The sequence below is a fragment of the Quercus lobata genome, chromosome 10 (assembly GCF_001633185.2).
Source record: "Quercus lobata isolate SW786 chromosome 10, ValleyOak3.0 Primary Assembly, whole genome shotgun sequence".
Lineage (NCBI taxonomy): Eukaryota > Viridiplantae > Streptophyta > Magnoliopsida > Fagales > Fagaceae > Quercus > Quercus lobata.
In genome coordinates, this window is record NC_044913.1 from 59,263,691 (window position 1) to 59,335,779 (window position 72,089).

At 33.3% G+C, this 72,089-nt stretch overlaps 5 protein-coding genes and 1 pseudogene across 8 annotated transcripts in view; 3 read left to right on the forward strand and 3 right to left on the reverse strand.

Annotated features, from left to right (window-relative positions):
- Positions 1 to 1,055: 1,055 nt before the first annotated feature.
- Positions 1,056 to 7,210, reverse strand: LOC115963640 (annotated as a pseudogene). The gene is made up of 5 exons (XR_004085861.1): positions 6,232 to 7,210; positions 4,888 to 5,065; positions 3,299 to 3,768; positions 1,941 to 2,069; positions 1,056 to 1,532 (listed from the first exon to the last, which is right to left on the reverse strand). The product of XR_004085861.1 is annotated as an acyl-coenzyme A thioesterase 9, mitochondrial-like (transcript).
- Positions 7,211 to 11,265: 4,055 nt separating this feature from the next.
- LOC115963641 (probable protein phosphatase 2C 11) lies at positions 11,266 to 20,758 on the forward strand. The gene is made up of 9 exons (XM_031082732.1): positions 11,266 to 11,563; positions 14,531 to 14,673; positions 14,902 to 15,000; positions 15,115 to 15,273; positions 15,555 to 15,641; positions 17,149 to 17,240; positions 18,547 to 18,618; positions 20,294 to 20,442; positions 20,525 to 20,758. Exons 1-8 carry the CDS (start codon positions 11,334 to 11,336, stop codon positions 20,420 to 20,422), a joined length of 1,011 nt encoding a protein of 336 aa, XP_030938592.1. The 5' UTR covers positions 11,266 to 11,333; the 3' UTR covers positions 20,423 to 20,442; positions 20,525 to 20,758.
- Positions 20,759 to 23,918: 3,160 nt separating this feature from the next.
- Positions 23,919 to 29,200, forward strand: LOC115965580 (chaperone protein dnaJ 10-like). Its single transcript, XM_031084839.1, has 10 exons — positions 23,919 to 24,104; positions 24,704 to 24,763; positions 24,958 to 25,040; positions 25,534 to 25,687; positions 26,221 to 26,350; positions 27,603 to 27,761; positions 27,901 to 28,079; positions 28,198 to 28,278; positions 28,529 to 28,672; positions 28,802 to 29,200. Exons 1-10 carry the CDS (start codon positions 24,018 to 24,020, stop codon positions 28,880 to 28,882), a joined length of 1,158 nt encoding a protein of 385 aa, XP_030940699.1. The 5' UTR covers positions 23,919 to 24,017; the 3' UTR covers positions 28,883 to 29,200.
- A 663-nt stretch (positions 29,201 to 29,863) lies between these two features.
- LOC115963076 (formin-like protein 1) lies at positions 29,864 to 36,874 on the reverse strand. The gene is made up of 4 exons (XM_031081965.1): positions 34,602 to 36,874; positions 34,195 to 34,400; positions 32,597 to 32,841; positions 29,864 to 31,002 (listed from the first exon to the last, which is right to left on the reverse strand). Exons 1-4 carry the CDS (start codon positions 36,197 to 36,199, stop codon positions 30,178 to 30,180), a joined length of 2,874 nt encoding a protein of 957 aa, XP_030937825.1. The 5' UTR covers positions 36,200 to 36,874; the 3' UTR covers positions 29,864 to 30,177.
- Positions 36,875 to 59,853: 22,979 nt separating this feature from the next.
- LOC115963731 (protein FAM133-like) lies at positions 59,854 to 67,827 on the forward strand. 3 transcript variants are annotated; one of them, XM_031082865.1, is made up of 5 exons: positions 59,854 to 60,191; positions 61,279 to 61,386; positions 65,791 to 65,932; positions 66,031 to 66,080; positions 67,300 to 67,827. In XM_031082865.1, the coding sequence occupies exons 1-5, from the start codon at positions 60,105 to 60,107 to the stop codon at positions 67,519 to 67,521; spliced, it is 609 nt and encodes a 202-aa protein (XP_030938725.1). In that variant the 5' UTR covers positions 59,854 to 60,104; the 3' UTR covers positions 67,522 to 67,827. The 3 variants fall into 3 exon arrangements, with proteins under 3 accessions (XP_030938725.1, XP_030938726.1, XP_030938727.1); XM_031082866.1 differs by having other exon boundaries at positions 61,285 to 61,386; XM_031082867.1 differs by lacking the exon at positions 61,279 to 61,386.
- An 835-nt stretch (positions 67,828 to 68,662) lies between these two features.
- Positions 68,663 to 72,089, reverse strand: part of LOC115963727 (mitogen-activated protein kinase homolog D5) — a 10,479-nt gene continuing 7,052 nt past the window's right edge. The window contains exons 5-6 of the mRNA XM_031082861.1: positions 70,721 to 70,901; positions 68,663 to 69,197 (exon numbers count right to left, since the gene is read on the reverse strand). Coding sequence (XP_030938721.1) covers positions 69,025 to 69,197; positions 70,721 to 70,901 — 354 coding nt within the window. The 3' untranslated portion in view covers positions 68,663 to 69,024. The remainder of the gene's footprint in view (positions 69,198 to 70,720; positions 70,902 to 72,089) is intronic.

Sequence of the window (72,089 nt, forward strand, 5' to 3'; positions counted from 1 at the left end):
TAACTTTTAGGACAAATAGTAATTTATTATGGTAACAAACTAAGTAATATTGAGTTCAAATCCTATCTACACTACCTCTCATTTTAAAAAGTTAAAAAATCTCATGCATTATGTCTCCTCTATTAAAAGGGAATTTAGGTTCACGCGTGATCTAAAAAGTTGTGAAACTAAACAACAAACTTGCATTGGACACTGGCCAAAACTTTTCAGTCATTGTGTGCAGATGCTCTTTTGGGTAGAGCTTGCCAAATATCAAGTTTATTATTTCTTTTGTTTGGCACCTTTTCTTGTAGTAATCCAGCTATTTTGTGCTATTTGTATTTGTTTCTGGAAAAATGAGGACATTGAAACCTGGTTGATTTCTCTCTATTTCTCTGTAATTATATTACTCTATGTTGGAAAAATGAGGACAAGGGCATTGGGTTAATCACCAATAAGAAAAGTCCTAAGCAATTATATACAAAAATGCTAGGGAAGATAGAGAAATTATGAACAAGACAGTAATGAGTACATGTGCTCGTGCACATGAGTAAACATTTACATCAATAATTTGGATACTCTTTAGGTCCGTTTGGATACAACTTATTTTTACTGAAACTGAAAACTGAAAACCGAAAACACTGTAGCAAAATAAATTTTAAATGGGTGAATAGTGCCGTGGGATCCGTGAACAGTGCGTAAATAGTACGTGAACCGTGTATAAACAGTGCGTGAACAGTGTTTTTTCCCTGCACAGTGCTCACATGTGATGTTATTGTTCACGCGCTAAAAAAAAAAAAAAACGGATGGCAGAAAACGCAAATGTGGGTTTGGAAACGCGGATCCAAACCCACACTTTAAGCCACCTGATCAAATCAAATCTTACCCCTACAACTCGACCAAGGTGGCAAAGGGCTTTGAGGGCTACTGGTCCAAATGTCAACTTGGTCTTATTTATGAAAGATACTAAAAGATTTTTTTATGGACAAAACTTAAGCACAATTCTTTAGCCGATGTATCTTAGGTTTCCTGATTAAATTCAAATGTGTGATTGCAATAGTCAAAGAGCCAAATAGTTTAATTAATTATCCTTGGGAGAGGATAACATTATTTTTGCTATATTGATCAATGCAATCAAATTGTTAGATTTAATTGAAGAACCTATGATACAACACCTAAGAAATTGTATCTAAATTTTTCCCAATTTCTATTGTTCTCACTTGAGCTAAGAAGGGACCGACTGTTCTTGTAAACCACATATCACAAATGGTTTACTTTCCAATCCCAAAATGTTACTGATTTTCTGTGGTCCAAGCTAAGATAATCTTTTCAAAATCAAGAAAAGTCTGTAACACTTTCTTCACTTGTGCTTCATTCTTTCATGAAGAAGAAAGATGTATTCATGATTTACAAAACTAAGATCCCTCAGCATCCTTGCGTTCAAGCACCCGCCGTGCTTCCTCTTCTGTAGCAGGAACAACATTCCGAATCTTCAGTCCACTTCTCATAGCCTCAGGATGGACCGAGAATGTAAAATAGAATTTGTTGGACACCTGTTCAATTGCAAAACATGAAACAAAACAAAGACATTTGCATTCTAAGCTTTGCAGCTTATAAATACAAACCAGGATGGTAGGTGAAATCATTCCATTTCATTTCACAGTGCATTTAATATATGTTTGTTATGTCTTTCATAGCATTTGATATGAGTGCATTTGCTTGAATATATTCAATATTTTAAGTGAATAGATTTTCATGAAAACTATCCTTTTGTAAGGTTGAAATCATTTTTGGTCACTTTTAACCTTAATTCATTTGCTTCTCATTATTTGGGTGGATAAATAATGCCTACTCCAAAGGTTAAATTTGTGGTTCAGATGCAATTGGAACACCAGAAATGGAAAAAGTTTTATTTTCATGTCCATGCAGAAGCCCCCCGCTGGGGAAAAAAAAAAGCTCACCTCACTGCTCCGGAACTCAGGCCTTGTAACATGTGCAACAACTTCCACATTTATCAGAGGTTCAGCTGGGTTCTCAAGTTCAGTGTAGAGCACACAAGACTTGAACCGGAGGAAATTTCCAACATCCACCTGCACCAGCACAATAAATGTTTAAATCCCATTGACATACACTGATATTTGCTGAAAATTGAATAATACTAACTGCTCAATGCAAGTCCCAAAACTAATTAATTCAAAAAATTTCAGCTTTTACAAAGTGATTATCACTGCAGAAATTTTACTTAAAACAGTTTTGTTTCCAACTACATTAGAATTTCACAATCAATGTGACTTTCACATGAGAAGTTGACAGTTCATGTTTTTCCCCAAGAGATCTAATCTGGCCCATAACAGATATATTACATAATTAGGCACGAACATTTGAACAGAAAGAATCTAGGTGGTTGGGAAGTATGATACATGGGCATATCTACACCTAAAGGACCCATGTCAAACACAGCAGTATATCAGTATATGTATGAGATGTGTCCAACAGACTATGCTTGCCTAACATGAACCATTCAGGTGTATTTGATTGTGAGAAATGATTTCCAGGATATTTGAAAATAGAAGTATGGCTGACAGTTCACTGTGTGATAAAAATACTTTCAGATGGTCCTTGGATGCATACTGAAAAAAAAAAATTTTACTTCAACAATTCAGTGCCTCCCAGAGTCCCAATATATATAGGGATAAGATGATTCAATACCCATACAACACAACTGCAGCCAAAATCTTCATCTAGGTCCTTGTAACATTATTTTGGGGATTTGAGAATGACTAGGGTGTAGAAGTGACTATACATTTGATAAATGATACTAGGAAAAAACAAGTCATAAGCAGAAATAAACATGCACACAAGACAGAAAATCACCGAGTCACCAATGAAGCCAATAAAAAATGCATAGGCCAGCTCCTAAGCCATCAAAAAGTCATCATGCAAAGACAATTTTATTACAAATCTAGAGCCTCTCATAGGTATTCCTATACAACCTTGAAGATGAAGGTAATACATAAGCGAATCATTCAGACTATCAGTTGTGAAACCCATTAGGCAAAAACATTGTTGACAATTGACACTTCTAAAAGGGTAATGTATCAATGTCAAACTCAGTCCAATAGACTTGCCTAAATGACATTTTCTTCACTCCTCACACCATTTAACCAATTCTAATTTTTTATGGGTATTACATTCACACCTACATAATAACTAAGCTCTCAAATCCTTTGTTCTTACATATATGGAACGATGAAATGCTAGATTATATATAGTAAATTTAATAAAGATTGTATCAATAAAGAGTGTGGTCAATACTTACAGGTTTAAAGAAATCAACATGATCAACTTCTAGAAAGTGTGGTTGCACACCAGCAAAGGCATAAGTTGTTGAGAAGGCCAGTTCAAATGCTCTTCGCATCAAAAATCCTCCAAAAATACGACCATGGATGTTCCTTTGTTGTGGCTGGCAAATAAAAGAGTTATCAAGGCAAGTATCCCTAATCAGGATGCTATCTCTGTCTGCCAATGCTGGCATATCACAGAAGATTCGCCCTTCGGCCAACAATGCATTGAGTCTATCTGAATCTTCATTCTCAAAATCTTTTTTACGTTCTGCTCTCCTCTTTTTCCTAAGCTTGTTCCTTTCTTCTGCTTCCTCCCAAAGTATCTTCTCTTGTTCACTTTTAGGTGAGACCTGATTAACTAGAGCTGATTTTCCGGTGTTGGAATCCCGAGCCACAAATGTGAAGTTAGCTATAAGAGATAGTGAATCTAACCCATTTCTGGCCTCTACAAAACAAATTACCAGGATAAAATATAGTAAGCAGTGAGAGATACCACCGGGGAGATTGTAATAAAAATTATCAAGGGAACATATAAAGATGAAGTATTCAGAAGGTTTTACAATTTTTTTTTTTTTTTTTTTTTTTTGTTATTATCAGTTCCATGACACAAGAACCTAAGTCAAAATCCCAGACTATGCAAAGCATTAATAAAATCAAAGGGAGACTTCAGCAAGAGCATCAAACCAAGCATTGGAACTCGTTATAAAAGCTCTCACAAGACAGAAATTGTACTCTATATCTTATAAACCAACTACTGATGACAATACACTAAGGTAGCCAGTGTGGGTGTTTGGAAAAATCTCCTTCCAACATCATATAGATAATATTGAGTTACAAAGTAATAAAGAAAAGTTATATAGAAATGGCGAGAGGGAGAAAGATAATTCAAGTGGAGGTGAGGGATTCCCACCTTTTCAATCTAATGTTTTGCTCTCAAATGTTTGATAGAGAGTGGCCCTAGCTAGACTCTAGAGTGACACAAAAAATTAAAAAGAAAAATCTAATGAAATATTGCAAAGCCAATTTGCAACCTAGATGGCTGTTCTCTTGGAATGATGCAATGAAAAATCTGTATATAGAACAACTTTTATAGAGACAAGGGGTATTGAACTGCCAATCATAGAACACAAGACCAGATGTTCCCTCAAACATAAATTAGACAGCCATTAATCAGGATAACGAATAGATAAAATTATATAGTCTGCATTCAGATTTGTAATCTATGCATATATAGAACTACCTCTATATGGAAGAATACATATATATCTAACTTAAATTCAAATTTTGTTTGCATACACTGACCATTAAAACTCTACAACATAAGGGTAGATGATTAAATACCACACAAAAACAAGAAATAAAATATGGAAATACTATAACATGGAGTTACTTGCCAAACTAAGGTATCCAGTTTCCAAAAATTCTAAATCAAGAAGCAGGATCTACAGATCAGATTTGGAAAAATCGAACATGTATGCAAGAAATTGTAAACTTATCCTGCAGCTCAGGTCATAAAAGAAAACAAAACTATTACTATATTACACTGTTATTTGTTCTGCAATACCTTTCTTGGACTGAGTCACTTCTAGTTGAATCTCCATGGAAGACCGCCCAACCCATGTAACAGCACCAACTATTTTCAAATCAGCGTCAACTTGGATGGGTTTCTTCAGAACCATCTTGTCAACAGAAGCTGTAACTAATAGCAAAGGTCTTGTTGTGCCATCATCATTGCAGCAGTGCTGGTCAAAGAAGTTATAAGTGAATCAAAGGAGCTAGGATAATGTTTAATTTACATCAGCAACAGTGGAACTGTTAAAAGCATAGACATTTCAGAGCAGTAATATCAAAGTAAATACACTAACTTATGAAATAGAGAGATGTAAATTTTTTTTTTTTTGGGGGGGGGGGGAGAGGAATTACGTATAAGGAAAAATACTCCATATCTCTAATTTCTCCTTATAATCAGTCAATGGAAAACAATATTCTTTTCTTTTCTCTGGTTTGCTTTACTTTAATTTACTATCATAGTGTGCGAACCAAGTCTAAGTGTTCAAGTTGAACCAGAATTCTGTCAAATGCAACCCAACCATTGACCTACAGCAGCTAATACTACACACAGCTTAAAGAGCATCCCTTACACTAATGAACACCAGTGGAACAGATTTAGGCACTACAATGACATCAAACCCCAGCAACACCAGCATGATAAAGCAAATCAGAAAGAATGCATCTTCCAGTTCAAAAAATACAAACACAAACTTGTAGGCCAAAAATAAAAGACCTCTACAGCATTTTGGGAATTACAGCTAGATATATTTGGCTTCAGGAGAAGTGGCTACTAATTCAAGCATAATACCTAAGAACCACACACACTTCAAAATCCACTGGTGTGTTTGTGTCAGACACACTGGGGACAATTTGCATGCATGTTCTCAGTATTTTGGGAGTAAAAAAGGATTCATTTTTTTATTTTATAAAACTTCATTTGATTTAAGATAGGTTATTAAAGATTTTGATACAACAACAAAGCCTTAGACCCAAACATTTTGTGGTCGGCTATGAAATCTCAACAAAATTAGTCAAGGTCCGCCACATGTATTATTTTCCTCCGTTCTATTCTATTTGAAATCATAACCTATGTTACTTCCTTAATTAACATATCCTTTGTAAATACCTTTACTAATGTTATTTTTAGTCTTGCTCCAACTCCCTCAACTTAAAATAAACATACATACATATATAAATTTCTGTATCCACACTATATGGTGTCCTAATTTTTCAAAATTTGTTTTCGGACCCCATTTCACAAACCTCCAAGCTCAGACCCCACAAACTTCAAACGACCATACTGCAAATTACATCAAAATACCCCATTTTACTTTTTTCACAAGAGTTTTAAAAGTACCTTGAATGCAATGGTTCCAGCAAGAGCATCAAGATCCTCCACCAACTTCCCCATCCTAATCTCATTCCACGGATTCCTGTACTGCTCTCTGAGTATATAATCTGACGAGAACTTATAAACAATACTAGTACGGCTTTGCCCCGGAGTTTTCTTCACAAGTTCTTCTTGTGAAGCCCCATCAGTTGATGTATCCACAACATTTCAAATATGCTCGACCTTGCTTCCCACAGAGCATTTGTCACAGGCGAATGGTACATTCCAGGCCACAGACTAATCGGTTTTCGAATCGAAGAGCCTGCATCAATAGGCTGTGAAGCATCAAATGGTGAACTAATAGTGGAAACAACAGGGATTGCAGAATCAGCAGGATTCGAATTGTTTCCACTAGAGAATGGCCTGGTTTGAATGAACTTGTATGAATTTGGATGATAAATCTTGGTCTTAATAATGGGTTTTGATTGTTTGGAAGAATTAAACAAGTTTTGATAACTGGGTTCATTGTTAAAGACGTAATTTTGATCAAGAAATGTGGTTTTGGAAGTGGGGTTTGATTTTTTTGCTGAATTTGTTATGTGGGCATTGATGGCTTTTGATTGTTTTGAAGAATTGGACAAGTTTGGATTACTGGGTTCATTGTTAAAGATTTGATTTTGATCATGAAGTGTGGCTTTTTTGAAAGTGGGGTTTGATTGTTTTGGTGAATTGGGTATGTGGGTATTGGTGGGAACAATGTTTTGTTTTGGAGATGGATTGGTGAGAGCTGTGAAGTATGAAAGGGGCGGTGAAGATTTGGATGTACAGAAAGGAATGGAGATTGGTTTGAAGAGGTGGTGGGAAAGTGACTTTCTGAGTAGCCTCATGGTTGTAGAATGAATGAAAAGGAATGGTTTCAGGTTACATGGGCTGTTTGTGTTTGGTTTAGTTGAACTTGAATAGTTCCATGAATCTAGGACACATGAATGTTGACTGCTGAGCAAAATCTTGAGAAGGTGTTTACATATTATGATTTTTAATTTTTAGCCTAAGGTAACTTGATCAATAAAATAAATTATTAAATATTTTGAAAATCTAACTATTGTATTATATATCCTTTACACTCTTAATACACATGTCAAAATTTTGAGTCAATTTGATATAATTTATTACGTGATCTATAAACTCATATTTTATAAATAATTTTAAATTACAAAAACTTGTAATTTAAATAATTTATTAATGATATAACTATTGATTTTTAATTTTTTAGAAATTTTGTAAGTATGAAAAATATAAAAAATAAGATATAATCTAATGGTGGATTTGTCAAAATTCACTTTCTATAAAAAGATAATGAATAAAGTTGTACCTTTAGGCTATGACTAATTTAATTGTAAACAAATCCAAAATACGAAATTGAAAATTTTTAATTGCATTTTTGGTGTCTAGCACTTTTGTTATTTTATATTATTATATATGTAATTCAAGACTCATTTATGTGTATAACTAACTTTAGTTGTTGCAGACTTATTTGTAGTAGGTACCAAATCTATACAATAGATAATATAATAATGAAGGCTTTGCATTTAATTTTGTTAATTGTTCTCTCAAAAAAAAAAAAATTTGTTAATTGTTAAGCCTATGTTGCGCCATTATTTGTAGTAGGTTACAAATCTATGCAATAAGATAATATAATAACGAAGGCTTTGCATTTAATTTTGTTGAGCATATGTTGTGTCATTAACAACCTATTATGCCATGTCACTAGCAAAATCAATTTACGTCTTTTTGAATTTTTAGATATTTCATTCCCCATCTTACTGTTGCACGATGTTATACTTTTTTTTCTTCATTTTTTGGACTGTTTTTCTCCCCCATAATTTCTCATTCCACCGTTACTCTTCATCAAACCCTCCTTCCATCTTCTTTTTCTTATAAATTTTTAAGGATAAAGTTTGGGTACAAATTTGGTTGTAGCTTAAAATTACAACTTTACTAAATATTTTTTTATTAAATATGAATTTTGACAGATGCACCATTGAATTACATTATCTTTTCATATCCTTCATACTTGAAAAATTTTCAAGAAATCAAAGATAAATAACTATGTTATCAATCAATTGTTTAAATTGAAAATTTTTGTAGTATAAAATTATACATAAAAAATAAATTTATCGATAATATAGTAAATAACATCTGATTAATACAAAATTTGATATGTGTGTAAGAGTATAAAAAAACATGTAATTCAATAGTTATATTTTCAAAATATGTAACAATATTAATTTTTTTAAGAGAAATATTAACAAGTACGGTGTGGTGTTTGTTAAGGTTTCCCTAATGTGAGTCCTACATAATAAAAAAATATGATAAATGAAAGAAAAAGACATAAAAATATTTATAAAGCTGAAAAATGACATAAAGCTGCAAAAAAAGACAAAAATTTATCAAAACAAAGTCAAAAAAATTGTTGTTAACCCTTTTTATAAAAAAGAAGTTATAGCTTAAGAGTACAACTAAGTTTATAGTTAAATTCTATCTAATTTTCAATTACTCCTTTTGCATCTCTCTCTCATTCATTTCAAGTTTTATTTTACCAACAACAAAAAGAGGTTATTTCTGTCCACTTTCTTTTCCTTTTGGTGGATTTTTATGATTTATGTCATCAATGTAGTGGATTTCTAATTATTTCTCACAAATCTATTTTGGGCTGAGACATTTTACTATTTTTGACTTGTTTAAGAGTTTATTATCTATTTCTTTGCTTTTCTTTTTCTTTTGGTGGATTTTAATGGTCTTGCACATCTATTTTGTGCTGATATATTTTACTGTTTTTGGCAGATATGTCTTGGATTATTCATTTTTTGCTATTTTGGTGTTTTACGTTCCATTCACAAGTCCTTCCTTTCTTCTCACTTTGGTTTGGTTTTAGTTTCGATTAATATTTAATTGTTTTAAAAGTGAAAATTTGAGTTTTACACGATACTTTGTCTATATATTTATAATTGAGTACCAATTGTTTAAGTGATTGTTTATTATATACTTTATCTCATATGTATGATAATAATATAATATTTCTTTTGAGATAGAGTTTAAATTTATAATACATGTTTTATGATAATTACTCTTTATTATAGGCTAAAACACCATTTAATTTTTGATATTGACAAGATTCAAACTTAATTATTTTATTTGATGATAAAAAAATTTATTTGTTGAGCTAACTAGATTCACGAACAATGTTCAATTGATAATTTGAAAATTTCTTCTCAATTTTTTTTTTCTTTGGATGATTGGAATTTGTAGTTTATTATACCACCATTGTTTGGGTTTATTTATTTATTTTTTTTATGACTTATGAAGTTGGGAAAATCTTAAGTTCATACTTCATACAACTTGACCTATGATATTCAACTACACAAAATAGAATATCATAAAATGTACACAGTTATTTCTGTGTACAACCAATAAGTAAACAAATCTATTTGTTCTTCAAAAAAAAAAAAAAAAAAAACTTCTTCGTTTTATTTATTTATTAAATGCACATTTCTGTTCAAAAAAAAATATTAAATGTACATTCCAATTTATTTTAAATATATGATTTTTTTAAAGTGCATCCTTAAATATACTTTTCTTTTAATAATCCGATGCCTACAACAAGAAAGATTGAGAATTTAAATCCTAATTTCTTAATAAATAAAACAGCTTAAAGACAGCCTTTTAACATTTATGTATTTTACCAAAAACATTTATGTAGAACCATTTTTAAAATTTTCATGTAAAAAAAAATTTTAATAAATAAAATTAAAGAAATGAAATAAATATGTTAATATTTCTTCCAAACATTTCCATCCACCCCATGGGTTAGCACCGTGTGCCAATAATAAATGACCAATATTTAAAAAAACCATCTTTTCAAAAATAAAAAATAAAAACCATCATGGAATCAATAAATTAAATTTTTTTTTTTTTTAAAGCTTAGCTTCAAACCAATTTTCCTTAAACTCACTATTTGATTATTGAAGAGACCATTTATATATAGTTTTAACCACATTATTTTTTTAGTAAACCATATTACTTGATTAAATAATACACATAAATAGTTTTATAAAAATGGCCACTTTGTGAGTTGGAGAAAATAACTCCAAAGTCATTCGAGACAAAATTTTGTCCATTTCAAATCTATACAAGGTTTTAGTTTTACTTCAAACCAGTTTAGGACATCTCTTCTAACTCAGTTAAATGCTTGTTTTCTCGACGGATAATTTTGTGTAAAAATAATTTTCCACGTTTTCTGGTATTTATTAGCATTAGAAAAAATGAATTAAAGGAAAATTAATTTTGATCAACATAAAAAGTATGACTTATTTATTAGAGATTCTTTTCCACTAATTCTTTTGGAAAATAACTCTATCTCATGCTAGGCTATATAAGAAAAGTTAGAAGATTATTTTCTAATACATTTAAGGTTGCTACCAAAAATTAGAAATGAAATAGTTTTATAGAAAATCTTTGTTTTTAAATAACTTATTTTTTAGAAAACTTTAAAATAAAAACAAACAAAATGTTATAGGAACATAAAGATATATATCACATGACATATTAAAAAAATGTCCTATGATATCATAATTGCTTTATTTAACTGCCACATACTCGAAAATAAATTACACACTGTCAGTTTTTACTATGTTTTTTTACCGCAACCTAGTTGGAGACAATTTTTTTTCTCATTTATGGGAAAATATTTTTAAATCAGTTTGAAGGAAAATGTTTTCTTCATAATCCTATTATATATCTGTTTTTTTAGAAATAATTACCCCATGCTGTAATTTGGACACTTTTTTCTTTTGACTTTCAAGTATTTTAAGTATTTTATGTATGAGAGTTGTCAATTCAGATATAACACTTTTAGATATATATTTGTTATAAATATTTATATATATATATATATATGTATATTTATTAAAAAGTACCAATAAAGTAACTAGTGTGATAGATAACGAAGACTTGAAAATTATTTAATTTTGTTTTTTAAAAACAAGCAAAACCCAAAAAAACAAAAAGGAAAAAAAAAAGAAAGAAAGAAAAAGAATGCCCAGAAGCAGAGACAGAGACAAAGACAGAGCATGAGCAACAGGAACACGGACACGAACACGAACACGAACACAGTAGAAGTAGAAGAAGAAGAAGAAGAATCTGTCATTGATCTCATCAATCACACCGGCGGCGACTCATCCACATCCTCCTCCTCCGCCCATGCCGATCCGATGGCCCCGCCATCACCACCACCACCTACGCCGGCCATCGTAATGTCCTCCAGAGATCCCGACGCTATCTTCAGCGGTGGCGGCATCAGGTTCCCTTCTCTCTCTCTGTTGATTTTTGTTTTTTTTACTTTCGTTTCAATTGTTATTAGAAAACAACAAAAACTTTGATCCTGAAAAAGCAAGTTTTTTTTTTTTTTTTTTTTTGTGAATTAAATTCCAAGAGAAATGAAATTTAGGTTGATTGTATATGATTTGAGAATTTGAACTTATTAGGTTTCAAAATCTAGTGTGATATATTTTTTCATTTCAATTGAAAGTAACCTAGTTACTTTCAATTTAATTCTCATGAGAAACAACAAACATTGATTATGGAAAGCGAATTATTTGTTTGTGAACTCAATTCCAAGAAACGAAATTGAATTTTTATTTTTTTTTTTTTTTTTTCTGTTATTTGTTTGAAAATGTTATTAGGTTATAAAATCTATTGTAATTTTTTTAATTAAAAAAAAAATTGGGTAAGTGCAATTCACAGAACTATACACGAATCAAACTCAAAGTTTGGGTTTTTTTCAGGGAAAAGTGATTTTTTTTTTTTTTTTTACCGAAATGATGGATTTTGTTCGATTTTAATGGGTACCAGTGAGGTGGGTTTGTGAGAGACTCTGAATTTTAATGCAAAATGTTGTGTATGTAGTAGAACTCTTTTTTTTTTTTTTTTTTTTTTTAAATCTAGGAAAGTAGTAGAACTCTTTTATGAGTATATATTTTGTGAAGGAAAATGCTAAAGGTGACACAAGTTTTACTACATACAGCTTACAAACTGATGAGTCAATGAATGTGATTAGTGGGTTTCAACAACCTCGTAACTGAATATTTGAATTGTCTCTTTATGATTGGTGACATATCAGTTTGTAAGGTTAATATAGTAAAACTTGTAGTATCTGTAGCAATACTCATTTCAGTGCTCGTTTGTGAATAATTATAGAGAAAAACCTAATTTCACAACTTCCTGACTTGTGCAAATGTGAGTGGCGGGCTGGGAAGCACGGATGCAGCACCAGAGGAGCCGCACCCGCGTTCAACGCAGCAACGCGCGAGGGACGCCACTGCCTGTGCTTCAGTGCCGCATCCAGCTTTTCTTTTTTCTTTTTCTTTTTTTTTTTCTTTTTTACAACTCGCGCCGGCGTGGCACAGACTCCGGCCGATTCGCGCTGACTCGGGCCATATTGGTCCATATCAGGAGAAACCGCCGAAACATCCAAAACGGCCGATTCAGGCCAAAATTCAATAACAAACCCTAATGGCCTAATCTCTCTCATGCATTCTTCAGTCTTCACTTCAAACTTCAGCTCTCTCTCTCACTCGTCTCTCTGTGCTTTCTACCTCTCTGTCTCTGCTCTCCGTCTCCCCTGTGTTGAGAGAGTACTATATACATGGGCTTTGGCTTTGTTGATTGTTCATGGGCTTTGGCTATACATTTTGCTTTTAACGTGCCATACTAAAAACATTTTAATAGTAAAAATACTACTAACAGGCCATAGTAATTTTTAAGAATATTTTAATAGTAAAAATATATAAAAAATATAAATAAAATATTTTTAATAATTTTTTAATCGTCGCACCCCGCCACACCTGCACTCTACTTTTTCAAAAATTGTTGACTCCCACACCTGCACTCGAATCCGGAAACACACCTGTGCTTCATGGGTGGCGGGACACTTTTTGCCCATGTAGACGCACCACTTGCTATTGCATAAGGCAACAAGTTGTGAAATTGGGTGTGAGGATGGGTGTGTCCATAGGAGAACTGATATTTTGAATTCAGTTCACGCAAAAGCTATGGCTACATGTGTATTCATTCTTGATTTGGTTGATTAGCATGTGTATGATGATGAACGTTTTGGGAGTAAGTAAGCCTTCTTAAATAAACATGGAGAGTAGGGGGCATTAATGACTTATTTGTGAGTTAATTCAAAGAAAGAAAAAAAAAAAAAAAGGTTTGAATTGGGTGGTTTGATGTAGGCTTTACTAGTGCTATAAATATTTAATCATAGGTGAGTGATGTCAAAAGACAAGGTTGTTGAATTGAGGTTGACTATGATTGTGGAATTTGAAGTATATTTTGTGGTTCAAGAATATTTTTAGGTTTAAACTCTAGTGCTTTTTCTTTTTCTAAATGTAAACCTATTTTGTAAAGGTAAGTACATTGCATACAACCATATGGGATTCAAACTTTGAGTTTAAAAGTTAAGGTCTTTTCCCTTATGTTAAAGCTATAGCTACATATGTACTCACTCTTGAGTTAGTTGGGACTCAAAAAAAAAAAAAGGGGGAGAAGGGGGGGGGGGTGTAAGTATGAGCTAAACTTTCATTGCATTGCCTACCAATTACCTTTCCTTGACTCTGTACAAGTGTACAACCTATTTTACAACCTTTTTATATGTTTATAAAGCACATGGGTTTGGGTTGTATGATTATAATCTAGCTCTGATAAAGTCCTAAGTAAAACATTCATTGCAGTGGACTTTATTGGTAGTTTAGTCCTGGTGTTGATCTGCGGGAATTCAACCTGAATTTTAAGTATCTCTATCTTGTTCATATATGATAGTTTAAAAGCATAATTTCTATAGTAAGTTTCCCCTCCAAATTTCATGGTGATCAGTTCTAATGGAAAGTTTAAACTTTTTGAAATTCTATTCTGCCAGATTTGAACCTCATGCACGTTCAATTTTAACAGTGTGAGCATGGATTGCTTGGATTGTACTTAATCTCAGTTAGATGTCAGAGATCAATTACAGTATTCAGCAATGACAAGAATTTCATAATGATTTATGTCATGGGAATTATATGATTTTTTAATTTTAAAGGACTTATGAACCCTTGATACATGTTTATAGAGAATACCATGAGTTTGGTAAAATACCTTTGTTTGGAATCTTGTCTTGGTTTTTTTTTTTTTGGCAAAAGGAAGACTGCTTTATAGTGTAATTTCGACTGACAGTTCTTGAGACTGGTTGCAGTTGTAAGTCTGACCAAATCTTCTATTTATTGTTTAGCTTTCTCACTGGAAATCAAAATGGAAGTTTCAACTATGGATATTCCACTTTCAAGGGTAAAAGAGCTTCCATGGAGGATTTCTACGAGACAAGGATTTCAGAAGTTGATGGTCAGATGGTTGCTTTTTTTGGTGTTTTCGATGGTACGGCCTAGGTTTTTATTACCTATCCATGGTACGATTTTGTTTTTTTGAGTGTCTTATATCAGGAGAAAATTCATGGCTGGCGGTGCCTTGTTCTTTCTGCTAGACTTGTTACCTTTCTGGGTTGAATATTTTTCTAGTGTTCAGGTCCTTGTGGACAGTCTAGATGCTTGTTTATCAACTTCTCTCATTGTTATGTGTTTACATGGATGTTGTGGTCCAATTCAGGCCATGGAGGGTCGAGAACTGCTGAATACCTTAAAAATAACCTTTTCAAGAATTTAAGTGGCCACCCAGATTTTATCAATGACCCAAAGACAGCCATTGGTATGAAGTTGGTGAATTTCTGGTGTTATTATGTACGAAATGCCGATTCAAGTTTTTTTTTATTCACATGGGTAATGAACTAGAAGCAATTTACATTTCTGTTTTCTGTTATAGTTGAAGTATTTAAACAGACAGATGCTGATTACCTCAATGAAGAGAAAGGTCAGCAAAAAGATGCTGGTTCAACTGCAACAACTGCTCTGCTCTTAGGGGACCGTCTGCTTGTTGCAAATGTTGGTGATTCTAGAGTTGTTGCCTGTAGAGCTGGTTCAGGTTGATGCCTTCTCTGTCAAGATTGTGATTTATTGGACTAATGCCTGTAAATTAAGGATGAACTTAGAGAAATAAAGAATCTCTCACTGATTATAGTTCTTATTTTGTTTTGATAATGATTTTCTTACAAAAATTGCTTTTGCAATGACATCTCTATGCTGGACTGATGGATTGACTTCCATAGGTATTATGTTGATATGTATAAGAATACAAATATTTAATCAACAATTCAATATCTTGTATCTCTTTAATTGTGTGATCATTATTGCCTTCTTATGCAGCTATCCCATTGTCTATTGATCACAAACCTGAAAGATCTGATGAGCGCCAACGGATTGAACAGGCTGGAGGTTTCATCATTTGGGCGGGTAAGTTGCATCTTCGTGGTCTTGTATGTTTGCATTTGTTGTTTCTGGGACCCTGGGTTTGCGTGTGATGTGAACTTCTGCTGTGGGAAGTTTTTATCTACTTTGTAGTTTTTGCCTAAAGAATATAGTGCCACTGGAGAACAACTTGGACTGTGTTTAGCTAACTACACCTAACACTTAAAAGTTGAAAAGTTGTGTCAAAAAATTTTATAGTTTATTGGTTTAGATCTCTTTTGACTTTTGTGAATTACTTCACTCTTAACATTCAGAATAAGAACAGCATGTGAAAAACTTGACTTGTATTGCACATGGATTTTGGAAATCAATCGTGGTGATGTTGTAGTAAGCACGTTGCACCAGCCCCTCAATTTGCAACATAAACAAACTTTTGTTTACATCTTATGCAGCCAATTTTAATACTGATTATATACAAACATATCATTTAATTATCTGCATATTGATCTACCTTAGGAAGAAAAGGAAAATAATACTAATAATAATTTGCCCATTAATCAATCATCTCCCCCAGGGGTGGGGGGGTGGGGGGGATACCTTACTAATAATTTAAAAAATACATAATAATCTACAATTTGAGAGGCTGAACAGTTAAGTTGGTTTTTTCACAATTCATTTTTGATACAAATATAATTGCATTTGAAACTGAATTCTTGTACAAAGAATGCCAATGAGCTATAGCTCAACTTGCGCTTCCTTTCCTCGTAAGTGCTAGGTTGAGGGTGAAGTCATGAGTTCAAGACCTATTGGGAGTGTGCATAACTTACCAATCAAACAATCTTGAGTAAAGAATAATTCAAAAAGTATAAGTAAACATAATGATAACTTACCAATCAAACAACCTTCCTGTACATAGTTGTTTTCCTTTCTTTTGTTTGTACATATTTTTTTTCTGGCTGCTTTATTCTTCTAATGAAGTAGTCTTCTCTTAATACAAGTTTTCTTACCTAAAAAGCCCTCTGATATGTGTGTTGTGCATCTTGGAAGGCCAGTAACAATGAAAGGTGTTAATTTCAATGAAATTGTTCCTGACAATTAATAGCATTTTATTTTAATTTTAGGTCATATCATTGATCCAAGGTATGATTTGGTTTCATTTCAAAGTGTGGTTCATTTTAAACTTAATCTGATTGGTGTTTATAGATTCTGAAAGTAAACTGTAACTGAGAAATGTTGATGATATCTAAGGTTTCTACTTCTAGTCTTTTTCAGTACTGTTTTTTTAGATTCTTGCAATCATGGTTTCTTGTGTATTCCCCTTTTATTTTTTTCACAATAAAGTTGGTGTTTTTTTTTTTACATTATTTGGGATATCCACTGCTGTTGTCTCTGGTATCTATTATCAATTTTTTTTTTTTTGCCTTGTATAATAAATTAGGTGCTGACAGATCAGTTGTGGGCTAGCTTTGTTACTGTATTGTCTCAAGTGATAGAAATTAGTGTTTAAGCAACAATTCTTGTAAACTTCTAATCTGTTGCCATGCTTTCACAGGAACATGGAGGGTTGGTGGTGTTCTTGCTGTTTCTCGTGCATTTGGAGATAAACTACTCAAGCCATATGTTGTTGCTGAGCCAGAAATACAGGTGAACTTTTTCCTTTCTATTCTTTTGCAGTTGAATGCTGAGGTTATCATCTGACCACTTTTTTGCATTTAAAAGAGGCATTTAACTATGGTCAGTTTTTCAATTATAAAGTAAGACATTACACATATGCTCAGTCAGTTTCTCTTGTAATTGTATGCGATAAAATTAAATAAAAATAAAATAAACAAACAAATTTTTTCAAACAGGTGGAACATAAGATGGCTTTCACTCAAGTTGTAAGGAGGATGGGTTTGGTTTGTGATAGGTCTTAGGTTCAACACTTACCTTGCGCAGGAAAAAGGGTAAAACACACGACATTAATTGAACTATAGCCAATGAGCTCTTGCACAAATGACACGATTGAATTGTAAAGTATAGAAGTTTAGGGTTTGGTGAGAAGAAAGAGAGAGAAGAATGAACTGAGAAAGAGATTAGAAAATAGGTTTACGGTTCAATAGTTTAGTCCCTTCCTTAGCGTATATTTATATTAGAGTGATGTGACATGATTACAAGAATACCCCTAAGCTAATACAAGTATAGTAAGTTAATTGTAAAATAACTACATAACAGGAGGTGCACACTTCCCTTGGAAAAGAATCTAGAAACCTCAAGTTGCTATACAGGTTGCTTTCTTCCTTTGGACAGCTTCATTAGGGAAAAATTTATTAGCGGAAAATCTTATAAGAAAACACATCATTTTGGTGAGTTGGTTTTGTATGTGAAAAGGTGATGGGGAGACTATTGATCATCTGCTTCTTCATTGCCCTATGGCCAAAGAGATGTGGGATATGGTTCCATTGATAACCTAATGCACAATAACCTGAAATAACACATTATGATCAGATCACCACTATGAAGAGGTGTACACCTCCCCTAACATCTTTTAAAAAATTTCATTCTCTAATTGCTTTGTGCTAAGAGTTTTGTAGCTTAGTGGCATTGCTTGGTCTCCTTTATGAGGAGAATTAGGGTTCAAATTTCCCTCCTTTATTGGTTATAACAATTGAATTATTAAAAAAAAACCTCTAATTGATTTATGTACCTGTCTGTAAGTTCTTATAATTTTCTCTTAAAAAGGATTCATACATGAATAATGGCTAAATTTTATACCAGTCATCAACCTACTGAAAGCCTCCTTTATTTGGTTTTGGGATTAGCTCTGTGCATAATATAGGGTAGAAAGCACTGACAAGGCATAATTTTAATTTTCTTTTTATAATAGCCATTTTACTTTGCTGAGCATATTGCTTTACTATCTCAACTTGCCTTGTTAACCATTTATTTAATTTTATTGTCTACTGCCTAGGAAGAAGAAATTGATGGTGTAGACTTTATAATTATTGCAAGTGATGGACTTTGGAATGTCATATCAAACAAGGTGAGTGTTTGTTAAGCCTTTAAGTTATCTGCCATCAAATATAATGAAATTAATTTTGAGTTGCCTTTTGAGTTTTGTTCCAAAAATGTTTTGGCTTTTAATTTATGCACATAAAAATTAATTTAGATTCTTTGAAATGGATTTTCCTTCTCCCCCCCCCCCCCCCTCCTCCCCAAGGAAATTAGAAAGTGGTGGCAGTACTTCTTTGATATCGTGAATCGTGATTTAGAATAGTTTAGGGGAGCTACCAAATATTGTGGTTTTTCTTCTTTCATATAGTGATTATATTTTTTAAAAGAGCTTTTGTAGGGCTTATGTGTTTGGTACCTAATTTTTTGTTGTTCAATTCCTTTTAGTGGTCATATTCTCTATTTAGATTCCTAGTTTAATCTACGTTATTAGGCTATTTGAATTGTTAATGAGAAAAATTTTAGATATTAGATTGTTGCGTCCTCCTCTGTAGATGTCTTGTTTTTCATTAGGTTGATTATGAGCATGTGTATTTAAGGGTGACAATATATTTGTCTTTGGTGGTTGCAAGAGCAGCCTCAAAAGGAATTGGCTGCAAACAAGAAAATAAGTGATTATTAGCATTGTTAAATTCAAAAATGCCGGGCATAAGTTATTTTTTGTTGGAGTTTGAAAGAAGCTCTTATATTAGTCTGGATTAATTTGAACCTCCTACAGTGGAGACTTCAGGCAGCTTGGCAATATGATCAGGATGGCTTCCAGGATCATGCATTTTAGCTTCTGAGCTACTGAGATACATTAGGTTCTTCTAGGTAGGTAGAACCTTTACAGTTTACAATATGTTGGAGGGAGAGGAGTGATAGAATCCCTGTTTTTGGTAGGAGGGAGAATGGAAGGTGGCGAAACCCTCTGGCCCACCAAAATTAAGGGATTGTTTGGTAAAGTGCTTTGAGCAACAGTTTTCAGTGTTTAAATAACATTACATGCATTTCCACACACTTTTTCATCCACACATATTTCCAAAAAATACAAACAACATTACTAGAACAACATTACCCCTAAACCCCCAAAAGTATAGGGATTGGTGGAGGGAGAGAGGATGGTGTGAGGGGTTATTAACATTGGGATTTCATCGGAAGGTACAATTTGTTTTATGTAAGAGTTTAATGTACATGGACACATGTGCATGAGAGAGAGAGAGAGAGAGAGAATGGAGAGGGGGGGAGGGGAGCAAAATGCTGTGTGCATAGCGTGTGGATGTAGATTGGATCTGAAATCTCCTTTTACTTGCTTTTCAAAGTTGAGTCCCCCTCCCCCACGCCTCAGTGAGAGAAGGGTGAAAATTTCTAGCTTCACTGTTAATCTTCAGCCAGAATTGTTGTATCTTTACTGCTGGAAAACTGTTTCCCCATCTTTACTGTTTACCCAGAATTGTTGTATTGTTAAGTTTGGACCTTGAACCTCCTACTTAACCACAGAGTTCTGAAAGTCAAAGAATTGGCTATGAAGCACTCCTTTACTTGTGCACACGTTATTTTTGTGTAGTGGGTATGAGAATGATAAACGTAGTAGATTACATGTTTTCTGTTTTGCTGTAGCAGTAGTTTTATCGTCTCTTTTTTCTCCTATAATTTCATGTCATTTACTGCATAAATTGTTTTACAAGAAACTGCAATGTCTCAGAGTGCTGTATCTTCTCTTTCAGGATGCTGTGGCTTTAGTGCAGGATATACCAAATGCAGAAGAGGCATCAAGAAGACTTATAACAGAAGCTTTTGCACGGGGAAGTTCAGATAACATTACTTCTATTGTAGTTCGGTTTGATAAATCATGAGCACGTATTAAGAGTATCAGGTATTAGTCAGTGGTCTTGCCTATCATTTTTTAATTTGATGGAATACTTTTTGTAATTATCCTTCTTTTTTAAATCTTGCAGGTTTTAGGACCATTAAAGTATCTGCGCCAGTTATGAAAAAGCAGTTTCTTTCAATTTAATTTTTTTTTTAATGTTGTTGTTAGTTTATTATTGTGATAGGCTTGACAGCCGAGCTTTCATGCTGTTGATCCTGAATGACACTTTATTTTGTGTTTGATTGATGGTTTATGACATTGATATAAATTTAAATCTTAGTTAATCTCACATTTGAAAATCCTAGCCTGTATTTTTTTATTGACTTTACTGTTTGCTGGAGCTTATTTTCAGTTTAGTTGGCCTATGCAATCTTGGATACAGGTTCGGTCACATTATACAGGGTATTAGAATGATTAGTTCTCATTTAATGGGATTGATTTTTAACTTTAAGCACATCAGCAAGATCGCAAATTATGCAACCCATAGTTTGGCGAAGCATGCGCAGTTTGGACAAGAAAAACAAATTTAGTTAGAAGACACTCCCCAATGGGCTTTTTTTGTGTTCCAAATATTCATATGTTACAAAAAAATTATCACTAACAAACATTTGCATGAAGTTATTTAGTTATGTTACTCCTTTTGGAACTTGAGCTTACTAAACTTGAGTTCCAAGCAGATGTGGATTGTCTGACATGGTATTTTCAATCTAACAATCTATGTGAGAGGTTATTTGCTTAGAATTTGAGTTTGTAAACTCGATTTTCACTTGGAACTCGAGTTTCAAAAGAGACTATATAACTAAATAACTTTGGACGGAAGCTTTTTAGTTATTTTTTTTTTTTTGCTAGAAGAGAATATTTGGAAAAAAAAAAATGCCCCTCCCCAGTGTATTGTAGACTTTGTCAGTTATGATAGTTCCTCTATGAGCCCCTAGCCTATCCTCTTTCTATTATTGAAATTTTCTCTGGTTTAATACATCATTGAGTTTTCCATTCCAAAACAAAAAGACCCCAGTACCCTCTCTTTTTCAATGGACTTCCAAATCCACACATCATGTCTCTTCTATTCTTTCCTCTCTCTCAATTCCAAACAGCACAACGCCACAACCCACTGGATTAAAGAGCACTTCAACCCTCGCTCTACAGATCATTCACTCATGCATCACATAGACTCTCTCTAGGTCCCAGGTCAGAGAGTGAGAATCTAGGGTGTAGTTGAAGCGGGTAGATAGAGAGCAGGCAGTCAGAGAGAGAAATGGAGATTGGAGGTAAAATGGAAAGTACTAATCTTGTTTGATCTATTATTTTAATGTTTTTTATGGCTTAAATAGTGAAAATGGTGAGTTAAGTTACGGAAGGAAGGCTAGCAGAGTTGACCTCAAGTGGACAAAGTGTTAACTTTTAAACTACAGGTCGGCAATGTAAAACCGAGCCTGACCTCAAGTGGGTAAATATGTAAATAACCAAAAAAAGAACAATTAAAAACAACACATGCCTCTATCTCTTCCCTCAAAAAAAAAAAAAAAAAAAAAAAAAAAAAAAAAAAAAAAAAAACAACAACAACAACAACAACACATGCCACCCTTATAGATAAAGCCATTCAATTTGTTTCTTCACTTGTTAATATATTGATAAAGAAAAAATATACACTTGCTAGAGTCAAAACCAGCATGATTGAGGGGAAGAAAATCTTCAATGATAAATTGTGTTAGGCGGTTGGCCCTTGAGCAAAACCAAATAAATAGGAGTAGCCATTCTCAATAATCATTCATCTCCAACCCAATAGAAAATAACAATACTTGGAATTGCAAAAAAAGGGGGAGGGGGAGGAGAGCGAGTGTGGTGTAGGATCAATAACCTCTAGGAGAGTGATTTTATAGAACCTTCAACCTAGGACTTAAAAATCAGTATCAAGCGAATAAGAATGTTTGAAAAAAAATATAGGAAAATATATTAGAACCTAGTCACCGGCATCTAAGAATGTTTGAAATCAATACCGAGCATGATAGAACCCAAAAATCAACCCTTAGAATCAATACCAAGCATGATAGAACCTAAAAATCAACCCTTGGAATCAACACCAAGCACTAGAGAAAGACCTCTGCCTTCATAATCATATGCGTATGATACTAAATTTTGGGACCTTTAATAGAATCCTTAAACTCCATTATATATATATTAGACAAAAAAAAAATGAAATGAAATAAATTTCTAATCTACCAAGAAAGGAAATAACTTGTAAAGTATTACATTAAAGGCAAAATTAAAGAGAATAAAATCTTTAAAGTCTCAACATCCATTGGCATCAATCACGATCAATAAAGTCCAAGAAAATCAATCATTATTAATATAACACTTATGATGTCTGCACCAAAATGCTAATATTGGACAAGTTTCTTAAATATTACAACTTGATTATAAAAACTCATAAAAGAAAAAGCTACTCACCTTGGGTTTATAATTTGATGATGGATTTGTGGGAATGTTGAGTGATTTGTGAATCTCTTGCCGTCGATGCAAGGATCCCACTCTAAATCTTAACATTAGTCAGATAGAATTGTGGGAAATATGTTTGATTTGGGTTTGGCAAAGGTATTATGGTTTTAGGGATTTGTTTTGGGGATTTTGGGTGTAATGAGTCATTCTAGAGTATTTGGGTGGGAAGGTGAGCTAAATTTTATTCTCTTGCCTATCTCCAAAAAAAAAAAAAAAAATCTAAGCCAAGTACAAAGCATAAAAATTTAATAAGGTTAAATAATTTAGTCAATACAATTTTGATGAGTGAGTTTTCTCAAAGCCTAAAACTCAACTAAATACCCTTCTTTGAGTAGTTCTCACTCGCTATCAATTGACCATTTGGTCAAACTGGATCGTGACTACTCAAGTATGATTAGGTTGGTTAGGTGGATTAAGTTGGGCGGTTTACTGCTAAACCCTAGCCAAATGTATATTTTAGACTTAAAAATTAATAATTACAACCATCTGCACAAATTTTTTATGAGATAATCTAAACACCTCACTCAAAAGAATTGGGCATCAAATCAAATGTCACAAATCCCTTAAAGAGAGTATATCACAAGACCATCTTATGAAGCACCCCTCTCACATTTGGTGAACCGTACTATTTGTACACATCTATAAGACTTACATATGGTGAAAGGGGCGCTCCATAAGCCGATATCATAAAAATAATTCCCCAACCCACCCCCAAAAAGCCCACACTAAAGTGAAACCCGGCCCACCCCACATGTTACACTAAAAAAACAAGTAACCCCAAATAGATCCCCACCAAAACAATAGCCCCATGCAAAGCCCAAACCAAGCCCACCGACAGCTCACCAACACCAAAAAGCAAAATCATAAGTGACAGTTAAAAAAAAACTGTTTCCTCCCGCGAAAAAGTGGATTTTCAGGTATTAGTTTATTAGTGTTGAGAACTGGAAAGTTAAATGAGGCTCGTGGTCCTCAAAACACTTTCTTCTTATTCTCTCTTTCTGTGTTTTTTTTTTTAATAATTTATCTTTTTCTTGCATTCAACAAACTCTACGAAAATACCCAGAAAGGATCAAGATTCAAGAATGGTTAAGGAAACCGAGTACTATGATGTTCTTGGCATTAGTCCCTCTGCTTCAGAGGAAGAAATCCGCAAGGCTTACTACCTTAAGGTCTGGATTCTATATATATAATGCTTCATTCTCTCATGTTTGTTGTTACAGTTTAAGGTTATCTTTACTTGGTGGTAGTTTTTTTTTTTGGATATTATTTGGTGATAGTTTGGGATGCATATTATTGGTACTAGTATTTCTAATATCACATGACATTTTTTTTAATTATTTTTTTTCTCTCTAGATCTTCATAGACAATTACTAAATGGGGTTGTCTTATTTTATCTGTTATTGTATTGTTAGGATTGGTAAAGGAAGCTTAGCTAGGAGACTATGACATAATAATTATGAGACCAGATGGTCTCTGATTGGTCATACAAACTTTGTTTGATACAATCAAGCCTTAGTTCAAAATTTTGGGATCGGCTGTGGATCCTCAATAGTCTAGTTAGGAGGATTGACTAAATGTATTATTTTTCACCATTATGCTATCCGAAATCAAACTATCTTTTACTTCCTTAATTGGCATGTATTTGTTTCATGAAATATCATTTAAATTATGGGGTAGGACTTTCTTTATTTTCCTTTCCTCCTCTGAGATCATATAGTGAATGATATATATATATATATATATGAGAGCTGCTAATTATCTGGTGCAGGCTAGGCAAGTTCATCCAGATAAAAATCCAAACGACCCTCAAGCTGCTGAAAGATTTCAGGTAAGTTCATCTAGATAAAAATTCATTAATTTTTTCCTTATAGAAAACTTCAAGCCTGCTACACCTTTCTTAATTTTCCACTTCTTTGTCATAAAGAAGTAACTATAGCCGAGTATAGGCAAGTAATCTTAGTTCCAAAGTATAGTTGATGTTTATTTTATCATAGTACTTACGTTATTTTTTTATGTTCGCAGGTATTAGGTGAAGCTTATCAAGTTTTAAGTGATCCGGTGCAAAGAGATACTTATGATCAAAATGGAAAAAATTGCATATCTAGGTACTGTTTTAAGCTTGTGCTCATGGAGATATTGCGAGTTCTTTTATTAATGCTCTGTTGAATTTCATATTACTATCAAAGAAACAATAAGGAATCTACTAACAGAAAATTTTTTATTTTCAATACTATTTCCTCTACTTTAGTGTTGTGGAATGACCTTTTTTACACAAATTTTGGCTTCGTTTCTTCAACTTTTATTGCAGAAGGTGTTGTTAGACCAGGCCAACAGTCAAACACAACACTGCATTGTCTTAAACTTAATTATGATTGCAGGTTAAAAAATAATAATAATAATAAAGTGAATGTAAACTCATATGGTAGAACATGGTGTTAGTTTATAAATTTGTTTTAGCTACTTGAGTTCTGTGAGAAGCAAACTTACATTTAAAAACAAGACTCCAGGATGGTATCATTAAGAATTTTTTTCTTCTTACTGTTCTTCCTTGAAGGTTTTCCCCTACACTCCTAATAATGTTTTGTTTTTCCATTCCAGAGACACCATGCTTGACCCCATGGCTGTCTTTGCTCTACTCTTTGGAAGTGAGTTATTTGAGGAGTACATAGGACATCTAGCTGTGGCATCAATGGCTTCTTCTGAATTGGCGAGTGAGAGTGACAATCCTGAGAAGCTGCATGAGAAATTGAAGGCAAGTCCAGTTAATTTAAAAAAAAATCATCGTGTTCTGCTAGTATTTAACTCTTTGGAAGTAGCAGTCTATTTAGCATATTTCTCCATGTAAGTTAGCCAAACTCAAAATAAAATGGTTGCAAGATGTTTGATCAGAATATTTTTTTGATATTTTCACATTGTACCCAGCTAAATGTCATTCTGTTTCTCAGTTTGTATATTTGCTTTGTGATTAGAATTCTGAGACACAAACAAATCAGAAGAGCATTAGCTGGCTGCATTCATCAGCCAAAAACCCATTGTGGATCTAAATAGAAATGATAATCCCCCTTGATATGACCTGGACATCATTTAGCCTTTTTCAGATCTCCCGAGTTACAGCCAGATGTAGCTTTAACTTACACCTTGCTTGAATTATCATCCTTTACTGATAGCTACTGTTATTTATGTTTTCTAGTACATTAAAAAATAATCAAACCCTACTTGGTTTCTATTGTAAATTTCTCTAACCTACACCAGCAACTTCCTGGTGTGCAACCATATATAATGTAGGCTGTTCAGAGAGAAAGAGAAGAGAAGCTAGCTAGATCACTGAAAAGTTTTCTTAATCAATACGTTCAAGGTGACAAAGAGGGATTCTTATGGCGTGCAGAATCTGAAGCCAGACGGCTTTCTGGTGCAGGTTAGTTAAGCTTCATCCTGCCTCTTCAAATTACATTTTAAACATAATGTTGATAGTGCAGGGTTATTTGTTTTGCCTATATATTATGTGTTTTAATGAATTTCTTCCTAAACTATGCAAGGGATCTCTAACTCTAAAATTTAACAACCAATATTGAATGATTCAGCACATTAGGTCTTCCATTACTCTACAATATTGACAAAAATAAATTGAAAGTTACATTTACTCTCAATTTTTGTAGCTATTGCTACTGTTGCTAGAGAAAATGATTAATGTGTCTTTCAGGACTCTTTTTTTTCTTTTTTGTTTGCCTAATTTAATAAAATTTACCCCAAATAAGAGCTTACATTGTATAAATAATTGTCCACGTAGTTTCACATTTCACAGAAAAGGAATTTATGATATTTCAACAATATTATACCTTAAACAATTGAGTTCAAATAGATCTCTTTATTTTGTTTTTCATAAACTTGATTCATATATACATTTTATGTTTGTTTTTCATTATCATAGATTATATTTCATGATAATCATTAATCTAAATTTTGAACAAGGAAAGGGAAAAGTGGTGACTAAAGAAGTTACTCAGATTCTAAGGGCTTGGCCAAGAATGAGAGTTGACAATTGAGAGAAAAAGAAAGTAAGGGAAAACGAAAAAGGGAATATGACAATCTACATTGAAAGATTAATTAGTCTCCGCTCCTAATAAAAATACCTTTTTGAACTTAGATACACCTTGGTTCCTAAGAGTAACAACATCAATTTCTTCATTTTCTTCAGTGTATAAGTTTAAGTTGGTTATTTTTCTATGTTCTGCTTCTTTGTTTAAAAAAAAAAAATTCCTCAATCATATTCACTCTCTTGTAATTCAGTTGAGGCAAAAGACTACTTTCATAGCAATGAAATTTAGATGATGATGCGTTATAAGGCTGAATATTGTCTATAATTTATGCCTCAACTATGGAAACATGTTCTTTGAGATGAGAATCTTACACAAGCTTAATGAAAGTTGAATTTTCTTTCAATTTAGAGAACCCAAAAGTTTTCATTGTATAAATAAATTATAGGCAACAGTTAGTCATTTGTACAAACCTGTTAAGTAGCCTCTAGTTAACATTCTACTTCACTGATCAATGTATTAATGTTTTGTAATTCTATTCTAAAATTTTACAGACACCAAATTAATGTTTGAGCGTGCCACTAGTGCCCATACATGTTGTTGCTAAATGATTTCTATTTTCTTAATATGCAGCTTCTGGAGTTGACATATTACACACTATTGGTTATATATATTCTAGACAAGCAGCACTAGAGCTTGGAAAGAAAGCCATTTATCTAGGAGTCCCATTTTTAGCTGAGTGGGTTCGCAATAAAGGACATTTCTGGAAGTCACAGATAACTGCAGCTAAAGGTATGTTGATAATATATGAGCTAACTACACCCCCTCTCCCTCCTCCTCCCTCTCTCTTCTTTCTCTCTTCCTAAAACCACATTTCTGCTTGGAACTTTTGATGCTTTGCTGCCTAATTGCATTGAGAAAATATATTCAGGTGCTTTTCAGTTACTGCAACTTCAAGAAGACATCCGGCGCCAATTTAAAATGGATGGTAGTGCTCCTGAAAATGATGTTGAATCACATGTACGCCTGAATAAAGACACATTGATGAATTCTTTATGGAAATTGAATGTAGTAGATATTGAAGTAACTCTAATACATGTGTGCCAAATGGTAATTTCCCTGTTTCCTCCAAATAGTAACTTGTTCATGTTCACTTTTTGTTGTTTCCTACTAATAAGTAGTTATTCATACAGAAGGTCGTTCTCATGAATTTTAAATATTGTTGCAGGTGCTAAGGGAAAACCAAATTAGGAAGGAAGAACTTAAAGCTCGTGCAATGGCTTTGAAAATTCTTGGGAAGATATTTCAGGTGAAATAATTACTACAATTTTGCAAAGAACCTTATTTTTGTAGCTTTTATGAAATATTGGAATAAATTGCATTTGCTTTATTTTTTTTATGTATTGAGAATATTAATTTTTTTTTGCTAGAACTGGTTTTATTGAATAAGCTGTAAATCAGTGATTAGACAGGGCTAGAGTTATTTATGATGATGATGATACTGAATTTTTTTTTTAACTTTTTTTATTGTTAATAGCTAGTAAATTCTTGTCTTTCAGAAGGGAAAGCGTGCACAAATTGGAGGTACATCAAAGAATAAACAAACTGCCGACACAGATGATGATGATGGAAGCAGTTCTGATAGTAGTTCTGACGATGATTCACCAAGACCACTTTCATATCGAACCCCTCTACTAACTCAGGCATGTTAGAAATTTTTTTAGACTAAGCAAATCTCACTTATGCACCGTCCATGTATTGATATATGATATGAATTAGTTATAAACGACATATATCATTATTGGGTTTTTTTCGTTTTTCTTATATGACAGGGTATTGGCAGACTATTTAGATGCCTTTGTAATCCAGCATTTGATGTGGACGATGAAGAAATTGTCTACAAAAGCAAATGATGAATCATGGCATGTATTTTACATTAGGGTCCACAGATGAGGCCGAGTACAAAACAAATATGTCAACAAAGAAATGAGATTTCTCCCATCGAGTCATGAATATACTGAAAGGGCTTCTTGTTGAATGGGGGGTTGTGTTCCATTGGAGACACTGGTGCAAGCCATGAATTTGAGTTGTGTGATGATGTATTTAAATAGAAGCACAACATTGACACCATTGATATGCTCTGATTTTAACGTGGCTAAATGCATAAATGTAGAAGTGACTTTGTCATTTACAAACTGGACAGTATTATGATATTGGGATACATTCCTATATATAGTCTTGTTGATCTTTTGTTAGGTGAACAATGGGTATAGATTCAAGAGAGCTTTGATTGCATGTTACATGAGTTGGGCAGTCATCCATGGAGATTCCACTGGAAGTGACTTGGTCCGAGAGAGGCATTGCAGAACAAATACTAGAACCTTATTCTACTATAATTCCTCTTCTACAAGATGCTTCCTACATGACCTTCCTAGGATTTGAGATCAACCCCATGGTTACCCGGTATAGACAGTAGAGTTTTTTTTTTTTTTTTCTTTTTTCTTTTTCAGGTCTATCTGTTACACAAGTAAAGCTACCTAGGGCTCAGCTGGAGTCCTTGCTGTGATTCCTCCTATTCAAATTCCCCTCTTACAGTGTTGTTTTGTTTTATGACCTGAGCTGCAGGATAGGCTTGTAGTTACTAGCACTATATTCTCATCTGCACAAAGCCAGTGTATTCAATACTGTCACGCTCATGATCTCTCTTCTCAAGCATTTTTATACACGATTGCTCAGGACTTTCTGTTACTGTGATTAACCAGGTGTCCTTGTCCTCATTCTTCTGACACAAGGTAAAAGAAAGATGATAGAGAGAAACAGACAGAAATTAACCAGGTATCCATGTCCTGTCATTTTTCCAGAACACCAATAGCACAAATTAAGAGAGAGAGAGAGAGAGTAATCATGAACTATCACTGAACAACTTAAATATCTAACAAATTTACAAGATAATTCCAACTATTCTGGCAAATACTAGTTTATTATCTTCAGGCAATTCCCTCTATATTACATATAGGATAAACAATTCCAAAATCCTGTGGGTATATTACTACAAGAAAAGGTGCCAAACAGAAGAAGATAATATGCTTGATAGTTACTTGGCAAGCTCCACCCAGAAGAGCATCCGTAAATGCCACCAGTACTTAATAGGTGGCTGGTGAGATCCAGAAGCAAAGCACAAAAAGACATGCTATGTGAATTTTAAGTGCTACGATGAGGATGAACTTTCATCATCTGAGGAGCCATAATGCTGCCTTCCATTAAATTCAGGAAATACTGGTGGAAGGGTTGGATTCACAGGCATAGGAAATTGGCGGGATGAACCAACTATAGTTCTCTCATTAACTTTTCCAACTTCCTTGCATACCTGGTCAAGAGTAGAAAGAAAATCCCTTACCACCAAGAAAATCCGGAATGGATGAGCTTCTTCTTTAGCTGAGTTCCCATGGAAATACTCAGTTATTTCTTTCACCAGAGAGAGAGCAACTTTCTCTTGGGCTTGGATCTTTACAATCTCTTCCCCAGCCTTCTTCAAGAACACATTCATTGACTCTGAAAATTTTCGACTAGTCTCCTTCAATGCAAGTTCTTCATTTAGTTTCACAACTTCAGATATTTTTGAGATTCCCTCAGCAAGTTTCGCAACTTCATTACTGAGAACATCTGAATCCATTGCAGCAGCTTTCTTTACATTGGTGAGCTCCCCACTCAAACCCGAAACAACTTGCAAGCCAAGCTTCCTATGTTCAACTTCATCCCGCAAAGCAGACTGCTGACTTTTCTCAGCCGGTTGACTCTGATTGGCACCAGAAAGACGAGAACCTTCAGTTCTAATGATTTCCTGTACAACAAAATGCAAAAGAGTGGTTTTTCCATCAGTTCCCTTAACATCAACAAGCTTGAGCAGTGTGTCCAGCTTGAATGCATGGGCATCTCCACGGTTGGTGCCAACATTCATGCGATTCCCAGTTTTGAGCACTGCTTCAAGAAGCTTCATGAACATTCTGCTGTTCTTCAATTCTTCACAAGCTACCTGTGGAAAATGAAGTGTGAACAGCAGCTGGTAAATATCTACATAATCAGGAAAAATTAATTCTGACTTCTTGAATAAATGAAATCATAAATAGCAGGGAGAAGTTATACTGCTGGGAGAACTAAAGAGGAACTGCAGCCACTAGAATCATCTCGAGTGAGAAATTTATTTGGACTTAATTTAATATTTCTCCTATACTCCGCCTCATGTTCAGGCAGCGAGAAACTAGAAGAGGAGAGATGGTCACATGTTACTTTGGCCAGGTGCACTTGGACAAAGTGATTGATCTAGGTTACTGGATATACGACTCTATACCAAGCAGGCAAAACAATAAAAGGCAAAACATATAACAGCGCATGTAATCTGGATTAAAACCTTGTTGAGTTTACTTTGACTCATTCACCACATTACTCAATCACCATACGCACTTGCACTTTAGTGGTCATGTCTACTCTTGGCGCTACTGAAGTACCAAGTTTCTTGGAGAAGGATACGGATTTCACCCAATCCCAATGTTTTACTTATTGAATGCACTATATAACAACTTAGTGGAGCACTTAAAACTGGTGATTTCAATATAAAGCAATTCAATTACATTTATATACATATATATATATATATATATATATCTAAAGTGTATACTTTCTGGATCTGCTCAACAAAAATATGCAGTTTCTTACCCTAACCGGATAAGCCAACCTTGCTATTCTAAGTGGGGAGGCCAAATTAGTTAGTTGGAGCCATAGATCCCCTTTGCTCAATTGACAATGAAGGTATACCTACCGTTCATTCCATATTAGCCATGCCCAAAATTAATTAGTTTCATCTTGAAGGAGTCCATCCATTTCCAGTTCAAAATGTTATGCAACTCAAACAGTCAAACTAAAGCTTTTCTGTTGGGTAATCATAATTCAGGAAGAAGGTCCTGAATATTATTTATATTTCTTTAGGCATTAGCAGTGGTAGGAGACGGGGAATAGGGGCTTGGATTAGCCTTTCAAGGCTACCATTTGGGAGATTCTTTAAAACATTGCATGAAAAGATGTTCGTGAGCATTTGGCCAAGGATTTTTTTTTTTTTTTTTTTTATATGTGTATATTCATAATTAGATTGGTTGCAGTTGCACCACTGTAGGTCAAGAGGGGAAAAGAGTCCAGGAAGTAATGAAAAAGTGACCAGACAATACAAATTATCATAAGCTTTGTTTGTCAAAATGGATTGGCTTTAAAGTTTAAACATAAGTCAAATTAAAAAGAGGAAAAGGTACCACAGAATCCTCTCCTTTTTCCCCCCTTTTTCACTGTTAAACTTTTGACTAATTTGAAGCTCATGTGAAGTGTGCTCCAGCCTTCTGATCACTGTTCAGGATATAAAGGCATATGTATATTGGGACGAAAAATGATTAAGACTAAGGAGAGCTGCAAGGACCTTATCGATACATATAGATATGCAGCAAGCGTTCAAGTGGTACTGTGATAGAGCAAAAAGGTTTTTATTTCAAAATATTCCCACCAAACATAAAGCAAAGGAGAGCGTGCCTAATTAAATTAAGGAACTATAAGTATATGAACATATCTGAGAATTAAAGATGTACCTCCAGAGTCTCAAAAGACCTTCTAAGGTATTCTACTTCTGAATCAAAATTGGCAATGTAGAGCATTGCATCCACCCTTTTAAATGCAAATGGTATATCAAGCACAGCCTTTAGAAATTTCTCAGCTGGGCCTAGCTTAGAGGGTGATTCATCTTTGAACTCTTTTAGTTTACGTTCTTCCTCTTTTGTAGGAGCCATCTTCAGTAAACTTTCAAGAAGTTCTGTCCCCAATGTATCAGAGTTGCCTGTTTGCAGGTAGATAGAAGTTCAAAATATTCAGATCTCCAATTGATTGGGTGATCAAGGATTACATAAATACAAATGCATTTGTTATATATATAGCAGATACAAAAGGGCTGATGACTTTGACACAGGTATAATAAGACTAACAATCCTAATGAGACAAGAATGAAATGCAGCAACCCATTCTAGAACGGAGGAAAATTCTTTTAACTTCTGGTATCTAGATAGTACAAACCACAAATTTCTATAAAATGAAATCTGTAAATGCATGAAACTTGTAATTTGGGAATGGCACTGCTCATAAGGATAGAGTGGTGTTGGATTTGTCACACCCAGAATCGTGCAGCACACACAAACACACAGAGTGCTTCCTATGTAGCCATGTCTCAAGTTCAAGGACAGAACTGCACTATGGTACATGCTATATTAAGTAGGAGATGGTGAACATAAAAGGTTCAACAACGATAGAGATCATAATAATTTGGTTTTGGCTTTTGAGATGAACGATGCTACTAGCATTAACTGTAAGTACAAAAATTAAATACTACCTTATGGCTATGTTTGGTTTGAGGGATTGGGGAAGAAAAGAAAAGATGAGGAGAGGGGAAATAAATTCCTTTGTTTGGTTTGGAAGTAGGATGGATTGGAGCGAAAAGAGAATGGAGGGATTCATTTTCCTTATACTAGTTTGGTTTGTATGACCCACCAATAAGGTATATTTCCTTCCAGTTCTCCCTTACAAACCAAACAAGTAAAAGGAAAGCCACTACCCTTTCCTCTCCCCTCTATTCCTCCCTTTCATTTCTCTTCCCTCTCCTTTGTTTTTGCCAAACATAGTGCTAATGCTTTCCATTCTAAATTTCTGATCATTATAGTCAAAACAGGATTTTGGGGCCTACTTACAGTCACAGAACCACAGAAATTAAAAACACCAAGGCTATGCAGTAAGAAAAAGACTGATGGTAGTGTTTTCTAGACTGGCAGGGCCCATATGAAAAGTGTACCATCTTAAAACAAAACCACTGATTTAAAAAAACAAAACAAGAAAAAAAAAAAAAAAACTGTCGCATTCAGAATATCTTGTTTCCAAAAGCTTGAGATTATTTTTAAACTTGCTACAAGATGACAAGAGCAGCTAAACATGCCTCATGTAACAAGCTAGGCGGCACAAATAAACATCAATTTCAATAATTAAACTGCAATGCCCAGTAACCATAAATTGCCAACAAAAGTTCAAAAGAAGGAACAAATTTCATATCAAAAAAGCAATTGACTGTGCAATCACGGAGGCAATTGTTATTTTGACAATGGACATCACAATACAACTAGGTTAAACATAAAGTTAAACCAGTTACCTTCCAAAAGACCTTCACAGACTTCTTCAATGGTCACATTCAGCGCCCTCAACAAAATTGCAATATTCTGAGACTTCTTCGGATCAAGCACCCGATTCTCCTGGCTTGACAAAGGGAGAACCAGACGCCGGCCATTATCTTTCAGACTCATATTGGAATTACCATTATTAACCATAAACAGTGTCTCAATCATTTCCTCATTCAATCTGCAACCAAAACAACAAGATTCTACAAACTTTAACACAACACAAAAACAATCTTCCTAAGAAAAAGCAAAAAAAATAGAAAGTGACACACAAAACACAAACACAATCCAAAACATGAACCTAATCAACAAGGAACTTTTTAAGATATTCTTAAGAAAGTGAGTAAAACAAAAAAAGTATAAGAAAGTCATTATAACTTACTGGAAAGAGCTAGATTTTAGCTGATCCCACACCATAGCTCGATCCGAACTTGCTCTAACTTTATCCCAATGCAAAGGTTTCAACTTTGGCCTTGGATTCTCCTCATGCCTCTCCAAATTCTCATTGCTTTGAGGCTGTTCAGTACCTGACATTGGTGCCAAATTCTGCATCACCACAGGCCTAGTAGGCGGAACAAGTACTGGCGGCCCTGAATTTGGTTCTCTGCTCAGCCTAGGAGCTGCCGGAGCCTCCCAATACCTCGGTGGTGGCATCGGTGGTGGCGGTGGAGGTAGTTTTATCGGCACATACCGGTTCGAAACACTCCGGTTCGAAACGCTCCGAATCATCCTTGGAGATTGCTTGCTGCTCTGCCCCGAAACATCAGAAGTCCTCGCCGGAGAGTTCAGAGTATTCCCCGAACCTCTCTCTGAAGACGAAGCCGACAAAGAAAGCGGCGGCAGCGATGTCAGAATCGGCCGAAATGGAGCTGAACCCGGAAATTGTCCCATGCCCGGAACCGGAAAACTGATCACAGAGTCCGGAGACTTGGATTTCAAGCTTGCAGGACTGAAATTCAAAGCAGGGGATACAGTATTCGACACAGAACTAGCTGGAGAAGCCGAATTCGAACATGGGTACGAAGGAGTTCTCGAATTGAAGCTTCTACTCCCGAAATTCTCGACATTGAACACTCTTTGTGAGCTCGACCCGTTGAGAACCGGACTCTGATCTTTTCGGCCCGAAGATCCTCGTGGCGAAAAGAACTCTTCTTCTTCCTCCTCCTCTTCTTCATTTCCCGAAGACCCCATTTCGGCATTCCGATATATTGGCCCGAAATTGTGTTTTGGAAGCGGTGGAAGTGGTTTGAGCTCAGGGGACCCGAGTTTGTGATACTGAGTAGAAGGTGGGAGATGGGTAACGGTTGAACTTTGTAAAGTCGATGAATTTAGTACAGTTTCCTCGTTTGGTGCTCGTGAATCGGGTAAAGTACCGAGATAGAGAAACTCGGAGCTGTTCGAATGCGAAGGAAGTGAAGATGAGCAGCGAGGTTTGCGAGTTCCATCGGAGGTGGCGAGGTGTGGAGGGTAAAGGTGGATGCTGTCTGAGACGGAGAGCGAGGCCTTTTCGTCTGTGGTGGTGTGGTGAGTGTATTTTCGGTAGTAGAGGAAGGCGGAGAAGGCGGAGAGGAGAGCGAGGAGGAGGAGGGAAGTGGAGACGGAAATGGCGATGAGGTGGCGGTGGGAGGAGGAGGTGGTGGTGGTGGTGTGAGGGAGGAGGAGCGAGGAGATGTTGGCTGGGAAAGTGGCGAGTGCGTTTGGCGATGGTGGCGGTGGCGGCGAAGGGTAAGTTGGGAAGAATGGGTTTGGGGTTGCGGTGGTGGCCGGAGTGGAGGAGGTGGAGGAGAAGGGCTGTTTTGGCTGTTGCTTTGGGGAGACAGAAGGTTGAGGTGATGGTGATGGGGAGGTAGTTGTGGTGGTAGTTGACGGTGGGAAAAACGGTTGATGGAGGAGGTGGCGGTGGTGAGGAGTGGTGGCAAGAATGGTAGTAAAGAAGAGTGTGATAAAAAGCAACAGAATGATGCTGGTGATGGTTGGCATTGTGTGGTGATGTTTTTTTTTTTTTTCTTCTTAGCCTTAATCAGTGAATGCTAATTCAGTTACAAAGTTTGTTGGTGAAAGAAAGTGTAATAAAGAGAGCAAACCCAACAAATGTGTGTGTAACTGATTTTGATTCATGATGCCATACAAAACCAACAACAACAACAACAACTCATGTCACAATGGGTTGTTGGAGTTGGAAGAGAAAAGAATGGTAGTTCAGTGTTCACAGCACACTGTTTCTTTTTCTTCTCATAGGGCCAACTACAGTAACACCTTTTTGTTTCACTACTTCTGAAAAGAGAGATGGCACTGCTGCAAAGTGTGTTGGTGGTGATGATAATGATGATAAATTGAGATGGGTGTGTCACTGTGTGAGGAAATTATGGTAAAGATGAGAATAATGTGTAAGAGAGAAATCTTGGAGAAGATGTAGAAGGGGTTAAAATCTCTCTGACAGACTAAGATATATGTGGTTCATTATTGGGATTTGTATTTCGTTTCTCTCTCATGACTCATCTCATATCTGATATCTCTCATGTTATTGAGATTCTTTTCAGTCTTTTACTACCGCCACAAACAATAATATCAAACAGTGGTGCAGATGAGCTGGTTACACTGTAGTGGTGAAAGTGAAAGGAATCAGTAATCAGAGAGAGAGAGAGAGAAAAAAACTTTCTTTTCTTTTCATGTCCTTTGAACCTTACGTGTTTGAAAAAAAGTGGGCATTTTTTTGGGTTTTGGTTTTGGTTTTGGTTTTGGTTTTGGTTTTGTCTGCTGGTGATACGGATAGCCATGGCAGAAAAAGAAAGGAAAGGCTTTTATTGAGCGGTGTGGAGTGTTGAACCACGCTCCAATGATGCGTGTGGAAATTACTTCTTGGTAAAAAGTGTTTTCTTTTGAATTTGACCATGCAAATTGGTTTTCACTTTTCACTGTCAACTTTACTACCACGCGCTTAGAAAGAAATGACTTTGCATTTCTGTAAACGCGGACATGGCAACCCGACCGAGACCGACCTGAACCCAAAAGATTGGGTTGAGCTGTCACCCGAGCCGACTAAGATCCATTTTTTTATTATATTTTAAAAATAATAATAATAAAATTAAGACATGATCATTTACTTATTCGTTTTAAGCTTTATAATTCACAAATTAAGATCAATTGACAAATGTAATTATTATTTTTTTATAATTAAAATTTTTTTTTATATTGTCATTTAAATACAATGACCTCAAGAAAACAATTGAGACATTTATCTAATTACATACAAGCATATTGAAAAATAAATAATTGAAGTATTCTTCACACTTAAATAGCGCGATAAATAAAGATTTTTAGATATCAAATGATAGTACATTCCAAGATGATTTGGTTATACAATAGAGACAAAATATATATTTAAAATTACAGATGTAGGGACACGATTTTTAGCCCATACTCAAAATGTATGGGATACTGGTCCAGTGAACCCAATACAATAAATTTGTAGAGAGTGGGTAGAAGAACTAGGTTTTAGTGAATGGGATAATAGTTATAATGAGTTTTCGAGACAATCAAACAGAAACGAATCAAGTTTGTACAAAAAAATTTGTCCTCAGCACACTCTAAAGCGCTCTGTTCTAGTATATATTGGATGATAATGGTTACAAGAGTTGTTGAGATTGCTACAGTGCTTTCTCTTCTCCTTTCTCTCCTCTCGATCTCTGGGGTCTCTACCCTTATTTATACCACATATCTTCCTTCATCTCCACCCTACACGTGGATAGTTGATGGTTTATGCCGATACTTGTCTCATCAGCCCCCTCTAGAAGTCTTCTGGGGTGGTTGTAAGGCTGCAATAATACTATGCAGAGGTCACTTCCTCATTAATGCGGTGATAGCAGCTTTTCCCAAGATATTTTGGGATTCTTCTTTGTCTTTTGTTCCTGCAATGCTTATCCATATTTCCAGAACTTCATGGATCGCACCTCTAGATGGCAGGCATCCTTTACGGACCTCGGCCTTGGCTAGCCGAAGACAAATTCATCTTCGGCACAAACTCATAGGCCATTATGTTCAATATTGTCTTCCTTATCCACTAGCATGGGTTTCCTTGGCTATACTTACCCATCCTCGGATGGCCCCTTACCCTCAGCATGGGCCTTAAGCCCAAAACCTAATTGTATGATCTGGGCCAATAATCCCACAACAGACATCTATGATAAGCATTCATAAGATTGAAAAAGAGTAAAACCGAAGTATATTAATTAAACCGACATAAATTATGGATGCCTAAGCCTATTTTTTAATAGTCCATAACCAAAATAATGGCTTTTTAAAATAAAATATAATGTTTTCTGGAATGTGTGTTGCTTAACAATTACATGATATTTACAAAAAATATCATGAATATATAAGTAAACAATCAAACTTTGATGTATATTTTTAAATTGAAACAAAGTGTCAACAGTAGTACATTTAAAATTAAATACAATTATTATATTATGAAATTAGTTATCAAAATTGTAAATTTATTATATATTATTTTTTATAAGAAATCAATTTATAAATTTTTTTATATTACATTTAAATATAATGACCTCAAGAAAACAATTAAGACATTTATCTAGTTGCATAAAAGCATATTGAAAAATGAATAATTGAGGCATTCTTCACACTTAAATAACGCGATAATTTGGTTATACAAATAGAGGCAAAATATGTATTTGAAATTATAGACATGTATGATAAGCATTCATAAGTGTGAAAAAGAGTAAAACTAAAATATATGAAAGAAATTGACATAAATTATGGATGCCTAATCCTATTTTTTAATAGTCTATAACCAAAATAAATGGCTTTTTAAAATAAAAGATAGTATTTTATGGAATGTGTATTGCTTAACGATTACATGATATTTACAAAAAATATCATGAATAAATAAGTAAATAATCAAATTTTGATGTATATTTCCAAATTGAAACAAAGTGCCGACAATAGTACATCTAAAATCAAGCACAATTATTATATTATAAAATTAGTTTTCAAAATTGTAAATTTATTATATATCTTTTTTTTATTATCGAATTAGCTATCCAACAGGGCATTTGTATTTATCAAAAAAAGAAGAAGGGCATTTGTAATTTTGTCTTCTCTTTTGGGATGTTGATATTGTGTAAAAATGAAACTTTTGTATTTGTTTTAATTAGATTTTCAAATTGTTGACTAAACTCCTTTGTGTTTGTGCTATTTTTTAATTATTGACAAGTCAATTTGTTTATTTAATTTCTTTCTTAATATATATGGTGAATTCAAAGTAATGCATTTCATGTTAAGAAAATTTGATGAATAAATTACCAATGACAAATATAAGTCAACCCAACCCAACCCAACCCAACTCAACCCGCAATCCAATTGACTTAATCTATTTTTAACCTTCTTAAGATATCCCCTTTTTTAGCTGAACCCAACCCAACAAGCCAGTTTTGCCACTACTACATTTATGTGTGGTTTGAGAACAGAGTAAAAAAAATAATAATAATAATAATAATCCTACTAACTTTGTATTGATATTGAATTTTTTGACCCGAAACCAGACCACCCACCCTGTTTGCTATGTTGAGTTTCTGTGTTGGTTTGAGAACAGTGTAATAACAGTATAAAAAAATAAAATAAAAAACAAAGAAACAAACAAAAATCCTACTTCCTTTGTATTGGTATTGATTTTTACATAACATAAATTGGGAATTTAAAGAACACTGTAACAGCTTTCTTGTCATTAAACTTTTTACATATTCCTCACTTGATGATGTCAAATTCCATCCCCCTGCATTTCTGGTCAAATTGTCAGTATATATAAAAAATAAAAATAAAAATAAAAAAAAGGCAATACTATATCAATTTTTTTACAATAATTTTTTTTTAAGTCACATATTGCTTTGGTTAATTATCAAAAATTCTAATTATGTTATCAACCAATAGAAACTTGGTATTTGATCAATTTTAAAGAGAAAGTACTGTATAAAGAGTTAAAAATTAGAGATTGCATATCTACTTCTAATTTTTTTTATCGCATGCGTTGTGCCCTCATAATTATAATTGGCATGGATGTGATGGGTGGCATTGATATTATACTAATATTAACAATTTTTACGCGGTAATTTATTTAAGAAAAACTATTTTTTTACCTATCATATTTGATCAATTAGAATTGAAAAAAAAAAAAAAAAAAAAAACCAATTTAGGAAGGTTAAAAAAATAGTACTACTATATAAATATAAGTATTATCTGTAGGCCTATAAATGTTATTTGAGAAAATTTAATATATGGATGTAAAATTTTTCATAAATTTTTTTTGTTTGAATTCTTCGGAATGACAAAACTAATTCCACCACACACAAAGTATGCATATATTTTTATTTAATCTATATTCAAATTATATATATTATACATATATTATTTATAATTTATTTTTATAAATATTTTGTTTCTCTCTCTCTCTCTCTCTCGCGTCATTCTTAGAGTAACTTTAACAGATCTGAATTCAATTTTGTCAGGTCTAAATAGAAATCGTAATGCTTAGTTAAACTGCAAATAAAAACTACTTCAAAAATTTTTCTTTCATTTCTTAAACATTTAAAAACTCAATTTGATACTTAATTTTTTGGAGGTCAATAAAGTTTCTTTTACTACTAGGATCTAATATAACCAAAAAAAAAAAAAAACACACACACACACACACACATACACAAAGGATGAGTGATTTTGTAACAATGATTTAGTCCCATATGGTTTGATTGGAACTTAGGCTAAGCTTAAACTTTCGGGATACGAAATTGGTTTTTTTAGACGTTCACTGAAAGATTTTATTGAAATCCAAATGGTTTGAGATCAAGTTATGGTTACGCTCAATCTTTCATAGATCATCATTACTCTCTCTTTTTTGTTAGGAGAAAAATATATATATCTTCCTCTACTTTTGTCTATTTTAATAGTTTTACCAGCATCCACAATTTCCACATCAATTCTAAGTATATGGAAAATTTATTCCCTACCTTCTAGCAAGAAACTTTAATTTTGAAAACAACCATTCCTCTATGAAATTTTTGGTAGCATGAGCTACTTCTTCAATGGGACCATGCGGTTGTTGCTTATTTGCTATCACATGTATCATACACTCATGTCTTTGCCACAAAACTTAAAAGAAACATCTAAAATGTAGTTGAAGGATGTTGTCAAATTTAATAGAATTCAATCTTCATCCTACACAAATAGTTTTGCATAAGAGGTCCACATTGAGATTTTGGTCTGTACTTTGCAACAATTGATATCATGGGTAGTTATACAATGAGGTTTTATGCGAGAGGATCATACTTTAAATACACATTAAGAATCCTGGATTCTTAATTATTGTTTTATGTTTCAAAAATCGATTGCCACGTATACTATAACCAGCAATTAATTGAGCTCAAGAAGTATGAAATGCTCACTATTTTTAAAGCTAGGCAAAAAGACTTGGGACTTTATTTGGTGTTCCCTTAGTAGCTTAATTTGTTCCAATATCATATACTTATATATACTCCATTGCCACATATTAATAACTAAGATCATTTACCACCGTATACCTTTGGTGCGATAGTCACTCCACGAGTATAAGTGTTTGTGGGGTATAAAAGATAAGGGTCAGGGTTCAAGTCTTTAGGAAGAAGTTTCACACACATATACATTTAAATTATATTAGAGTAGAATTTCTATCTTATAAAAAAAAAAAAAAAAAAAAAACTAAGACCGTTTATTTTTTTAGGTAGTGCAAAAGTCCAGTTTTGCTATATCTCTTTTAAGTCTTTTGGGTGTAAAAATTCAATTTAAGAAAGCATTTTTAAAAAGAAAGCTATAGGAATATGCAAAGATTTAAGTCAACAATTAAGATTGTATAATCATTGCAATTAACTGACTAGCTTCTAATTTAAGTCAAACAGTTAAGATTGAATTATCATAGCAGGTATCACCAAAATTGAAAAGTCAAAAAAAAAAAAAAAAAGTAAAAGCACGTGCTAATTTGGTGATAAAGTGAAAGACTTTCGAAAAAAATTTCAAAAGAAAACAACTCGGAGGTAACCTACTTACGAAATTTTTTACTGTATAAGAGACAATTACAATAAAATTATACCCACAAATCTTTGTAGTCTAAACTCAATATTTTATAGAAACCAATGCTACAAATGAACTCATCTACTTTCTTTCGAAATTTTAATAATCTAATTTGTGTCTATTTTGAAGCTTCAGAAGCCTAAAAAAAAACCTATTTACATTTTAAAAGTTCTTTATAATGTAAAAAATATGAACAAAAGAATATATATATATATATATATATATAGAATATTAAGTATTTTTAACACACACAAAGAGGGGAGAAAGTCTTAAAGAAAGTGATAAATGTATATATCCAAAAAGTATCTAATTCTTGGATATACAGTATGCGGTAAACAAAAGACTATTAATTCATCGTTTTTGAGTAGAATATAACTCCGTTGAATTTGAGTAGTTTTTGACCTAAATTCTACCCTGATAAAATTTTTATTGATACAACTCAAATTAAAACTTAGTTTAACACGGTAATTAGCCAAAACAACCTAAAACTCAACAGTGAGATCTTAGCTATTTTTGTCATTAAAATTCTCTATCTATTTACAAAAGTTGAGATAGTCTGTAAATTCTGAAGTAAAATCTTCAGAGAAAACGTATCCTAATAAATGAGAAAACGATATTGTATCTACCACGTATCTTAGCCTTTGATTTGGCTCCTTACCTAATTTCATCAAGGAAACGTTTAATAGAAGAAAGTAAAAAATAAAATAAAATAAATGCAAAAAACTTGGGGTCGAGTAGCTATCTGTTGTAAATGCATGTCTATCAAATATTGAAGCTGCATGCAACGCATGGAGAATTTTGTGTCATTGAGGATCTGTTCATGTTAATCTTCTTTGTTATATTATATCGACAGGAAAGTAATACCTTATAAGAAATTATTTTATGAGAAGATTTTATAAGATTTCTCTCACAATATATGTAAATTTCTTGTTGATCTCATAGGAAAAAGTTCTCTAAAGATCATCTCATAAGATATATAATTTAGAAACAATTCCGTAGAAAATTAGCTAGGCCTCTGGTGGAACATGCTTTTAAGGTAGAAAATGATTTTAAGTAAATAAGTTAACTTATTTCAATCATATTAGGAGGAATTAAGTTTCCATAAAAAATTATGAGCAATGAAGTTGCTGTTAAATTAATTTATTCGCTTAATGAGATATAAAATGAACATAAATAATTAAGCTACCAAATATTAAAGGTAATTAATTCACACACACTCTAAATCCATCCAAACGCATTATATACTTCTAGGTTTTGGAAAATAACAATATTATGAACAAAACCGTTTCAACTTCTAATTTCACAAATTGATGATTTGTGTGATTGTGAGTGATCGATATGGGTAGAAAGTGTTCACCACTCATAATCGCACAAATCAACAAGTTGGAAATTGGATATGCGATTGGTTGTGTTTCTATAATTATTATTTAAAAAATGAAAATGTTAAGGTAAATTTACACCAAAGCACCAGCAACCACACTCAATTTCACAATTTACTTGGATGTTTATTTGTTATTGAATTTTAGTATATACACATATAACTAATCACAAAATAGCACTTAAGTTTATTATGGATTTGGGCGTATAGTTAATTTAGTGTGACTCTAGGGTCTAGACTTTCTCAATTTACATACACGTCGGTGAAAAAGAAAACCTCACAACCTAGCTAAAACCAAAGAGATTTTTTTTTTTTTTTACATCCTTTATTAGAGTGAGATCTTAGCTATTTTTATCATTCAAATTATCTCTATCTATTTACAAAATCTGATATATTCCAAAAATTCTGAAGTAAAATCTTTAGAGAAAACATGTCCCAAATGATAAAATGTTATTGCTGGTTCCTTACCTAATTTCATCAAGGAAACGTTTTAGTAGATGAAAGTAAAAAAAATAAAAAACGCAAAAAACGTGGGATGGGTACTGGGAGGAGCTAACTGTTGTAAATTGTAATGCAAGTTTACCCAATATTGAAGCAGCATGCAACGTCTGGATCTGTTCATGTTAGTACTTTTTGTATGTATTATATCGACAGGAATGTAATACATAGGATTATGAGACCATATCATCTTATACGAAATTATTTATGAGAAGATTTTATGAGATCTCTTTCATAATATATATAAAGATTTCATGTTCATCTCACATATATAATTGCGAGAGAAATGTCCCATAAAATTGTCTCAAGAGATATCTTCTTCTCAAGTGAAGAGCAGACTATCTTATGGGCAATCTGTATTAAATTTTAAGTCATAAAAAAAAAGAAAAAAAGAAAAAGAAAAGAAAAAAAAAGCAGGTATACGGTATTCAAGAGCATTAGAAACAATTACTTACAAAATTAGGTCTCCCATTGCAGATGCTTAAGGTGAAAAATGATTTTAAGTAAATAAGTTAATTTATTTCAATCATATTATGAGCAAATAAGCTATAGTTAAATTAATTTATTTGCTTAATGAGATATAAAATGATCATAAATAATTAAGCCACCAGACATACTCTAAATCAATCCAAATGTATCATATATTTCTATAGGTTTTGAAAAATAACAATATTACAGCCAAAATTATTTTTACATAAAATTTCACGAATAGTAAATTTGTGCAATTATAAGTGGTAAACAATAAATAGTGGGTCCATATGAGTAAAAAATGTCCAACACCCACAATTGCTTAAGTCAATAAATTAAAAGTTAAGTGTCTATTTGGATAACTTATTTTACTATTTAGCTTATTTTTACTACTATTCATGTCCTCACTGCACTTTTTAGTACTATTCATGAGTTCCATTAAATTATTTCGGTTAATTTTTACCTTTATCTATAGTACTTCTAGCAAAAAAAAATTTAGTTTCAACAAAATAAGCAAATCCCAAACAGACCTTAAATGTGTGATCGATTGTGTCTTTATAATTATTATTTAAAAAAAAAAGAAAAATGTTAAGGCAAATTTATACCGAAGCACCTACGACTACATTCAATTTCACAACATGTTTCAATATCACAAACTCAATATGCATAGATTCTATAAGAGTTCTAGTTGATCAAGTTCCTTGAATATTACTCAATTTTATACTTTATATATCAAACTTGCATGGTTATGTTGAACTATAATACCTTTATCTATAGTACTTTTAGCAAAAAAAATTTAGTTTCAATAAAATAAATAAATCTCAAACAGACCTTAAATGTGTGATCGATTGTGTCTTTCTAATTATTATTTAAAAAAAAAAAATGTTAAGGCAAATTTATACCGAAGCACCTACGACTACATTTAATTTCACAACATGCTTCAATATCACAAACTCAATAGGCATAGATTCTATAAGAGTTCTAGTTGATCAAGTCCCTTGAATATTACTCAATTTTATACTTTATATATCAAACTTGCATGGTTATGTTGAACTAGCCAAATGATCTCATGGTCATTTTTATTTTGGTCGTTTTGTTCCTCGTATCTACCCTCCTAGTGTAGTTTATTTTCTTCAATAATAAAGTCTTTTATTAAAAAAAAAAATGATAAAATGCAAAATTGATCTTCTAAGTTTCTTTACATTTTATTTCAGTCCTCTAACTTTCAAGTTTATTCAATTAAGGCTTTTCCATCAACTTTTGTTGTATGTTATGGTTAATTTTTCAATTTTATAAATTTTTCTTCAAATTTTTTAAATTAAAAAAAAATCAATTAATGATTGAAAAATATTTTCTAGATTTTTTTTTTTCAAAAAATTTTAACAAAAATTAACGAATATCTTAATTGAATAAATTTGAAATTTAGAGAACTGAAATGAAAAAAACTAAAATTAAAAAACTAAAATAAAATTAAAAAACAAAGAAGTTAAAAGATCAATCTTACATTTTAATCTAAAAAAAATTAAACAATCATGGATTTATGAATATAGGTGTAGAGTTTGTCATGACTCTACACTTTCTCAATTTACACACACGACGTCGTGTAGTAGTCGGTGAAAAATAAGCTCACGATGTAAATAGAAATACCACCGTACTATACAATGGAGAAAAGAACAACAATGCATGGCAGTAACCCGTGATTCACGCTTATCAGAGAAGCCTTGAGAATACGACACCTGTCAGTTTCCAGATACCCGTGCCCCATTTCGTCACCGCCTGTGTACTCTGTCATTCGCAGAGAAAGAATAAATCTCTGAACAGAAAAAATAGAATAGTAAAGTAAAACCCTCATTGTAATTTGTAAATTTGTAATCATCATCAATTGTTTTAACTTTTACCATCAATCACCATTTTAGATTTTTTTTACCCTCATGGTTAATTCCTTCCCCCACTCGCGGTATAGTGCAATGCGTACCGTACAAAAAGGGGACACCATATATATTCAACTCAAAAAAAGAATAGAGAATAGAGAGAGAGAGAGAGAGAGATTTTATTCTTCCTTTGATACTAAAAAAGAAATCGAGAAAGGCAAAAATTTTGTGATAAAGCAATGAATTTTGAGTGCTTGGATTTATCTTCGTTCGAGATACGATTGACAAGTGGGTCCAAATTGTCCCAAGAGTGCAAAATGGAAATGACCAAAAAAAGCTTCTCAAAAAAAATGGGATCACTTAAAAAAATGCTTTCTTTTCTACTTTACTTTTATGTATTTTTGGTACCTTGCACGATTTTGAATCTTAATTATGAAATTATATGATATATTCTTTTATTAAAAAGTTATATTTAAACAAATGATTATTACATAATTTTAGAATTCTTGTCAAACTTATCAATTATCTTGTAATGACATTTGTAATTACTCCTACGGAGTACTTTCGAATAGTTAATTTCATATATATATATATATATATATATATATTATTGGTAAAAATGATAATGCATTAGAAACTAACTAACCAAATCAAGTATTGTTGTGGTTGAAAGCCTTAATGAATACAGACTAGTGGCACTGCAAAATTTATGGCTAACAAGCATTCATTTTCGTAAGAGTATTTGCACATTTATTCGTTTTCTGATATATGTAATTCAGTTTGATATGCTAAAACTTGTCGAGAAAAAAATCTGCAATCGTTTATAAGTAAGGAAAGAGACATTCTTGTAAATTTCTAAGTTAATCATTAATTAAAATTATTTTTACCACCATAATCTACACAACGGATTAGTTCAACCATCAACTCATGATCCGAAGGGGAGGAAGATTCAAAGATTATAGCATTCTATATATTGCGCCTTTTGGCTATTGTGTTTGTAGGGAAACACATACATTCGAAAAAGAATTAATGAAAGGGAAGGTGCTACAAGGTGCATGTCAAGTCCATCTCTTCATAGCTTTAATCTTGTTGCCATTAAACTGATCCGATCACTATGTATTACCCTTAACCACAATTTTCGTCCCTACACACAGTTTTGCTGCAACGAGGGAATGCTTTCTCATTACTAAGTGTTTGGTAAAAATTATTTTTACCAACTTATTTTACTATTTAGTTTATTTTTGATATTTTTTATAGGTCTCACTGTACTTTTTAATACTATTCATGAGTCTCACTATATTATTCCAGCTAACTTTTACCTTAATTTACAATACTTTTAATAAAAAATTTTTAATTTCAACAAAATAGACAGATTTTAAATAAATCCTAAATACACAAAGAAATAAAGCTTACACTTATAGGAACAAGTCAAAAGTCCATTGTCCAAGGGCTTTGGGATTCGGGAACGATGGAAAGGTAAATGGGAAGAACGCTCCCTTAATTGACTTTGGGTATAAAGGGTCTGTTTGGATAGAACTTATTTTGCTGAAACTTAAAACTGAAAACTGAAAACACTGTAGCAAAATAATTTTTAAATGTGTGAAGAGTACTGTGGGACCCATTTTTAATGAAAAAGTTGATAAAAAGTGAAATTTGTGGGTCCGTAAACAGTGCATATATGCACTGTTCACTGCAGAAAGTAACCGCAAAGTCAACATTTGCGGTTACTGTTCATTGAACAGTAACCGCAAAACTCCAACACGTGTGAAAACCAAAAAAAAAAAAAAAAAGAACAAAAACGCAAAGTAGAAAACGCAAAGTAGAAAACGTTGAATACAAACACACACAAAATGATAGTTTTGATCAACTTAGGGTCTGTTTGGATAGAACTTATTTTGCTGAAACTGAAAACTGAAAACTGAAAACACTGTAGCAAAATAATTTTTAAATGTGTGAATAGTATCGTGGGACCCATTTTTAATGAAAAAGTTGCTGAAAAGTGAAGTTTGTGGGTCCGTGAACAGTAAATAGGACCCACTGGTGTGCGTTCCACGGCTTATTTTGTTGTGAACAGTATCTGAGTTTGATGAAAAGTGTACAGTGAATAGGTTGAAAAGTCAAAAACAACGGCAGAGAAAAAAAAAAAAAAAAAAAAAAAAAAAAGACACAAAAACGCAAACGCAGACGCAGAAAAGTTGAATCCAAACTCTGCCTTAAAGACACAAGGATGAAGAAAGTGAGAATAATCCAGCAAAATAGAAAGCTATAGATGTAAACCCTTATCTAAAAATTTATCAATATATATCTCATCATTTTTGTTAGAAATACTGAATGAATTCTATTGTATTTCTCAAATAATAACATATACAAAAATGTCTTTATATAATAAATAAGTGTGCTATACAAGTATATGTACTAAACAAGACAAGTAAAGTGAGCTTAAAGCACACAATCCTATTACACGTTAACACTTTCAAAAAGCTCACCTGTCAAAATCCTATGGCATGCATGCACTGCTTAGTTCTTCATCTCTCCCAATAACTTTACTCACCTGTACTTTTCTTTATTCACAAAGAGATTGATTTCCTAAGAAGCTACTCTAGATCAAGGGTTCTCAAACCTCATAGGTTTGAATGGCACAGGCTATGCTGAAATCTCCTCGTAGCAAGGAGTAGTACTACTTTAAATTTGTACCTTAAATTTGAAATGTTATAAGAAAAATGTGAGCATGTTATATCGACTAACCCATTACATTCCCTAATATATATTGTCTGTTAGTTGGATTTTGAGTTTTTACATTTGCATGCAGGTTGGTAGCGGAAGGATAAGACTTAAAAGCAAGAGTTTCAAGCCTAACTTCCCCCATTTCTCTTGAAATGGCTGGGACTAATGATTGTCCAATCAACTCAAAGGAAAAATACACTATGTATCCAGTGTATGTTTCCTCCCTCTCACATAGAGGTGGACCCTATACATATAAGGTCCATCTCCATATAAGAGGGAGAATACAGGTATTAGATGCATGATATATCTGACATATAGAAAAAATCTCCACAATTATTTACTTTTAATTATTTGTTTTTATTTTCCTTTTGTTGGGGTAATGTTAAGGGTATTTTAAAGATAGAAAAAAGTGAATATTAAATAATATTATTCTAATATTTTTTATAGGATGTTGTACTATTTATCAATAGACTAAGATATCAATTAATTTTTTGTGTAAGTCGAGATAGAATTCTAAATCTCTTATTCATATATAAATTGTAAATAATTTTTATTTTTTTTACTCTAGCGTTAAGTATATATGCAAAGGAGGTAGCAATATGAAATTTGCATGTATGAATTTATGATGATTTAGGCCTGTTTAGTTGTGTTATTTCAACAACAACTTTTGTTATTTAAATAACATAACACTTATTTTCATAATATTTTTTCTTGTACACATATTTTTACAATATTTAAACAATATTAATAGGACAATATTATCAAACGGTTGTCAATAACTGCACTAGTAGTAGTCTGTAGCGTAGTCTAGTGTTTCAATTTACCAAAAAAAAAAAAAAAAAAAAAAAAGAAATCACTCACAGTGGTGATTCTTAGTTCTTACCCTCCAAGGCATCCACAAGCTGGAGTTGAACTGGACCCAATAGATTCCTTATTAACTAAAAAATAAGTAGATATGATATGATGCACTAAAATAATCTTCTCAGTGACTCAGTCCCTTGTGTCTTTTCATGTCCCCTCTAGTACTGTTTTATGAAAGACTACACCATATAAAACTTTATGTTTTTTTATTTATAAACAAAACCATATAAATATATATATTGAGAGAGATAAATTTAATAAATTGATGGTGGAGAAGGGCTTATTGTATTGTATGCATGAAGATATGGAATATGCTTTTAAATTCTGCACAAAACGTAACTCAGTTCCCAAGGGGAAAGTGGAAGCCCCTTAGCCAAAAATTGACTCAAAGGAGAATGTTGGCTGCATTGGGCAAAAAGGTATGGCTTGCTGTGCACATTTAAACCAAACCGATATTATTGATTTATTGTATGTCACCAAAGGCAAAAGGTTGACTCGTAATCACCCATTTCACACTTGTTCGGTCACTGGCCTGCCTTTAATTTCATCTAATGAACTATTTTAATTCATGTTTGTTAATATGTCACGGCATTTACTATTCAGAAAAAAAAATGGTACCAAACTAGAATAGTATTTGTGCATATATGGCTGCTTTATGTCAATTTCTGAAGTCCATTATTTTTTTCCTGAAGTCCATTATAATTTGTTATAGTCTAGCCCTGTGCGTTTAAACCATACATTAATAAACAGTACACCAATCAAGGTTTGGAGAGAGAGAGAGAGAGAGAGTGTACCGTACACATTTCAATTTGGCTAAAATAACTAAAAATGCAAGTAGGTTGGGCCATTAGGGTTTGAATTTGGTTTGGGTGGGGTAGGTACAAATCCAAGGTTAGAAACCGGTCAAGTTTATGACGAAAGGATCAATAGCACTCGTTTGAAATTATCAATAAAACTTGCTTAAATTTTAAAATAAAAAATACTTAATAGGTGAACTTTAAGGACTTAGGTTACATTGCGATAAAAAAAAATCTGTAACTTGTGCCTAGCATTTATACGAACCTGAAAAAGGAAAAATTATTGATTGAATGATAGGTCTCAATCTCATTGCCAAGTATAGTTTAATGAAAAGATGTCATTTTCATACAAAATCGTTTCATGTTCGTTAATATGTCACGGCAATTACTATTCATAATACAAACATGGCATTAACGTTGTTTTTTGGCCAACATTTATCTTCCACTAAATAGTAAATAATACTTATACAAATATGGCATTTTCCGGTTTGTTTACCCAACACCTTTCTTCCACTAAAACGTTAGGAGGATGGTAGGTAAGGTCACGGATCAAATGAGGGCTACACCACTACACACAGTCCTCCAATCATTTGGTTAGTGGGTACGGAAGGGAAAGCTAAATTGCAAACTAGACTGTTAAAAGATTTGAAGTGTTTGGATATCAAAATTTGAATTCTACTCTCCAAAATTTGGGATTGTTTAGATTTTACATCTTCACATCTTAGAATTTAGATTTTACTTCCTAAAGTTAGAAGTTGTTTGGATTTTACTCCTTAAAGTTTGGGGGTGTTTAGATTTTACACCTTAAAGTTTCAAAATTTGGGAGTAAAAAATCCTAATACTTCTAAATTTTAAGGGGTAAATCTAAATTCTGAAATTTTAAGGTGTAAAATCTAAATATCCTCAAACTTCAGGGAGTAAAATCAAAATTCTAAAATTTTAGGATGTAAATTCAAACACAATCAAAATTTAGGGGTGAAGTTTGCAATTTAGCAAGAAAAGAAAAAAAAAAAAAAAAAAAGCAAGAATACATTATATTTTTTTTGGAGAAAAAAAGGTTTAATTCTTTATATAGATCAAAAGGGAAACATGTAAAATGAGAACAAATTAATCATGCAAACATTAACTCATGCATTAATTTGAGCATGCCAGTTTTGACTGGCTTGCAACTACTTTTTTTTCCCCTAGTGTGCTAGCATATATTATAAATATTTAATTATAAGTTGCTATATAATTTTTTTTCTTCTTGTTTTTGGCTGTCATGTAAATTTAAGAAATCATTTCTTTGTTTACATACATAAATTGATGGTGATTGTCATTGTACACCTATTTTTTTTATAATTATATTTGTACGCAAATTGGTTTTCTCTTTTAAAAATATATAAAAAGTAAAAACAGTATTAAATGTATTATTAAATGCACAATGTTTTGATAGAATTATTAAATGCCCCTTTTTTGGGTCTATCTATTAATGCGGCTAATGAACTACTATTAAAAGCATCATTTAAGATGTAATACGTATGCCCAAGTTTGTTCAGTCCTAATCCAAAGAACTTGACGTATTTCTCAAGCATTACTCACATGGTTTCGTGCTCTCTCCAATTACACATAACATCACATAATAGTAGTTTGCTATCAGAAATTCTGGCACAAGAATCTCAAAATTTTAGGGACCGTTGGTAACGTTATTCTAATAGTATTATTTGTATTTTTTGGAAATATATATGGGTAAAAAAATGTTTAAAAATACATGTAATGTTGTTTAAAACCTGAAAACATATGTTTAAGAAATGCAATGCATGATGTCAAAGATATTTAAACAAAGTTTTGCATAAATATCTAATATAATTTACACTTTCGAGCAAAATGTAAATTTCCCAAAATCAAGAATCTCATTATTAAAATAGTCATATTCTCATCATTCCTGTGGCGCATCAAAAACATTATGGACTGATAGTCTGGCGGATTGAATTTAAGATCTTCAAGTTTATATCGTGTCCTAAATCAGACGAATGAATCTACCGCTTGAACACCCTAATTTCTTGAAAATATTATTTCTTTCTTGTCCTATGTGAAGAGACATAGCAAACCGTATTTTTTGACTATTGTTCCATGTAGTACACGTTGAATAAGCAAAAGAATGATTACATACAAACAAATGGAGCATAATTTTCAATCTTGGTGCAGTCATGCCAATTTCCGTAGTCCGTATAAGCACCGACACATTAGGAGTAGGCACTGTGTGTATTTTATCACCCAAGGGACATAGTTGGTATAACCTAGTCAACTATAGCTACATGGTCTGCTTAATTTATGTGACATTGATTGTATAAACAATAGTACTCAATAATTAAAGAATGTCTTTATATGCAGTGTCGTCAAATGGAACAGTAACTTCCAAAATCAATTGCGTATGTCATTTTGTTAATCATTGATACTATTATTAATAGACTATATATAAATATAATTATAGCTCTCATTAAAATATTGTAAGAATTGATGGGAGATTTACTTTGGAGAGAATTTTGTTGGCCAAACAGGGGTCCAAGTCATTCAAAATAAATTGATCTTTGAGTTAACCCAAGCAGGCACACGGGTCTCTCATTTTTCATCCTTAACGTAAACATTCAAAACAATCTCTCCTTGTTCCTCATTATCACCACTAGGAGTGGTGGTCTAGTGGTCATTGGGCATTTAGGCTTACTCTCAAGTGGTTTGACAGACAAAAGATCTCAAGTTTGAATAATACAATGGAAGACGCTTAGGAAACTTCATGCTTCCAATTTAATATCCACTAGAGCCCTCGTGAGGTTGGTACATAATAAGTTGTGGCTGACAGGTTTCTCTATTTGCAGACTTGAATACAACAGGTGAGATGCTATTATGGTAATGTTCCGGTAGAGAACTACTCTGATCGCCCTCTTTTATCATTTTTATTTATAATTATTTTTTAAATCTGATTAAAAATATTAGATTAAATAATCAAAAGTAAAAACAATGTTTAGGTATTTCTTTAAGGCAAAGAATCCCGATCACATATTAAGTTAAAATAACATTTAGATATTATCGAGATTTGATTAGTCTTTGGTTCCCTATTCCATGCATGATGCATACACCAATTAATTACTAAGATTAATCTTTAGAGATTATCTTAAGGAATTGGTTGGATGCTATTAGAGAGAGAGAGAGAGAGAGAGCGTTGAACACGAGTCAATTCCTCACCACAAAAAATCACTATACCAATCAATCAATTTATATATCTTATTGTTTCAAAGTTGTAGTGGTATATTAAGAATTAAGTCCATTTTGTTTGACATCCCCATCCAGCTAAAGTTGCTCCAGGATGCAAAAAAAAAAAAGATTTTGTGTTCATTCAAAGTGCTACCTTAAATATCACTTACATATAATAAAGATCATAATCATGTAAAGTTGGATCTTCCAAGTGCACAGTAGACTTTGAATATGTTTAGGTAGGTCCTCAAATTGAAATAAAGATCCCACTCATATGATTCACGGTTGTCTATAAAAACAGTAATAATGACCTATGGTGGGTGCTTTTTCTCCTTTTTTGGCTTTATTGTGGGAGCTTTTGGAGGTACTTAAAATACTGTAATTTTCAATCGCTTAGGTAGATAATTATTCGATGATGATCAAATCAACAACGGCCAGTGTTTAAAGGAGGATTTATGCATCTAAATGGAGCACGATTGGTCTACTATGTGACAATCATCCTTCCCTCAAGCTACATATTTTATGGTGCGATAAAAATATGTTATTTAGTGTGCATTTGGTATTTGACTTAAAAAAGTTAATTTTTTTTTTTATACTATTTAGTTTATTTTTGCTATTATTTATGGGTCTTATTGTACTTTTTGATACTATTAACGGGTTTTACTGTACTATTTTAGCTACTTTTTAGCTTTATTTACAGTACTTTCAGGCAAAAATTTTCAATTTCAGCTAAATAAACTGTTTCCAAATAGATACTTAATATGTTACATGCGTCCACTTGTATCAACTCACTTAACAAATATGTCGAGTTGAAATTAAAAGTTTTGACACAATTATTAAATATATCGAATTCGAATTAATCCATATAGTTGAATAGATACTGAGACTATATAAATTGATAGTTGTCACCACTAAGGAGGTTTTTATTGTATTTGCTTGACTTTGATTGAAACTAAATATTATTTACTTAAAACTCAAGCCTAAATAATCAAAAGTTTTGTGGTTCAGTGGAATTATCAGGTTACCTCTATAAAGTTGAATATAGTTACAAATCCTCTTAACCTTACTTTTGTAAGCTAAAAAAAGGGGTAAATGACGTTTATTTAAACCTTTTATCACATTTTTTTTTCCCTATTAAGATTGTTAACACTAAATTAATATCACATGAGTCATGGCTAACTAGTTTAGATTAAATTTATTTCAAATTTTAAGTTTTAAATGAAACTCACATGTAAAACGCTAAGGTTGAAATTTTTTACATATTTAAAAAAGTTTGAATTTTAAATAAAAAATTTTAAAGTTCAAAAAGTAATTTACCAAAAAAAAAATCAGGCCAATATATATATATATATATATATATTGGTTTAATAGGATGCGTTAACTTGAAATGGACCCATGACAAAGATTTGTGGTCTCAAGTTCAAGGCCCACTTGTCGTTGGGTTCTCGCAATGCATGTGTTTTGTCCACTGAATTCTTGATCTGCGCTTGCCAAAACTCCACCACAGGAAACTGGGAAAGTGAAAAGCAATATAGAGGTTAAGGTTACAATTAAACAGTAAAAAAAATGTTATCTATGCCAATTGAAAAATGTTACTTTATCAAAAAAAAAAATCATATCATTGCCAAACAATCCTAATATGCATTCAAATTCACATAAAAAACATGCAAATCTTTGAGATAAGTGCTTTTTTTTTTTTTTTTTTTTTCACCCTTAAAATTTTATAAATAAATGATAATTAATTAAGAGAAGAAAGAGAGAAAGTCCTAGGCCGTCTCTATCCTCGAGAATAAAGACCCAAGAAGGAAGAGAGAAAAATGTGAAAGGCCCATCCCACATACAAAAGTTAGCCCAACGGACACTATTATGCGCTAGTAAGTTTACATTTTGCATAACAAAATGAAATCTCAACATATAAAAAAAATGATTCAGCTCAGTAACTGACTTGAAATCACCCTAAAAAAAAAAAGGCAAGTTGAGCTTGTGGTCTTTTGTCAAGGAAATGGCCAAACTAACAGTAGCAGCTTCACCTAGAAGAGGCTTGAGATGAGTGCTTTTCTTCTTGTATTTGGTGACATGACATTTTGTACAAAAAGCAACTCTAGGAATATGAATGTGACTTACATGAGGATTAGTTGGTCCTATAAAAAAATCTGTCAAGTTGTTGTTGTTGTTGTGTATTTTGTTTTATTTATTTTCTTAGAACCTATTCCTCCAGCACAAGAGATAGGTTCTTATTAGAAGTTAAAAGTTAGAACCATTTTTCAATCCACACTTTAACATCAGTCAACTCAAGTGTCAAGTTAAGAGGGAGAATTTGCTTTATGAATTATTATGCCCAAGTCTGCTTAAGGACTAAGGAGTCTAAACTGGGCCTATTCTTTCAGGCCCAAATTCAAGGAGCATATGCCTTGTCTAGGGCTCAATATCCCAAACTTGTCCAAGGCCTTTATATCAGGCCCATTCTTGTGCCATAAACCAATTTAATTGTGTTTAGTGACATGTAATATATATATATATATATATATAATGTAATTAAAATATTACTAATAGGATAAATATCTTTATTTCGTATATTAATTATTTTAAGTGATGCATTAATTAATTAAGTATAATAAAATTTTGATGTCATTTTTCTAAGGTGTATATGAGAAGCAATTGATTTGAAATATGACATTCTTGCACAAATTTATTTACTTTTGCAATAATTAAAACAAAGTCCAACAACAGAAAAAAGAAATAGTTTATTAACACAATCAAGAATGTAAAAAAAAAAAAAAAAAAAAAAAATGAAAGCATTTTTATTTTATCAAAACGATATTTGCATTCTTGAGTAAATATGAAATATATCCATCTATATCAGTCATTATATTATGCAATTTTCAAATTTGTAAACATATATAGTATGATTAAATCACCATGTCACTCTTATTGTCTCTCTATTATGTCTATAAAATAAAACACTAAAGATACAATTTTTTATAAGGAAAATTATTCAAATATTGGAGGAAACTAATAACAAAATATACCGCAGGAGTTTTAATTTCACAACTGCTAAAGAGATAAAATAAAGTGAAGAATAATCCAAATTCAAACCTAAAGTCAAGATAATCTACACAAAATTTTCAAAATTCTAATTCAAAGTCAAAAACAATCCACACAAGCCATAAAAAAAAATTAAAAAAAAAGGGGGAAATTTTAACCAACGCCCATGATCTTTTATTAGCTTGTGATTGAATTAACTTTTCCAAAAAGTTAATTAATTGATTTTTCCACAAGTGGAACACAATAGCATGCGATATCTTTTCTCTAATTTGGGGCAATCAATAGTCCGTAGTATTTCTAAGACTTTGCACATCTTTTCTCTAATTTGGGCACTAATTTAGTGAGACATCACATGACTTGTGTTGTGGACAGATATATCAGATTGAAGACTTAAACTTTGAAGAGACCTGTGCGAGGGTTAAATGGAAGAGAAATTGATGAGACTAGGCACAAAACCTACCAATCTTCAATGTCTTCAAGCATTTAGAAACCCCTCGGACAGAAACTCTCAACTTTTCACAAATTTTAATTTTTAAATAAATAAGAGAACTTAATTCTCTTAAATTTAGAAGTGATATCAGATTGAGACATTTGATATATTCTATAGTCGTACATGATTGTAGCCCAGTCAATAGAATTTTAATATTGCCCCATTTTATCTCCAAGCGTTGAAAATGGGACTCGAAACCTCCAGGCATACTTGGAAAGGATGTCATATTAGGACAATCAATTACATGAAAATTCTCAACAATAAGAAAGGTGTGTAGTGCATCTAGAAAACAACTCAATTTCATACATCATTTTATACGGAGAGAGATGCAAAAGGGTCATATTATCCTCATCTGGTGAGATGAACACCATATCATCACAATTTTACATGAATGTTCTATAATAAAAAATATATTAAGGGATGTAAGGGTGGTGAGCTTGCTGCTAATATTTTTGAATGTTGTGCTTTTAATTTCTTTAATCTTTAAATTCTTAAGAGAAGAGAAATGGCATGGAGCACTAGCTAGTTAATCACATATGTTGTTGCTGTTGCCTTCATAGCTTCCAACAATCTTACATTCCCTATTCTACTTATTTCCAAAACCCTAAGACATGGTAGAAGCCTGAGAGTGGGAAGGACCTCTTATTTGTTACAATCCTTAAATTTGATTCTCAATCAAATTATCATAACAAACCATCCCTAGCATCACGACTTGTCAAAATCCATGATGAGAATTTCTTTCCTTCATTGTTTTTGATTCTTAAGCTTTTCAAATAATGGTGAGGCTAGAGACCTTTCAGCACCTCTTCATCATGATTGTGATTACCTTTTCTTTTCTCACTCCAACAATATCCCAACTTTAAGCATCCCAATTCTTTGATATGATGACATGCATCTTGGTCCATAACAAAAAAATGGCAATGTTATTAGAGACACAAACATCGAGTGTTTATAGTTTTTTTCATCCTCTTCCTCCTCATTGGACACAAACATTGACTTGCATTTGTTATATATAATTATATATAAAGCTTAATTTAGTGACCGTTTAGGATTCGTTTATTTTGTTGAAACTGAAAACTTTTTACTGAAAGTACTGTAGATAAAGGTAAAAGTTAGTTGAAATAGTATTGTGTGACCCACGAATAGTACCAAAAAGTATATAAAGACTCATAAATAGTAGCAAAAATAAGCTGAATAGTAAAATAAGTTAGTAAAAATGATTCATGTCAAACGCACATTAAGTGTGAGATTATTTAGCATTTGTACATGTATAGATTAGTGTGCATTTGACATTGGCTTAAAAAGCTAGTTTTTTTTACTATTCAGCTTACTTTTATTACTATTCATGTGTCTCATTGCATTTTTTGGTACTATTTATGAGTCTCACTATACTATTTTAGTTTTATCTACAGTATTTTCAACAAAAAGTTTTCAGTTTCAGCTAAATAAGCTGTTCCCAAAGTGTCTGTTTGGCAAAGATTATTTTTGACAACTTATTTTACTATTCAGCTTATTTTTGTTACTATTTATGGGTTTCAGTGCACTTTTTGAGGTCTTACTTTATTATTTCAGTTAACTTTTACCTTTATCTACAATATTTTTAGCAAAAAATTTTTAGTTTCAGTAAAATAAGCAGATCCCAAACTTTTACCTTTATTTTGGGATCAAATCATATTACTTGTTTAAATTAATCTAAAGTTTGTGAGGTTGACATGATATAATTTAATTGTTGCATTATGAAAGTAGTATCAATAGTAAACTAACGTGAAAATTATATTATTCATGTCACCATTTATCAAATTAACAAATTTTGTGAAAATAATATGATGCTCGCAACTTGTTAAAGTAAAAAGTTATCGCAGCTTGTTAAGGTAAAAAGTTATCCAAAAGATAGTAAAAAAAAAAAAAAGAAAAAGAAAAATGTGTTGGTAGCATTGCTCATTTAATTAACCCAATCTGTATGTCACATTAAAAAAAAAATATCCACAATCTGTAGAAGGGTGTAGATAATAATATAATTATAATAAGTTTATAAAATTAATCTCATTTTGACTTTGTCTTTCTTTAAACAAATCAAAACCTGCCACGTCACCAACATGCTTGAACCCACGTGCTCATGATCTCACCCAACCCAAACAATCAATCCTATGCGTCACAGCCTCAAACCTTTGGCTTTGTATCCCTTTGAAACACAAATCAAAACCTTCTCAACCCAAAAAACCTTTTTCTCTCTTCCATTCTAAACTCTAATCCCTCACACACCCTATATTTTCTCTCCCTCTACATGGGTTTCTGACCGTTAATGCTTTAATCAAATATTTTCCCATATTTTCTCTTCCTTTCTTCTTGGTGGGTTATCTTTCTCTTTTTGATTTTTTTGCTTGGTTTTATCATCTGGGTGTTTCTCAAAATGGGTAAAAATCAAGCTTACAAAGCTATGCAGAGAGCCAGGCTGGGCTCTAGCTCTGCTGGGCCTGATGAGGTTGAAGATGGCATGGTTTGTACCCTTTCATACTATTTCTCATTCTTAATTCTAATCCTTTTATGTTAATTTTGGTTTTAAAAATGTTAAATACTTGAATTTCATGCTTGTAGTTGCTTGTATAGTGTTTATTAAATTGATGTCTGGTTCTAATATTTAAGCTCATGTTTAATGAAATTAACAGTATTGTGTGAAAATTTTCCTGCCAGAGATGTGTCTTTTAGGTTTGTGATTCGAATTGTGATGAGTTAGTTGTTAAGTATTTGTTAAAATAAATCTGTGGTTTTGATTGGTGACCAAGTATTGAGTGAGGTGTGTGAGTATTTCATGCAAAAGATATGTTTTTTAAGGTTGTTTTGAATTGTGATGAGTTAATGAGATATCCATGGTTCAATTTTATTTGATAGAAATCAAAATGTTTGTTTGACTTCTTGGATCAATGTTGTCTTTTTTTAAAGATAAAAACTTTAGGACTAGAATTTGACTGTTGCAATGACTAGGATTTTCACCTGTAGATTGTAGTTCATTGGTGATGAATATTAGCATAGGTTGATTCTATTTATGAAGTAGCTACCCTGCCCTTGTAATGTCTTTTATATAGATGTGCGCGCGTGCATGCACGCGCACTAAATGTAGGGGTGCCTGCTGCATCCCTGTTTGCATCTTATTGGCATATTTCAGTGATCATTATTTAGAGTAACAGTGTCCACACCAACAATGACTTTGTGAATTGTCACTACCGAAATAGTGGTCATTCTTCCTCAGGCCTCTAGATTTCTTGAATTGATTGTCACCCATGTATAACCAAGAAAAGATTTTCTGATGAGCACCACTGAATCCAATCTCTCCATCAAACTAATGCCCCTTTTTGAGGAAGAGCTTCTTGCTAATGCAGAACTATGTCACTTTGTAGGACATTACCTGAATCTTAGAACTTGATTTTTATTGCTCTCTTTTTATTGCTCTCTTTCATGATTAAACCATAGTGAGATCTTAAGCAAGGTTTGTTTATATATATATTATAAAAATTTGATAAAATAATCCAGTATAATAGTTGCTTGTTGGATGTTTTCTTTTCCTGTTCTGTAACTGATGAGGACAGTCGCAGGTGGATGGTTCATTTCATTCACCAGAGTGGCATGCTGCTCGTTTGGCCAGCCTTAAAACTTCTCACACGATCACCTGGGAAGAGTATAAAAAGAAGCAAAAGGTAATCTGTTGGACATAGCTAAACTTTATTGCAAGTTTATGAGAGTTTTCTTCATCTGTTTCTTCAGTACCTTCATGCAATCATCTCCCATAGACGTGTCATAATTGTGTAAATAATCTGATTTCACAAGAATAAGTATTCATAATGGTGAATTTAAGGTGTTTTTTTTTTTTGGTGGTTTATTTGTGTCAAGGTAGTTTTTTTTTGGTTATATTACACTTTTACTTTCATAAAAGGAATGCAAATGGGGTTTGATATCATATGAGCAAATGAAATGCATGGATATGCATAAGAAGAAAACTCATTTCTTATTTATGTGCAAATATATGCCCAAGAATTTATAAAATAAGTTTATTTAATTATTTGAAACCTTGCTTTCATTAATTTTGAACCAAGTTGTCTTTGACAAGGAAAAAATTTTTGAACAAAGTTTTACGTGACTATGGTGGTATGTAGTGGAGAGCAATTTTCTTTGGAGGAAAATAGAAAAAAAATTTATGGGAACTCTTAGGGGGGTGGTGCTTGATGGTTGGCAGGGCTCCCTATGGAGTAAGCCTATGTTAGAACGTTAGAAATTAATGGTCCAGTTTCTCTGGATTTCTTCGATGAGGTTGGCGATGGCTTAAAAATCCATTTTTGGTGTGGAGAGGATACTGATTAACAGGTTCATGGAATTATTTCAGATAGCCAGGAACAAAGATGCTACTGTGATTGTTTGAGGGGAGGCATACAGTGACCCTTCATTTATTTGGGGCATTTAGGATTGGGAAATAGAATCAATGGAGGTATTTTTGGATGGTTCATATGTTGCCAAAGTAAACTTGAGGGGAAGATAAGCTGATTTGGTGTGTTTTTTTCCCAAAGATTTGAGGCTTTTGTGTTAACCTTATAGATGGCCTTCAGGAAAGATGTTGAATGTAAATTCCTTGGAGGTGTATATAGCAGGCTAGAGCTCCTCCATGAGTGGCATCTTTTGTTTTGACAGCTGCAAAGGACAAGATTCTAACAACAATACATAATTTGAGGAAATAGGGAATCATAATTGCTGATTGGTGTTGCATGCGAAGGGCTTGTAGTGAGTCGGTGGACCATATGTTCTTACGTTTTGAGTTTGGTAGAGAATTATGGTGTTTGAGTTTTTTTGGGGTGATGTGGGTTATGCCAAGGTCTGTGATTGCCTTACTAGCTTATTGAATAGGACACTTTGGAAAGAATATTAGTTTTGAAATTTGGAAGGCTATCTCGTTGTGTTTACTGTGGAGTTTTTGGATGTTTAGATGAGTTTCAAAAGTACAAAGACAAATATCATGTTTGCCAACAGTAATTGCATCATAAAATTTAGAGTTATAAATTTAATTAACCCTAATATGCATGTACTATTTAAGGTTTAACCCCATGATACAACACCCCTTGAGAAAGGGTTTCCTGGATAGACTCAGGAACAACCACATAGGAAATAGAGGTAGTGAAAGCACTGAGATACAGAGACAAGTGTTCATATGACACAAAGCTAGATATTGGGTGAAAAGTATAACTGCGCTTACCTTTGCGCAATGCAATAGGCACAGAATTGAAATCAAGTGGCACCCTGGGGGAGACAGTGGCTTGATAGGAGAACCAACATCAAAGACAAGTTGAGGATGAGTTGGAGATGAATTTGCAGACATGGAAAGGTTCAGCAGAGGGTGGTTGCCGATGACTCTACCTGAAAAGGTTTCCCTGAAGTAGTGGTTGGTAGAATAAAAGGGATCAATTGAGGAAGGCAAACAAAAAGGTTATTTATAGGAAAGGAAGGAGGAGAAAAATAGGAAATATACTCAAAAGATTGTGATATTGGCTTAATAAACTGATGTTGAAGAGTCGGGGAATAACATTTGTATCCTTTCAAAGTATGACAGTTAGGAGAACACAGTCACACACTTAATAGACTTGGGACCCAACTTATCACACCATGGACCTAAAGCATGAGCATAGCAAACACATCCAAAGATTTTAGGAGTAAATGGAACATGGATGTATCAAGAGATAAGATAACATGAGGTATTTGACCACCCAAAACTGTGGAGGGCATACAGTTTATTACTTAATAAGGTAACAAGCAGTAAGCACACCACTGCAATATGGTTTTGGAACATTCATTTGGAGCAAAAGTGCACGAGTAACTTTCAACAGATGTCTTAACTTATGCCATGTTAAGCAATTATTTTGTCAAGTACGTGGACTGGATGACTGTTGAATTATGCCATGATTATAAAAAGATTGATTCCATGATGTATGAAACAATTCATGGGCATTATCTGATTAAAAAATGCAATTTGAAACATCAAGCTGAGTCTTTTATTTCCATAAAGAAAATTTGAAAATGGAGTATAACTTTGATATTTCTTTCATAAGATAAGATAAATGACTTGAGAGAAGATTAGTGTACTACTAATTTGGGTTTCCATACTGTTCCACAAAAAGCTATAAATTTGGGCATCATTAACTCTCCAATTGTATTTGGGATATGACACCAAGTACTATAATTTCTTTTTAACTAACAAGAAGACTTCTATTGACTGCGCCCATTGAGTATAATTGTTATTATTTAATTTGATTGAAGTCATTGAAAGCAATTAAGGAGAACACTGTGAATCGGGGCCCAATTATTATTATTATTAATTATTTTATTTTTTTTTGGGTTTTCCTGATAAAAAATTATTAGAGAAACATACACAGAAAACCAAACTTCACCAACTTAATCAACAGCCTGCAACTCCATAACCCAAACTTCACAAACAACTTAGCAACTCGCAACTCCATAACCAGAGCAACTGAATCAAGAAAACGAGAAACCAACATACAGAAACACTGGCTACTGGATAACAGCATTAAAGCAGAAAGGAAGAGAAGGTCAGCATGGAACCATTCCAGTCAATCATAAGGGATCCAACCCGTAACAATGACAGATATGAACAACGACAAGGTCAATTGAGAAACAATTGGGCAATGGCAAGGCAACGAGATAAGCATGGGACAACAGCGGTTGTCTCCCTGAATCGATGTCGGGGTCTAGTGACTAGATCTGTTGCTGTGAACCATAGACTCGAGTTTGAGAGTTAGTCCAAGGGTTGGAAGTTCCACAAGAAGTCGATTGTGAGAGCATTTGCTGATGGTGGGTTTGATGGCAGGGTTTATCTCAGGTCTGATGATGATCAGTGCCGATTGATGATGGTCGGCTATGGTTGAATGGGCTGTCTAGGTGGTTGACTATGCACGGTGGCTTTTTCATGGCATACATCGAGGTCTTTGATACCATGTTAACAATAATGGTATTATTATACTTAGGGTTAAAAAGCTAATTGACCGTAATACACATGTAATATTTATAGGTTGACCTACCATACCGAATTACCCAATGGCATTTACAACTTAAACAATATTACTCATAACAATGTTCAGGCAAACATGGATGATGTGATATATCCATTAGTATCAATAAGCTGCAATGTGTTGGCTGTGTAAAACCTTGCTGTTGGAGAGTCTTTCTCCAATGAGAATGAAGAATTGTTTTTTTGGGGCAACACCAGTAAAGAACTCACTACTGTGTCCTTGCTGGAGGTCCAACAAAGAGGGGAAGTACTTATATATATATATATATATATATATATATATTATTGGTAAGTTACCCAATCACTTGGTGGATTTTAGTCCATGACCTCACCCTCCACCTTGCTCTTACAAGGGGTGGAGGTTCCATTTGAACTAGGGCTCATTGCCAGAATTGGTTTTCTTATTATGAACATTGCACTTTGCATGCTTCCTCTAAATTATATAGAAACTACAAATTCTATGCTAAACTTAAAAATAAAAATCACATTAACTAAAAAAAAAAAAAATGTTGTGCATAGAAGCATTGAGTTAAAGCCATAGTTTAAAAGTGGCTCGGGCAGGGTTTAAAAGAAAACATTTCTTTGCAAATTTGTTTACAAGAGTACGAGAAAGAATTTTGTTCCTAAACTAAGGGCATGGATGATGAGATTAATGAAGAGATTGCACTTAAAGTCTATGTTATAGATTATCCAAAATTTGTGAATTTCCTATTTTAATTTGGGAGGCTGATTCATGTTTAATTTGGAGCATTTTGTTGCAGAGAACTAAATGGTCATTTGAGGGCTGTTGAATGCTTTTTAATCGCAAGGCTGCTTTCCTGAGTACTTGAAAATGATCTATAGTCTGGTTGTAATAGTTAAACTTCCTTGTGTATTGTTTTTTGTTATATACAATGCTCAGTACCTTATCATGTTCATGCATTATTTCACTCTATGCATGCATGCCTCCTCTATGCTTGCAAATTTTTCTATTGTTGGTTTCTTTATTTATTTTTACTATTCTCACTTATGAAATATGTATGAGATGTACTAGGAAGATGAATTGAAAAAGGGGGAAATGGAAGCTGATACAGATAGAATGATGAGAGAGTACAGAGCTCAACTGGATGCTGAAAGGGCACGTAAGCTTGCCCAGGGAAAGAACCACTCCAGTAGTAAATCTAGTCACAAAAAAGGTATGTGCAGTAAAGTGTTAAAAATAAAAAAAGGTTTTCCCTGTCTTGTGTTGTCTAGTATCTTTTCTTCTTCCTGAAGGCAATATCTATCTTTGCAGATAAGAAGGACAAAGATTTAAAGAAACGCAGCAGCAGCAGAAAGAGAAAGGTTCCTACAATTTCCTAAATTGTTATTACTCAGATTTGACACTTTATACATTCTAGAATAGCATCTGCTTACATTACATGATTAGATGCAAAATTCGATGTTACTTGACCTTCCTCCCATAAAATTTGAGCACATAGGGTGATCATCACCTTATGTTACCATAGTGAGGGAACCATTTTCAATGTCTAGTGATCATGGGGCACCCATTGGACCAGTCATACTGTGAGTCATGTAGGAAGTGAGCTTCTGAAGCAAGCTTCCCCCCCCCCCCCCCCCCCCCCCTCTCTCTCCTTTAGAAATTTTAAGACTGATACTTTCTTTGTGTTTCCTCAAATCTGATGTAAAGGAATTAGTTTTATAGTCATGCTTGAAAATTTAACTGTAATCTTGCTTGTCCATTTATAACTTTCTATTATACTGAAGTCTGCTATGACGTGCTTTTGGCATATGCATGAGTTCCTCCATTGGAAATTAGATGCATATGCTGTATCTGGTGGCTGTAAAATTGAAATCCCCCACTTCCCTTTGCTCATCCTGTCTGTTGGAGAGGAAGGGAGCATTTCATTTTACATTGAAGGGAACTGCAGAATTTGTAGTAGGCCAGGGGCAGTGGTGGCCGTATGTATTTTCATTTCCCTTTCCTGTTCATTTTTTGGTGCTTTAATGCTCTGTCTCTGGGTTGCTTCCCCGTTGCCCAATTCCTAAGGTATAAACATTTTTGTTTTCTGTTGGCATGCCATCAATATTAATCTTTTATTTATTGGTAAAAAATAATAGAAACTTCTGTAGCAATCATAGCTCAAAGCTTTTATTTTGTGAATTGTGTAGTGGCTTCAATCACTTGTAAACTTGCATAGAGTTGATGAAAGTTAAAACCAGGATTGAAAACGCCATCAATATTAATATTTTATTTATTGTTACAAAATAGTTTTTTTTTTTTTTTTTGGGTTGCAATCATAGTTCAAAAATTTATTTTTTGAATTGTGTAGTGGCTCCAATCCCTTGTAAACTTTGCATGGAGTTGATACAAGTTAAAACCAGAATTTGATTTTTAAAGTTACGTGAAGATTTGGTGGAATCCAAAAGTTAGCTATTCAAATTTATACACGACCATTTAATACGTGTCATGTCTCCAAATTACTTGATCATAGCCGTGCAACTCAATTGTTGCTGTTGTTTCTGACTCAATTTCTAAACCCACCCTCATTTGTCCCTGCAGCATTCAAGGAGGAGATCTTCTGAGTCTAGCTCCTCAAGTTCGTCTTCAGATTCTTCTAGTAGTGATGAAGAGGATAGAGAATCAAGAAGATCTAAATCCAGGTCTAAGAGAACTAAGAAGGAAAAGAAGCACAGGTCAAGATCCAAGCACTGTAGCAGTGACGATGACGAGGCTGATGGCCCTGTGCCACTTTCAAGATTCTTTGAGAGTGTAAAGAGCTAACATGTTGAAGATATTATTCTGTACTTATAAAAATTCTCTTGCTACTATAGGAGATGAATTCGTTCTTTCTTAATTAGCTCTTAGCAAATATGGATTGCATCGTTTCTTCCCTTTCTCAACTGTGAGCTCTTTGAGATGATATTTGGATTGCCATTTCTTTTTCTAAAGTTCAATTTTATGTTCTAGTCTGGTAGAATGTATCCTATCGTGTGTAATGAACTGTATTATACGAGTTCATGTAAGAATTTTATAGAACTTTGAGCAGGAAAATTGAAGTCATTACTCATGCAATCATGGTTTCCCCCAGCCCCCCTGAATTATTCAAAATTGGTTATACTTAGAACTAGTTGCTTGGTGTCTTTTCGGATCCGGTTTTATGGACAATTCATGAACAGCCTCAAACCATCCATTATCAATGCATTTTCCAGATGCTGTGATTGATAACATCACTCCAATTTTAGCATAAAACCATAGTCTTTAGTTGCTGCTAATAAATTTTCACAGGAGTTGGTGCGGGAGCTTATCCAGTTATATTTAAAGGTATGGTTGTACATCTTGCACGCAATATATATTGACTCTTGATTGGGATTTATAATCTTATTTGTACAAGAATTGTGCCAAACCTCCACTCATGCGCTATATCTAGTAGTAATATTTATTTTAATTAAGTAAATGAAAGTTCCCACTCGAAAAAGAAAAGAAGAGAAGCATTGGAAGCGAAGGTATGCTGAGGATGAGCATCAAAGCGAAGGTTATGGTACAAATTCACTTCAGTAGCATCTACTATTGAACAATTCTTCTAGGACCATATTATTTGTCACAACTTATTGAAGTAGTCGATTGTGAGTTGAGAACAATTACTTTTATATTGACTTTTTGCATATAGTTAACCACATTAGAGTTGTAGCTAAAATTTTACAAAATTTGCTTGCCTAGACTTTCACACTGCCAAAATATACACACACAGATTTCAAAGATAAATGTACGTTTGTTCAATCACGGGTGCCATACCCCTTGAACATGGCAATTACTAATGGCCTTTTTCTCCCGGAAAATTTGAGAACAAAGACCACAATTCATCATATAAAAATCATTGATCAGGCCATTACTGGAACGGTTTCTACTAATTTATTCCAAAATATAAACCAAGAATCAAACCATGATCAGAATTTGTGGAAGAAATAGTACAAAGGATCGGAAATTGTTTTTTTAATTTGTTTTCTACTCTCAAATCTGAAACTACAAATGTGCACGTACTTTTAAGAGAGAGAGAGATCTGTTCATCAGATGTTGGCTTAAATAAAAATAAAAATAAATAGAAAAAATAACAGCAAAACAGCCGACACAAACACCATTACACTAGTTCCAGTCCCTTAATTCTGCCCATAAACCAATCAATTCCAGATCCACCCAGTTTGGAATGGAACATATATATACATGAAGAAATCAATCAGCGAGGGTATAAAGCACAGAGACAACACTGATCCAATAAAGCACAGCTTGTTAGTGCAGATACTCGGGGTTAAATGCAAGGGCCTCTCGGTAGATCAGCTCCTTCATTTGTTCCTCAGTCAGTGCATGCTGCTCAAAATCAAAGCTGAAGGGAGTCATGCACACAGGCTCATCACTGATGTCATGCAGAGATGTTAGATAGGGGTGAGCCAACGCGTTTTCAACTGTTCAAGTGCAAAATCATATGTCAGTTTTCAATAAATGCTTAAACATAGACATGGTATTGTTACAGAAATAACCACAAAAAATTATGAATTAAGTAACTTCACTATTAATCATTAGAAAAGTAATATATCAGAAGCAAAAAAAAATAAAAAAAAAATTCATGAATTGACTTCCAAATTTAACACTAAATGTGGCCTGATGAAAATGCAATTCTGTATTGTTCATGGACACAACGGACGAGGTTCTCACGCAAAAATTATTTTATGCATTCCCCCACCTCATAGTGTGTGGGATTCAAATGCTGTGAAGGAGAGTATGCATATACTTGATGCATTAGACACCTTGGTTTTCATGGAAAATTTATGTGAGAAGCCTTTTTAAGACAAAAACAAGGGCAAAAGAACAAGTTATCTTTTTATATGAATTATAGAGTTTAGGTAGTCAATCTAGCATTTTGAATGGCAAGATAACAGCACCAGGGTTGTACAAAATCACCAAGGTTGAGCTTGGATTCAGAAATTGAACCTGTGTCTTAGTTTCAGCACCCTCACTAAGATTTTTAAAGGGGAAAAGGGAGTTTTTTTCAAGTGCAGGGTTACAATAAGAGGTCTCGATGTCACAAATTACTTTTGATATGTCCTTAAATATCTCCTAGTGTTACCTACCACAGTATTAAGGAACATAGGCAACAAATGGAAATTAAAGTGGGCATTCCTGAGAAAAATAAATCCTTAGAGATGCTGAAAATAGACATACGTGCTGCCAAACATGTTTTTTACTTGCACCTTTCACCCAATATCATCATATGCCTTGATTCTTCTAATATCAGCACCATTGGTCTAAGGTAGATATCCTATATATATGCACTTAGTGCACAACACATAAATAAACTCTGTGAGTTAGTTCTGGTTTTTTGCTCTCATATAAGAAGTAAAAAGGTTCACCTCCCCCTAAAGAGGAGAAGGCTAGTACCTTGATTCTTTCCAAACTGGAAGATATATAAAATTGAGACTGCAGTTAATATATCAAATATGCAATACATTATACATGTTTGTCTACATTGTAGCACTTTCACATGTAACAACAATATAACAACTTTGAAATATTAAACCAAAAATTTGGCAAAAAGCTAAAGAACACCCTACCCAAAACCAAGTATGAGGGTAGGTCAAGCCAATCCATAAATTTAAACAAATGTCGTATATCAAATGCACAACAGAATGGCATACTAAAGGAATATGTCAAAAAATATCAATTTCATTTTTTCAATATATTGACCAAATCCATGAACATATGTAGTAGTACACACGCACACAAGATACGTGACAAAAACAAGTTATGCCAGACCAAAAATGCATAACACTGAAACAGATCCATTTATATATAAAACTGCAAAACATGTGGTATAAATTTTACAATTAAATTACTACTGTACTGCAAAGCTTAGTTGAGAGTAGGGCTTAGATAATATGAGTTCATACTTGTATTGTTATGCACAGAACAGTAGGAAGCATAAACTCACCGGTAATCCTCTGTCTGGGATCAAATGTTAACATCTTTTCAACAAGATCAATGGCTGCAGGATGGACATGTGGAAACTTTTCAGTTAAGGACTGCCGACGGTAAAGAGGAAGTTGCCGAATGTATCTTTTAGCATTTTCATTCAAGAATCCCAAGTCAGCCTCTGTTGGGGTGCCAATAAGCTGCAAGATTTTATTTGAATAAATAAAATACTTTTTATTTGATAAAAAGCAACGAGTACAACAGCATTACAAGGATTACAATTTTAAACTTGAGTATCCACATTTTAAAACAGAAAAGGAAAATGTCCTACCACCATCACTCAATTATAAAAATATCTTTAAAAGATTGTTTGATCTTATGGGTTGGCTGTTCCAACTTCATCATCCTACTATTTCACTCTTGTCAAATTGTCCACAAGATGCAGAAAGTTCCCGCATTCCAAGCTTTAGAATTTCCATGCTTCTGAAAACTTCCTCTCCAAAAGCTTAACATTTGTGCCACTTCTTGGCATTAACCATGAAACTGTAAATAGAGTCCACGCAAAAGATCAAATACCCCTAGTTACCACTACCATGCAATGCAGCAGAAGATGTTCCATTCATTCCCCACTATTCTTGGGCATGCAGCACCATTCAACAGTCAACATGTTACATTTCCTAAGATCTTCCACAGTTAAAATTTTGTCTAAGGCTGTGCCCATGCGATGGGGTACCTTTGCATCCCAGATACGCCTCCAAGGAAAGCAAACCCCTATAGCACCCCTCAGAGCTTCATAGTAAGGCCATACTCCAAATGTTTCAGCCTTGACAGGTTTCCACATTATTTGAACCTCCTCTAATCTACTAAGGAGATCAAATTATAACAAATCAAAGAAAATCTCCACAATCCAATTCCCAATCCTGAGGTAACCAGGTAAATTGAGTATTCTATCTACGTTAATCACTCAAATACAAGGCAGCTGAGGCATTCTTACCGGTTCCAATCCAAAATAATTAAAGAAAATCATCTTTCAGACAAAGTTTTCCACACCACAGATCATGCCATAATCAAATTCATAGGCTGTCTCCCACAGAGAATTTTACAAAATGTGAAAGAGTATCCCATCCTTCTCAATGGCTTTCGAAAGACTAACTCCATATAATCTCTAACCACCCTCCATACTATCTCCCCCCCCCCCCCCCCCCCAAGAAAGGCTTCACCATATTTGAGATAGAGAGAGCACTGCCAAAGTTGATGTCTTAGCATAGGACAAACTATTATAACTTGTTAAATAAAAACCATTAAATCTGTTTTAACCCTAAAATAAATAACTAGACCTTTAAAACCACATGACTTTTACTTCAATTGGAGGCCACACATGGGCCCCA

Excerpts from the sequence above, each read along its gene's own strand:
- LOC115963641 (XM_031082732.1), top strand. The coding sequence starts at position 11,334 with ATGAGCAACAGGAACACGGACACGAACACGAACACGAACACAGTAGAA. Across the intron at positions 15,001-15,114 it reads TGACCCAAAGACAGCCATTG|TTGAAGTATTTAAACAGACA; the intron begins GTATGAAGTTGG and ends TTTCTGTTATAG. Across the intron at positions 18,619-20,293 it reads GGAATGTCATATCAAACAAG|GATGCTGTGGCTTTAGTGCA; the intron begins GTGAGTGTTTGT and ends CTTCTCTTTCAG.
- LOC115965580 (XM_031084839.1), top strand. The coding sequence starts at position 24,018 with ATGGTTAAGGAAACCGAGTACTATGATGTTCTTGGCATTAGTCCCTCT. Across the intron at positions 26,351-27,602 it reads CAGACGGCTTTCTGGTGCAG|CTTCTGGAGTTGACATATTA; the intron begins GTTAGTTAAGCT and ends CTTAATATGCAG. Across the intron at positions 28,673-28,801 it reads GAACCCCTCTACTAACTCAG|GGTATTGGCAGACTATTTAG; the intron begins GCATGTTAGAAA and ends CTTATATGACAG.
- LOC115963076 (XM_031081965.1), bottom strand. The coding sequence starts at position 36,199 with ATGCCAACCATCACCAGCATCATTCTGTTGCTTTTTATCACACTCTTC. Across the intron at positions 34,401-34,601 it reads CTAAAATCTAGCTCTTTCCA|ATTGAATGAGGAAATGATTG; the intron begins GTAAGTTATAAT and ends TTTTGGTTGCAG. Across the intron at positions 32,842-34,194 it reads CTGTGAAGGTCTTTTGGAAG|GCAACTCTGATACATTGGGG; the intron begins GTAACTGGTTTA and ends ACCTGCAAACAG.
- LOC115963731 (XM_031082865.1), top strand. The coding sequence starts at position 60,105 with ATGGGTAAAAATCAAGCTTACAAAGCTATGCAGAGAGCCAGGCTGGGC. Across the intron at positions 65,933-66,030 it reads TAAATCTAGTCACAAAAAAG|ATAAGAAGGACAAAGATTTA; the intron begins GTATGTGCAGTA and ends CTATCTTTGCAG. Across the intron at positions 66,081-67,299 it reads GCAGCAGCAGAAAGAGAAAG|CATTCAAGGAGGAGATCTTC; the intron begins GTTCCTACAATT and ends TTGTCCCTGCAG.